This window comes from Macaca nemestrina, chromosome 16 (assembly GCF_043159975.1).
Source record: "Macaca nemestrina isolate mMacNem1 chromosome 16, mMacNem.hap1, whole genome shotgun sequence".
In the NCBI taxonomy this organism is placed as follows: Eukaryota; Metazoa; Chordata; class Mammalia; order Primates; family Cercopithecidae; genus Macaca; species Macaca nemestrina.
In genome coordinates this window covers 74,005,468-74,076,887 of record NC_092140.1, presented here as the reverse complement: position 1 = coordinate 74,076,887, position 71,420 = coordinate 74,005,468, and the positions used below count along the sequence as shown (strand labels likewise).

The window sequence follows — 71,420 nt, the reverse complement described above, 5'->3', positions numbered from 1 at the left end:
AACCCGTGGCAGGTTCTTTCCAGCCTTCCCAGGGCAGACTGCTCTGGCTGCCCTCTCCTCCACACCCGCAGGGGCTGTTCAGTGCATCCCCTCTGCCAGTCCTGGGCCTCCCCTTCAATAGCAGCAGTGTCTTCCCTGGCTCTGATGGGGTTTGAATCAATGTAAACAAACATAGGCAGAATAGTGGATTGATGGAATGGAAAGGTTGGACTGGGAACCCATGCCCACACTGCATAATTTGTAGCCACTTTGGTTGTAGGAGTTCAAGCCCAGGCCCTATTTCCCTGAGTCAGTTTGCTGCTTGTGTCCCTGGAAAGGATGCAAATTGTGGTTTGTTGGCCAGTTATGACTATATCATAAATACATACTTACAAATGTAAGCCACAGTATTAAAATTTACACATTCACAGCATTATACAGCACACAAAGATGTCTGAGTTTGCAGATGGGGTCACTGAGGCTCAGAGAGATGAAGCAAGGTAACTGTCCAAAATCATAGGCGGTGAGAGACAGAGCTGGGGTTCCCAATCAAAGCTCCCATGACCCCACAGCCCATTCTTTCCTCATTGCATTACCTGTCAAAGTCCTGTCAATATCTCTATATGAGGCATATTCCATATAAATCTCTGCTCCCAAGTCAATCACCAGGCTTGGCCTCTGCCCCTGGGGCATGAGTTACTAGCTTAGCCCTCCCTCGTTGCTCCTCATGGTCTACAGAGGTTCCCTATATCAGATCTATTTACCCTTTTGTGAAGCTCTGATTGAGCACTGTGGGACATCCATCTCTGGCTCAGAGATCATTTGATTCGTGACATAGTCTTCTGATGCTCCTTTGTTTCTGGTTCTGTCCTTTTGCAGAACATGACAGTTGGCATAAGGGTAGAAGTGAGGGACTAGGAATCAAGCAGCTGGTGTGAGTCCTGGCTGTGCATGGTCGGGTATGACCTTGGGACATTCCTGTGCTTGGGTGCAATTTTCTAATCTATAGAACAGGGAGATTGGGAATAATCTATCTGGACTCTCCCAATTCTAAAATTCTGTGCTTCTCTTTAAAAAGGTAAGCAAGCAGACTAGACCCTAAAGCTAACAATACCTTCCTGAAAAAAAAAAATCCTCAAATCCATATCCAGTAGGGATGGCATTTGTGATCTGGGCGCTGGCATTCGTGAATGTGATTATAAGATTCTAATATAGTTGCTGCTAAAATTTCATCAGAAAATTTGAAGGAATGCATGCTGATAGACTCTAATCCCTAAAAGTCCTCTACGCAATATTTTGAATGTATATTTTGTCAAAGATTTGATGCTCTCTGCTTAGGTATTTCTAACAAGCGCTCTCTCCAAACAAATCTCTTTGAAAATGCATTAGATAACATGGTTCCTTCAATTCCATATCTTCCTTTCTGTCTAAACTGAAAAAGCCAGTTCACGTTATTAATGACCAGTCATTTTGCAGAGTGCCCGGGTTAATAGAAGAGATAACTGGCAAAATAAAAATGTGTAATACTAACATGCTGAAGATAAAACAGAGGTCTGATGTGAATGCATAATGTGGAGAATGGGAGGAAAAGTCACTGACTGGTGAGGAATTCGAGCAGAATGAACAGGACAGCTGTGGCCACCAGCCGGTCCGCTGGTTTCCCAACTTGCTACCTTTCTGCCCTGCTTTTCTCCCAACTAACCTTGTTGAACCCAAATCCTAGAAGTTTAGAGTTAAAAAAAAGGCCCTTAGGGAAATTTGAGGGTGAGGAAACTGAAGCCCAGGCATGGGGGGAACTCACCTAAAGAAACACAACCAGTTAGAGGCAAAGGTGGCTCGGGAACCCGTGTTTACTATCATTTCAGTGCTTTGCCCACGATTCTACGATTCCAGGTGCCTGCTCCTGTCTTCCCTACATCAACCTAGGCCAGGGAGAAGGAACAGGGATTTAGCAAATCAAATTCAGGGGCCAGTTGATTCTAATTCCACCTGTACCCTTGCCTAGTTGTATGGCTTTGGGAAAGTCACTTCTCCTCTCTGTGCCTCAAACTCCCCCACTGTACAATGAGCTGATGCAGGCAGAACCCTTTGCACTCTCGTGAATGTCCAAAAAAGTTAGTGATGGTTGTTCATATTTGGTGATTTTTTATTTGTTTTTTGTTATACAGTTCCTGTCTGGAAGCAGAAGACAGGATTGGAGGACCTCTTGAAGTCATATCTTGCTTAAGAATTGTGTGTTTTCAGCCGGGCGTGGTGGCTTATGCCTGTAATCCCAGCACTTTGGGAGGCTGAGGCGGGTGGATCACCTGGGGTCAGGAGTTTGAGAGCAGCCTGACCAATATGGTGAAACCCCGTCTCTACTAAAAATACAAAAATTAGCCCGGTGTGGTGGCGGGCGCCTGTAATCCCACCTACTCGGGATGCTGAGGCAGGAGAATCGCTTGAATCCGGGAGGTGGAAGTTGCAGTGAGCCGAGACTGGACCATTGCACTCCAGCCCGGGCAACAGAGCAAGACTCCGTCTCAAAAAAAAAAAAAAAAAAAAATTCATCCTCGAGGATTATGAAGAGATGCAAAACAGAATTGGGGCTGGATAAACTTCCTTCAAGAGCTGGGTCCTTTGTGGCCGGGCGTGGTGGCTCATGCCTGTAATCCCAGCACTTTGGGAGGCCAAGACGGATCACAAGGTCAGGAGATCGAGACCATCCTGGCTACACGGTGAAACCCTGTCTCTACAAAAAAAAAAAAAGAAATTAGCTGGGCGTGGTGGTGGGGCACCTGTAGTCCCAGCTACTCAGGAGGCTGAGGCAGGAGAATGGCGTGAACCCAGGAGGCGGAGCTTACAGTGAGCCAAGATTGTGCCACCGCACTCCAGCGTGGGTGATAGAGCGAGACTTCATCCCCCCCCCCCCCAAAAAAAAAAAAAAGAGCTGGGACTTTGCAATCAGGCATGCATACCTAGTTTTCAGCCGTGTGACCCTGGGTAGGTGACCTCATGTCCTGAAACCTCACTTTCTGCATCTATAAAATGGGGGAAGTATCAGTTCCTTCTTTATAGGGTTGGAATAAGAATTGATGAGGGAATACATATAATGTGCTTAGCACACTGTCTGGCACATACCATTTAATTAATGCTAATTATGATTAACTTTTAAAAAGTGGTTTAGAAAAGCTAATTAATGCCTCACTTACTTACAACTCTTCGACATTAAAAACATTTTAAAATGCCTCAGCATAGATGTTCAGTGGGAAGACTTTTGTCTGTTCTCAGTTAACCCTCCTGGTATTTACATAGTGAGCATGTGTTGAGAGGCAGGCATCCATTCTCATTTAGCAAAGCCCTTTTGAATGGGTAGTTCCTTGAGCTGGCTCTAGGTGAAAGCCCTATCGTGTGTCTAAATGACCTACATTATTTGGAAAAGCAAACAAAGCTGGATTGATCTGAGTTGATTGCTTGCAGAAACAATAAATTGGCTGGATTCAACGATTTCCTCCTTTCCTCCACCAGCCAATTTTTGGGTAGATACAGCTTCATTCTAAAATCTGACTGAGCTTGACTCTATATAATTCAATCTCAAAGTATAAACAATCTGGAATGTTTTGTGGAAGATCTTGAATGATTTCTGAGCAGGAGATGGAAGCCTGAAGAACCAGAGAGTGAATGCATTCAGGTTTCAGTGGCAGGTGACCTTGATTAGCACACAGCAACAAACCAATTGCTGTCTCCTGAAACTGACCCCTCTCTCCCTTGGTCGATGAGTTTGATCCATGCTACTGTCTCTGGAAGGATACTGGAAGAAACCTCAGGGATGAGAGGAGCCTAACCTTTCATTCCGTAGATGAGGAAGCTGAGATCTAATGAGTTTGCATGACCAGCATCTATTACTCTACAATATTTTCCTCTTGGTTCTAATGCCATGCTCCATTTTCTTCAAGCAAGAACTATTGGGGGAAATTTTCAATCATTTTCCAGTTTCCATGTTATTCACAATAAAACACAGTTATCTTTATTAAAAATGTAAAAATGTCAGTTTTTTAGATCTGGGTTTATCCATTTGTTTCCCTGGGAGACAGTGGGGAAGAGGCGCAGGGTCTGGGGGTCCAGGGCCTGGGAGGGTGGTGCCAATGGGGAGGGTGAAGAAGACCTTTACTGCCACCTTGTGGTCACCTGGGGCCAAACAGGGTCACTCCTCTGGAACCTCCCCCTCTGTCTAGCTTCTTCGGCTACTTGCCTGAGCTCTTTATCAATGCAGTCAGCATTGCTTCAATGAAACTTCTAAAATAATTTTTCTTCCAGTGCATTTCCACTTTCTTTAGCCCAGGGAAGGGGAAGTTGTTGAAAGCTAGCAAAATTCTATATGCTGAAAAAACATCTACAGGAAGGAAGAGGTCAGAATCCAGGAAAGGCTCTTAAGAAGAAATATTTAAGAGCCTTGCAAGATCCTTGTCTCATCTTGCAGCATCTCTCCACAAGAGAGAGATTATGGGGCAAAAGTCAGGCCTGAGTTGGTTTTATTATTATCACTTGGTCAACTGAGGAAGTTAGGACAGATGAGGATTCATTTATTATCTCATTTATTGGCCTTGTTTGCAGTCCAATTTAGTTCTCACATCACATTCTGATAGTCTCAGATTCAACAGCATCAGTTGAAATACTAACAATATTTTTCAGTGCAAAAGAATGACTTTCAAGGTATGTATTATAGAAAGGATTATAATAAATTAAATGCCTAAACTGGCAGAGTGCAAACAATTTTGACTCAGATCTAAATGTTTGCACTGGCTGTTTAAACATTTAATTTGTTAGAATGGAAGTAGCGGCACAGAATAAGCATGTTAATTAAAATTGGGCTTTAGCAATGTGAGTCATCCCACGGACACAGAGCGTGACAAACCCGGATGGCAAAAGTCAATGTGCGTTGATTTCTCATTCTCCAAATGAACATTTTACATCTTTAAACCCTGCAGACATTAGTGGTTTTTAATGAATTGTTCTGTCTTTTTGAGGTGACTTTTAGATGATGCCGTAGTACTGTTAGTCTGGGAAACAACTTTGCCAATTAAGTTACAGGGAAGTTATCACCGCAGGTAATTGATTAAAGTGATTATACGGCAAATCCGTTCCATGCTTTTACATTAAGAAATAGAAAAATGTAAAGAAGAGGTATAAAAACAAAACCTTGAAATACCAGTTTATCAAAAACCAAAAATCTCTATCATCACCATCATGTTACCATCACCACTGCCACCACCGCCACCATCATCACATCTTTCGGGGCTATGGAATATCTAGGCCCAGATTTCCTGTCTGGCCCTGGTTCTACATGGTAGAGTTACGGTAATATGATGCTAGTTAAGTCACTTGTCTCTTCTAAGCTTCAGGTTCCTCATTTGTAAAATGAGGGCCTTTTTATTGGTTAGGGTAAGGCTAAGCTGATGTAGCAAAGAGGCCCCCAAATAGGGTGATTTACATAAGATAATAGTTCATTGCTTCTTAGAAGTAACCCAGTTGTTTCAGGCTGTCAGGGGAGCACTTGGATCCCTTACTCAAACATCTTTGGTGACTCCTTACTGCCTGCAGAACTCAATTCAAGATCTTTCACAACCTGACCTCAACCCACACTTCCAACTTAGTCACTCATAGCCTTTCTACTTCATTCTGTGTCTTTTCTGTCCTGTTCCCTCTGTCTAGAATTCTCTCTTTTCTCCTTCCTCTATTGACATTGTATGCATTTTACATGGCCTACCTTAGAGGCCGTCTCCTTTTTGAAGCCTTGTAATTCCTTGCCTCTTGCCCCTTTCGATTACCTTTTATAACACTCATTATTTCTTCCTATGCCTTCCCATATCTTTGCCTCCTTTATAGTATCACATTCCATTTGCCTTATAATTAAATCAGTTATTTATGCAAATAGGCTTTATGTTTCCGGAGGCAACAGACTGCATATTATTTATCTTTGTTCCCCAACTTCTCTCTCCTTCCTTGCCTTGCCCAATATCCAGCATTGTTGCTTGCCCAATAAATGTATGTTGAACTAAACGGAGTAAAAAAGTTGTTACAGATAGAAAAAACCCAGTCATCAAAATAGCAACCGTTTGTTAACTCAAGGGGCCAATTAGTCAATGAGCTATTCTTTGGAAAATTCCAGATGTGAATTAAAACAGTTCCAATTAAACTCATATCCTGTGCTAGACCCAAAATAGCATACAGAAATACTCCTTGGGCCTACATCCACATAGAATAATGTACCACTCATGTTTGTTAGGAAGAACATGATTCCTGAGACTGCTATTATTTTTCTTAAAGTTTTTGTCCATGAGCCATGTGAAAAAAAATTGTATATTTGCCTTGGATATAAGTCCATGGATGTTGTATATCATATGCTTTAAGTCTATCTCCATTTGTGGAATTTCTCTCTTCATTCTACCCCATTTTAGCCACATCAGAATCTGAGAATTCATTGTCTGAAGGAGTCTCATTTCAGATAGTAACCGAGCTCATGGGATCAAGTGCAGGGAGCTCAGAGCTTCGGGCCCTATATGGGCTTACTGCACAGTTGGGAAAACTTGTCTATTTTCCTCAAACCTCACTCTTCTCATTTGTAAATGGAACAGCTACAACCTCCTCCTTCTCACAAGGCTGTTTGCACAAATGATGGCAGCTCATTAGTGAAGTGCTTTGAAAAGATGGTGTGGAATCCTGCAGGGTGCTGTTGAGAGGCTAACCTCCAGGCTTTTATGAGAATGGATATGAAAACCATGCATCTGCTTGTTCCAGTCACTGGGTGCACATGAACAGTCCCTTAGTTGTATTTATCAGGCTCGTTTTTTCCTGAAGAAAGAAATTAAATTTGTTTTTTCAAATTTACAAATATAACCACGAGTTAGTCTGCTTGAATGAATTTCAAATCATAATTTAGACAATGTCAAGATGGCAATAAAACTTATGAAATAGAGCAAGGGCGGTGAAGAGAGCAAGCAGGAGGGAGACATTGAGATGACTCCGCCTTTCTGCCTGGCAATTTTCTTTTTCTTTTCTTCCCCCTCTATGCCTTTCCATTCCCTTGTGCACATAAACCTTTCTGCTCCTCTTCATTTAAATGAATCTGGCCAGGTGGCATTAATGCTTGTAAAAGTAAATGGAAACTGCAAAGACAGATGTAGAGTCTGTCACCCAGTTCAGGAATTTTCAATTCTTTGTAACTATCATCTTACAGCTCACCTAGGATTGAAACTAATCGAGCCCAAAATGGTGAAGTTGAGGACGTCTGAGTGTGGTGCCCACACCTTCCCCTCCTCACCATATCTTCCCATTTGATTCATTTATTGCAGCTGGAGTCCCTGCCAGGTTCCACTCTTATACCAGTCTCTCTGCAGTGAGAACTCAAATATGAACAGGGCCAGTCTCTGCTTATAAGGAACCTTACCTTATAAGGTAACAGTGTTTCAGGAAGACAAGATGTAAGCCCAAGTATTAAATGGAAATGGTACAGTTTTAAGAGTAGGAGGAGTTTAGAAAACGCAAAGGGCTTTTGGGGTGTCTCAGAAATGATACCCCATGGCTTATGATGCTGGTGTGTAAGACAGGACCTACTTGTAAGAAAGAATTTATCATCTCCATATACAAAGGGGAAGGCCTATGGAATAAGGTTAAATAAATAGCCCCTCCCTCAGTGCACACACACATAACACACACACACACACATAGGTGAGAAATAACAATTGACACTTGCCTTCATCAGGGGCCGTTTGGCCACAATTTGCTCAAGTTGGTTTAGGCAAAAAGGAAAATTTGTCTCACAGAGTCCAGGAGCAGAGATAACTGTGGGGCTCCCATGGGGCTGAACAGGGCTCAGTTCCTGAACCGAAGGCCACCAAGAGGCCTCGGGGCTCTGCTTCTCTCTGTCAGCTTGATTTTTCTCTTCTCGACTGAGTGATTTTCTTAAGTCACACATACACCAAGCATTTCTGCCTCTTCCCTGATCTTCAGAGAATCCCAGAGTCCCCAAGCCAAATTCCCCAGTAAGCAGTTCTGATTGACCAATAGGATTATTCTAAAGATAGTTATTTGACCAAATTGGTCCAACCAAGTGGCCTCTTTTAGATCGATTATCTTTGGCTAGGGGTTTCAGCAGAAGGCTGGGAAAGCCGTTTCTTGAGAAGAGAATGTGTAGAGAACAGAGAAGTGAGATCTCTGGTTCAACATTTAAGTTTTGATTGTTTATGAAATGATATCCAGTGTGAGGATTTTCCAGGTTGTTTGATTTTACATCTCCCTTCTTTTCCTAACCTTGAACATTTCACTGTTGGCTTGGGGGAAATTACTTTACTTTTTTAATTTTCATTTTTGAGACAGAGTCTTGCTTTGTCACCCAGGCTGGAATGCAGTGGTGCAATCTTGGCTCACTGCAACCTCTGCCTCTTGGGCTCAAGAGATCCTCCCATCTCAGCCTCCTGAGTAGCTGGGACTCCAAGTGCCCAGGCGTGTGGGACCATGCCCAGGTAATTTTTTTGTATTTTTTGTAGAGGTGAGGCTTTGCCATGTTGCCCAGGCTGTTCTCGAACTCCTGGACTCAAGTGATCCACCTGCCTCAGCCTCCCAAAGTCCTGGAATTATAGGCATGAGCCACCATGGTGGCCAGTCTACTTTACTTCTTAATAACACTGTGGTTTAAGTAATAGTTTAACAAACAGAGGCTGATGTAAGAAATGTATGTTTCTCTCCTGGAGCCCACAATTTAGTGGGGAAGACAGATAGAAAATGAAAACAGAAACAAAAATACCCAACAGTAAACAAAATAATTACAAGTTGTATTAAGCGAGGAAAGAGAATATTGAATTAGAAAATATGGGTGGGAGAGGAGGGGACCTATGGACCTATTTGAGGTACAGTTACAGGAGGGCTGTTCCAGGGAGTTGACTTCTTGGTAGACTATGAAAGGACCCATTATGAAAAAGGTAGTAGGGAGGATGCACTTGAAAAAAGAAAAGTATCTCGGCCGGGCGCAGTGACTCACGCCTGTAGTCCCAACACTTTGGGAGGCCTAGGCGGGTGGATCACGAGGTCAGGAGATCCAGACCATCCTGGCTAACCTGGTGAAACCCCGTCTCTACTAAAAAATACAAAAAAACAAAAACAAAAACAAAAACTAGCCGCGCAAGGTGGCGGGCGCCTGTAGTCCCAGCTATTGGGAAGGCTGAGGCAGGAGAATGGCGTAAACCCGGGAGGCGGAGCTTGCAGTGAGCTGAGATCCGGCCACTGCACTCCAGCCTGGGCGACAGAGCGAGACTCCGCCTCAAAAAAAAAAAATCAGAAATTGAGAAAAATTCCTCAAATGAATGAGATTGGAAAGAGCTAAGAAAACCTTCGTACAAAACCCACCTAGAGGAAGACTACTGTGAAGTCAGAGTAGAAGGAGAGAAACTCTGAACTCAGCTTCAGCATATGCAGTAAACAGGCAGAGTCCTGGGGCAGCTGTTAGGAAATTAACGAGAGCTGCATTCAGACCAGAAAGGGAAGTTGCAACTCTTACTAAACCTTGGACGGAACAGAACAGCGAGGCTGGTAAAATACACAGGAGGGGAAAGTGTCCTGCAGGGGACAGCTTCTGAAGTGACTGGAGGGCTTGGGAGGCAAATAACCAAGGTGCCCTTGAGGAAATTTCAGAATTCATGAAAGATAGAAAGAGGAGAGAAATAGGCCAGGTGTGGTGGCTCACGCCTGAAATCCTAGCACTCTGGGAGGAGTTATTCACTAGGAAACCAGTTGTAGTTCTTTCTAATCCTCTTTCCCTCCAAACCTGCTTTGCTGAAAGTTGCAGAAAAGAAAGTGTGTGACAAAAAATGGAAAACTTCAGTGTGGATCAGATGATGTCAATCCGTAGTCGATTCGTGTTAGTTTGTCATGTGGAAGCAGTGATTTTAAGACCCACTGATCAAAAACAAACAATTCCTAAGTGTATCTGGGAGATGCAGTTTATTTGTTAATTAAAAAGCTTTTTTCTCAGTCTCTTAAATTATGGCTTTCATGTAATAAGGATATTTTTAGTGAAAAGTTGTTTTCCTTTCAAATCACAGACCTTTTAAAAAGACTTAATTTGAACAAGTACCTTTTCATTTGACACTTTTCCTGTTTCTAAACTTAGGAAATTCAGAATAGCATTTGACAGAAACTATGTTTTCAATTTATCTTTGACATCTGTCCCATTCCATTTTGCTTTGTGACTTTATTCAATAATAAATTATCTTAGAAAAAAAAAAAGAATGTAGAGCAAAACTACAAGGAGATGAAAAGTATAGGGAAAAGCTAATACAAAAAGTATCAGTCCAGGAAGGCCCAAAACACCAACTGAACAGGAATTCCACAGTCAGAGAACAGAGTCAGAGGCAGGAAGGAGATAATGGAGGAAATATTTCTTCAAGCTACAGAGAGACAAGAATCATTTATTTAAAAGGAGCCATTGAAAGCTAGTGGAACATATAAAAAGATCCACACCAGAAAATACTGGTGAAAAGAAAATTTGAAATGTTTCCAGAGAGCAAAAGAAATTCCATTTACTATAGTGGATAATAGTAGTTACAGTTTTAGCTTTCTTGTTTGCTTTTTTCTCTCCTTTTTTCCAGTAAAAATGTCTGTCCTCCCTCCCTCCCTCCCTCCCTCCCTCCCTCCCTCCCTTCCTTCCTTCCTTCCTTCCTTCCTTCCTTCCTTCCTTCCTTCCTTCCTTCCTTCCTTCCTTCTCTTTCTTTTCTTTATTTTCTCTCTATATATCATTCAGATGGGACTATGAATTTCAGGACCACCCCAACCCAGGCCACAGGGAGAAGCCCAGGACCCACACATGACTAATCAGAGAATCCCACTTTCTGGCTAGAGTGATGAGCTCAGAATGGGCATGGCACCAAAAAGGGCTCACTCCAAGTCCTCCCCAGGATTTTTATGTGTTAATGGGGAAGTTGGTCTCTTTCCTTTGGGGTTATGTGGCTACAGGGATGTTGGCTACAGCTGCATGTAGTTGTCTTTCTTGCAGAGGAAGCTTGTTGCAGTAGTACAGAATGAGCCAAACATACAGAAAGAAATACAGACACAGTCACAAGACATGGAAGAGAACCCCAGTGGCACCATTTGAACTACTCAGCCATACTTGAGGCCAGCTCCACCTCTGGACTTCCCAGGGATGAGTCACCAAATTCTGTACTTTGCTGAAGGCAGTTGAGTTGTTTCTCTAATATGCACCTGCAAAGAAATGAAAATCAATTTGGCATCAAGACTTCTCATCAGCCACACGGAACACAAGAAGATAACACAGAGAATTCTTCAAAGTTCTGTGTGAACTTTGAACCTAGAATATAATTTTGAACCTAGAATTCCATATCCATTCAAACTATTATTCTAGTGCGAGGGCAAAATAAAGACATATTTAGAATGTGTAATGACTCAGAAAGTGTTCCATTCACAGAAGTTTTCTGAAAATTTCTTGGGAATGAATTGTAGCAACAAGAAAAAATGGATTCAAGATGTAAGACTATGGAATATGCAAAATAATGTTAAGCAAAGTCATCAGTGAAAGTTGTGATTAATCTAAATAAACATGATGCATAGTAGAAATTTAGTTCCACAGTACTCTGGAACTGTTAGTGTCTAAGAGTTTCATATCATTAGGGAGAAGCTACAGATAGTAAATCTAGGCATGAATAGCAAATTTAAATTTTATTCATTTGTCAAAATGTATGACAACTACTAAAAAAATAGAAATAGGATGTGTAATTTCCAAACCAATAAAGGGAGAAAAATCCCAATCCAATAAAAAAGGCAAATGAGGGGAAAAAATAAATAACAACACATGGAAAGAGAAAGCATAAAACAAGCTGACAGGAATAAATCCAGACACAACAGGGATCACAGTAAGTGTGTGAGTATGTCAAATGCTGGAGTGTGAACATTATGAAGGCAGGTATTGTAATTGGTTTTGTTCACTGCTGAGTCCTTCAGTTAATATTTGTTGAATGAATGAGTAGATAGATGTTCTAAGATTTGATTTTCAACAATCCTGTTTAATAAACAGATCTTGGCTTTGCAGATGCCGCCAAGAGCCCCATACTACCAGCCATGGTCAACCCCACCATGTTCTTCGACATGGCTGTCAATGGTGAGCCCTTGTGCCACGTCTCCTTTGAGCTGTTTGCAGACAAGTTTCCAAAGACAGCAGAAAACTTTCGTGCTCTGAGCACTGGAGAGAAAGAATTTGGTTACAAGGGTTTCTGCGTTTACAGAATTATTCCAAAGTTTATGTGGTTTGTGTTTCAGGGCAGTGACTTCACACACCATAATGGCACTGGTGGCAAGTCCATCTATGGGGAGAAATTTGATGACGAGAACTTCATCCTGAAGCACATAGGTCCTGAACCCTCACGTCCCCAAACCAATTACTTGTCCGTGGCAAATGCTGGACCCAACACAAATGGTTCCTAGTTTTTTATCTGCACTGCCAACCAAGACTGAGTGATTGGATGGCACACATTTGGTCTTTGGCAAGGTGAAAGAAGGCATGAATATTGTGGAGGCCATGGAGCGCTTTGGGTCTAGGAATGGCAAGCCCAACAAGAAGATTACCATTGTTTACTGCGGACAACTCTAATGAGTTTGACTTGTGTTTTTTCTTTTTTCTTTTTTTTTTAGATGGAGTTTCACTCGTTTCCCAGGCTGGCATACAATGGTGTCATCTCAGCTCACTGCCAGCTCCACCTCCGGGTTCAGGTGATTCCCCTGCCTCAGCCTCCCAAGTAGCAGGGATTATAGGCACGTGCCACCACACCTGGCTAATTTTGTAATTTTAGTAGAGATGGGATTTCACCATGTTGGCCAGGTTGGTCTCAAACTCCTAACCTCAGGTGATCCACCCGCCTCAGCCTCCCAAAGTGCTGGGATTACAGGAATGAGCCACCATGTCTGGCCAACTTGTGTTTTTTCTTAACCACCACACCATTCCTTCTGTAGCTCAGGAGAGCACCCCTCCACCCCATTTGCTTGCAGTATCTTGGAATCTTTGTGCTCTCGCTGCAGTTCCCTTTGGGTTCCATGTTTTTCTTATTCCTTTCAACGCCTAGCTGGATTGCAGAGTTAAGTTTATGGTTATGAAATAAAAAGTAAATAACAACAACCACAAAAACAGATTTTTATTTTATTTTGTTTTATTTTATTTTTGAGACAGAGTCTTACTCTGCCCAGGCTGGAGTGCAGTGGCACAATCTTGGATCACTGCAACCTCTGCCCCTCTGCCTCCTGGGTTCAAGTGATTCTCCTGCTTCAGACTCCCGAGTAGCTGGGACTACAGGCATATGCCACCATGCCTGGTTAATTTCTGTATTTTTAGTAGAGATAGGGTTTAGCCATGTTGGCCAGGCTGGTCTCAAACTCCTGTTCTCAGGTGATTCACCCACCTTGGCCTCCCAAAGTGCTGGGATTACAGGTGTAAGCCACCATGCCTGGCCTAAAAAACAGATCTAAATCAAATAAACAACCCACATATACCATATACACACACATTAAGGTTGGAAATAAAGAGATAGGGAAATATTTCCCAGGGAAAGATTGACAAAAAGAGCAAGTATCGTCATTTTGGTATCAGATAAAACAATGTAAAGGTCAAACACATTAAACCAAATCAAGAACAGTATTTCTATAACCTAGCTAGGAAATGCAAGCGAATCAACTGACAAAGAGTTGGATCCTATAAGATAAGTCAGTAAGATGGCTAGGCACAAAATTAACGTCCACAAATTAATAGCTTCTCTATATACTAAAAAAAAACTAATTAGAAAACAAGAGGGATAAAAGATTCAAATCATATTCACAACAATAAAATGCACAAAACACTAATATGATAACCTTAACAAGAAATGGGCAAGAGCAATAATGAAAAAAAACTATAAAATGATGATGACAAAATTATTATAAAAGCCGAGAGTCGAACCCTGAAAACAGAGAGACACACCTAAAATGGAATTACTCAACATTGTAAAGATGACAGTACTCCCCAAGGCAGTCTTTGGAGTCACTGCAATCCAAGTAAAATCCCCAGAATTTGGTAAACATATACTAAAATTAATCTGGGTGAGAAAAAGCATAAGAATAACTGGGAAACATTTTGATAAGCAGTGGAGGAGAGACTTGCCCTACCAGATATCAAAATATGGTCCTCAAGTTTAAGAATTAAACTTGTGCAAAAAGTGACAGATTGGTAATACAGAATAGAGGATCCAGAAACACAAATCAATTTATGGCACTTTAGTTTTTGATGAAAATGGCATTTCAGGTAGTGGGAGGTGATGTTCAGAACGATGTTGGGAAAAGTACCTACTCATTTTGAAAAGTAAAGTTGGAATTTAACCTTGTGCCAACACAAAAAATAAGTAGGTGAGGTATTAAAAAGCTAATCATAAACCTAAACTTTTAAATATTGGAAAAAATAGGAGATTTAAGAAAAATTATGCTGAAATGGAGAAGGCCTTCTTATGTAAGACACAGATTAAAAAAATAGAAAACAAAAAATGGATAGATTTGACTACACAAAACAAAACAAAACAAAATCCAAGACACAAAAATTCTCTGTGGGAGGAAGTATTTGCAGGATATAAAATACACAAAAGCATTAATGTATATTATACTTAAAGAACTCTCATAAATCAACACACAATCCAAAAAAATGAACAAGGGACATGAATAAGCAATTCACAGCAGAAGAAATACAAAAGTCAATATATATGTGAAAAGCACTCAACATTATTAATAAAAGGGAAATGCAAATTAAATAAGAATGTGATGTCAATTTTTATCCACACTAAGATTGAACACAAATTTTAAATGATAGAAACCATTCAATAATATCACATATCTATCAGTAAGCTTTTTGGTTGTAGGTAGCATAAACGCATGATTTAAACTGCCTTGAAGAGTTAGTGAATTTGTTATTTGACATAATGTCAGAGATATGGCCAGTTCCTGGTGCGGTACCTTCAGTGACTTATAATGACCTTTCTTTATTGCTCTGCCAAACTTCATCCTAAGGCTGTAACTCTTAGAGTGGCAAAAGGGTTAAGGCAGTTCCAGATACCACATCCAGTCCTGAAAAGTTTCACAAGAAGAGGGTATCTTTTCTCTTGTGACCCTTTTAGGAATAAGGAAACCTTTCTAGAAGTTTCCCCAGGCACATTTCCCTTCATGGTTCATTAGCCCAGAATTGGGTCACATTTCCCTCCCTAAACCCATCTCTGGAAAAGGAAATGGGCTTATCCTTATCACCTGAATAAGGAACCATCCACCATGACTGCTTTAACAAGGGCATGGGGAAATTGGTACTCTCACTTGCTACTGAATTGGTTCAGCCTATTGGTATCTTCCAAAATTCAAAATTTGTACATTATTTGAATTATCACTCCAAGGCATCTCTATAGCTGCAGAAATACTGGCATGCTGCATCAGAAACATTTGCAAGGATATTCACTACAATGATGCTTATCTTAAAAATTGGGTATCCTCTGAATATGCATCTGTAATGGAATGGTACATTCACACTGTGCGATATAAGCAGCAGTTTCAAAAACTCTTTAAAGCAGAAATGAAAAAATCAAGTTATAAAACTGTTACATTTATGTTATAAACGCACTTAGAGATGATAACTATTTTCATACAAATGTATAGAGAAGGCACTCAAAGGATACATGCCTTACTTTCAAGGAGGAAAGTCAGGATGTGGAGTATGTATGTGATTCTTCTTATTTATTTGTTTGACTTTTTAGTATTACTATAGTGGCTTAGTCCATAAAGACACTTATTGTATTGACATTTATGTATCTCACATAAAAGTCTGGAGGTAGATGTTTCATTGTATGCATGTGTGGTAAGGCAGTCATATTACTAAAGACCCTAGCTCTTTTTATCTGTTCAGTCATTCTTAGCATATTGGCTTAAACAAATATTTTTATTGATACACATATTTATACATATTTATGGGGTATATGTGGTATTTTGTCACATGCATAGACTGTGTAATGATTAGGTTGGGTATTTGGGGTGTCTATCACCTCCACTATTTATCATTTCTATATGTTGGGAACATTTCAAGTCCTCTCTTCTAGCTATTTTTAAATAGAATACATTGTAGTTAACTATAGTCGCCCACTCTGCTCTCAAAGATTATAACTTACTTTTTGTGTCTAACTGTATATTTATACTCATTAAGCATGTTGGCTTTTTGCTCTTAGGTTTATTACAGAGGTTCCCAAACTTTCTGGTTTGTGGTACCATTAGTGTCTCAGTGATTTCTTTTAGTGGTGCCACTAGGCCAAAATACCTAAAATTTATGTTTATTGGGTAATTATTAATTGGTCCAAACAATTTAGTAAATATTCATGACCTAATAATTTAGTAGCTATTTGAAAAAAATAATACACATAAATTGAAAGACAAAGTATTTTCATTTCATTGGTAAATAACTGTGATTACTTACTAATGGGATCCATAATTCCGACGGGCACTATACAACTTCTCGAACTTTACTGCTATCCTCAACTCCCATTGCATTTTCATTTTTGCACAGTACTTTAAAAAAACCACAACTGCTGACAACCCCATTTCACAAAGATATGATATCAATAGGAATCTAGTGCAATCTAATGTTGAAAGTATGAACTGTCTGAATCTAGCGTTTTCATGATGCTTGATATATTGATTATCACTGTTTTTAAAATTTTCCTGTGCAAATTTACATTGTGATGCCTCTGGAGTTCACTGTAGCATTCCAGGGTGCCTTGGTGCATGGTTTGGGAACTGCAGGTTTATCATCTTGTAGCTGCAAGATGGTTGTCTCAGCTCCAAGCATGCATCTCTGTACAACAATGTTCATGAAGGAAGAAGGCACAAACTTTCTTGTTACTTCTTTCATTCCATTTCAAGTTTATTGCAATAGAATTTCATAAAACAAAGTGCACCTATTTTGAGTATATGGCCAGATAAGTTTTGACAAATGTATATATCTGTCTAATCTTCACTACAATCAAGATACAGAAGACTTTCATCACCCCAAGAAGTTCTTTTGAACCCTTTTCCAGTCAATCTCCCCACCATCCCCCAGCGACTAGTGATCTGCTTTCTATTACTATAGATTAAATTGATCTTTTCTAAGTCTTCATAGAAATGGGACACAAAGTATGGACTCGGTTGCTGCATACTAATTCTGAGACTCATCTATGTGGTTGCATGGGTCAGTAGTTCACTCCTTTTCTTGCTGAGTAGTAGTCTGTTGTTTGACTATACCACCATTTGTTCATCCATTCACCTGCAGGCAGATATTTGAGTTGTTTCCAGCTTAGGGCTGTGATATGGTTTAGCTGTGACCCCACACAAATCTCATCTTGAATTGTAGCTCCCATAAACCCCACGTGTCATGGGAGGGACCCGGTGGGAGGTAACTGAATCATGAGGGCAGGTTTTCCCATGTTTTTCTCATGACACTAAATAAATCTCATGAGATCGAATGGTTTTCTAAAGGGCAGCTCCCCTCCACACACTCACTTGCCTGCCATCATGTAAGATGTGCCTTTGCTCCTCCTTTGCCTTCCATCATGATTGTGAGGCCTCCCCAGCCATGTGGAACTGTGAGTCCATTAAACCTCTTTTTCTTTACAAATTACCCAGTCTCAGGTATTTCTTCATAGCAGTATGAAAATGGAATAATATAGGCTGATATGAGTAAGGCTGCTCTGAACACTCAGGGACAAGTCTTTGTGTGCATGTATGTTTTTATTTGTTTTGGATGATCTCTCTCTCTCTTTTTGTAGAGGGCAAAATTATTTCAGGAGTCCCCATAGCAGACTTTCACTTATGTATCATTGGTCAGTCCTGGTCACCCTCACATCCCCAAACCAATTACTAGAGAGGGAAATGGAGTCACGTTGGAGCAATCCCTTGACATCCTTTGGAGTTGGGGGATTGAGGTCCTCCCGGGAGTGAGTTGCCTCCCTGAATAGTGAGCCTTACAAACACAGGAAAAAGGAAGGAATAATTCTTGAGTATGCAGCCATCCGTGTCTGTCACATTACTTTACCCGTGAGTATTTTTACTACAGAATATGGTAGTAGCATTATTTACATTTCACAGTGAGTCTTTTCTCTGACATAAAGGTGCTTAAGCAGATCCATTGCCAACAGATACTCAACAATAGTCGCAGGAATAAGCAGAGAAGAGAAAAACATAAAAAAAGGTTGACAGAAAGAGAATTGCTCTGGGGAATATGATATGAGGGCACAAGCGTCATATGGAGAGAATTTTACCAACTGGCTGCCAGATGTGGGCCTGCCCTGGGCTGAGGCACAGCTGGTCTGCCCTACAGTAAATCAGATGTGGGAGGCAAGTGCCATCTGGCACATAAACTTGGCAGAGCCTGGAAAGACAAGTGAACTCACGTGTAAAGCGCTTATTATTATGGATGAACATGAGTGGAGCCCTGGCACTAGCAGCAGGGCGAGCTGTCTCCTTCTCCTTGGGTCTTAGGTCTCATCTTCTGCTGCTGCCACAGCATGGCCAGCCGAGGGACTCCCTGGCCCTCAGCACCTCTCCTCTGGTTGAGGCTGAACTGTGCTTTAGTTATGAGGAGCTAAGGAGTTTGGCCTTTTAATCTCAGCCCTCATTTAGCATTTCTTCCCTTTCTCACCCGTCTTTCCCTTGTACACTCTTCCTAAGAGTTTGTTTCTCTTCCTTGCTAAGCTTCTCAAGTGCAGGGACCAGATCTTGCATATTGTATTCGCCGTTTCTGCTCCTGGCATTCTGTCTTGCACAAAGTAGGTGCTCAATAAGGCATTGCAAAAATGTCTTTGCCACAGATAAAGACCAGAGGGAATTATTGTGAAAGCAGTGTTTCCACCCGCCATTCTTTGCATCATTTCCAATTATCTGTTGATTGGTAACATCTAAGAAGGATCACAGCAAATATTATACATGTTTAGTGCACATTTCAGTTTGTTAACCTTGCCCTAAAGGATTCTGTTAACCATAATTCTGATATATCCACTACTGAGAATCATAAAATGTTCGAGCTGAAAGACACTCTAGAGGTGAGCATTTAAGAGGCCCAGAGATTTGAAGGACTTGCACAAGGCCATATTGGAAACAGAACAGAACAGTTATCTATAACCCACCTTATTCCTGCAAGAATTTAAGCTGTTTTTTTTTCTTTTTTCTTTTTTTTTTGAGACAGAGTCTCACTCTGTTGCCAGGCTGGAGTGCAGTGGCACGATCTCAGCTCACTGCAAGCACTGCCTTCCGGGTTCATGCCATTCTCCTGCCTCAGCCTCCCAAGTCGCTGGGACTACAGGTGCCTGCCACTGTAAGCTGGGTTTTAAGGATAAGTAAAATATAAGCTAGCAAAATTACAATTAGGAACAAAAGAAGAAAGAGCATAACTTAAAAATGAGCTGAGAGTAAGATCAAAATAGAAATATATACCAAAAAGGGCACCTGCAACAGGTTAGCCCCAAACTTGGCTCTAAACATGTAAATACCAAACCAGGAAAAGAAACCTCATTACATACAACATTCATGATGTGTGTGAAAGTAAAACAGACCAGTAACTCCTAGAAGTTGAATCACTGTCGGTACCAGTACTTGACAGGCATCACCCATAAAAAGAGCTCTGTGGGTTATAACAAAGGTCCTCCACGATATCCCAGTGATGCATAGAAAGAGCATCCCTTAGTGCAGGGCTGGTAGCTGATGACAACTCAGCAAAGCTCATTCTGAAAAAAGCACTCTATGTGGGTGTAGGGGAGAACTAAGAACCAAATCCAGGATTACCAGCGGAAGAAAAAAAGCTTGCCAAATTGAGATGTGAAAGAATTGAACTCAGAATTCTGTGACATCAGGAGTACAATAATAATTACTGTTCTTAATTATGACCCAGAGGCACTGTAGGCTCCAAAGTATTTTCTGAATCATCTAAGAGATTTTTTTTTAAGTTCAATCTGGTTTCATATTAATTTAGCACTTAATTAGCTACTGTCGTCTGTTCTAGCTGTTATTTCATATGTTTGTTTTATCCCCTTCAATTAGATTGTCATTTTCTTGAGGGCTGGGGTCTACATATAGAGAAAGTGCCAACTTACTTAACAAATGTAACATGAATTTCCTAAAGTTGACTATAGAGGTGAAATCTCTGCATGAGGAAGGACTGCTGGACTTTTTAGGCCTGATTCTTTTGCGCTCTTTGTGAATTTCTGTTTCTATCATGAAAATAGGAGGTGGTACTGCTTTCTCCATTAATACCATCCCTTATTCCAGTCCCTTAACATCCCATGGCAGATTTGAGACTAATTTTGAATATTAAATAACACCTTATAAAGAGGCCTAAAATAGTAAGAGGAAAATAAATATAGCATGTGAAACTATAGAATCTAGTTTACAACCATTACCAACCATGACTAACATCAACATCAACAGGAACTGGCAATGTAAGTACTGGGAACCCAGATCTGGAACCAAACTACTTGGGTTCAAATCCTAGCTCTACCGTTTACTAGCTATTTAACTTTGGACAGGTTACTTAACCTCTCTGTGCCTCATTTTTCTCATCTTTAAAAAGATAATTGTACTTACCTCACAGAGGTATTGTGAGGGTTAAATGAACACATATAATAGTGCTTGAACATAGTAAATATATATTGGCTATTAATATTATAACTAGGTACTTTTTATAAGCCACACACTTTATATATAATATTTGTTAATTTAATCTTCACATAATGCTCTACTTCAGTAGTTCTCAAATTGTTTGGTTTGTAACACTCTTGAAAATTATTGAGAACTCCAAAGGACTTTTGTTTATGAAGGTTTTATGTATATATATTTACTGTATTAAAATTAAAACTGAGATTCTTAAAAATATTAATAACTAATTTAAAATAATGATGAGCCCAATGCATATTAACAAAATAATATAATTACTATTTAAAAAGTATCTTTTGAAAACAATTTTATGAGAAAGGGGCATTGTTTTACATTTTTGCAAATTTCTTTAATGTCTGGCTGAATAGAAGATAATTGGATTCTCATAATTGCTCCTGTATTCAAGTTGTTGCAATATGTTGTTTTGGTTTAAGTATATGAGAAAATCCAGTATCATATAGACATGTAGTTGGAAAAGGGAAGAGTATTTTACTAGCCTTTCATTTAATTGTGGCTCTCTTTGTGATTCTCTGTACCAAAACTTTACATGTGGTAGTATTTTATAGGTTAGTGGCCCTGGAATCTGAAACCAGATCAATGAAATTTTCATCCCTTGTTACATTGGTCTGTCTTGCACTTTAAACAGATCATTTACCTACGCATGACTTTGTTACATCATCTACTGGCCACTGGGAAAATATTGATTCACTGAGTCATGTAGATCAACTAAATTTTGAAACATTCACATTTGTTAGTATCATCACCAGCAGAGAGCTCTGTCTTTTCTTTCTTTCCTTCTCTCTATCTCCCTGCTCCCCTTCTCTTTCTTTCTTTCTTTTTGAAATTGGGTTTCACCATGTTACCCAGGTGAAATCCTAGGCTCAAGTAATCCCTTTGCCTTGGCCTCCCAGAGTGTTAGGATTATAGATATGAGCCACTGCGCCGAGCTGGACTAGTGCTTTTCCTTGAGACAACCACAGTGCTTCTGAACACAGCAGAAATGTTCCCTGCATACTGTCCATTTTGTCACACAGAATGTTAAAAAGACATATACTCAATGGTTGCGATTTAATGAAAGTAATACTTATTACTGATCCATCAAGGTCATTCTTAAGGACGTTTTTTTCTGTAAGTGCAAGAAATCCAGTGATTAGTAGTGTGGCACTCTTATCTTGATTGGTACTAGGGCACCTGTAGTAGTTTCACCCACTATTTCTTTTGCATCATCAGAGCAAATGTCAACCCAGTGAAAAAGGCAAATAACATCTTAGTATTATTATGAAAATTGTTTTATCCTAGTGGACCTTCCAGAAGATTCTAAAGAATCTCCAGAAGTCTAATAATCATACTTTGAGAAACACTGCTTTAACCTTCTACCTCCTCAGGGTTACTGCAAGCTCATCCAGAATCTTTTACGTCCAGACCGAATAGACTGAGAACTAATCCCCTCTCGAATCTACCCAAAGGCCACTGTATTAATCCATTCTTACGTTGCTACAAAGATACTACCAGAGACTGGGTAATTCATAAAGAAAAGAGGTTTAACTGACTCACAGTTCTGCATGCCCAGGGAAGCCTCAGGAAACTTACTATCATGGCGGTAAGGGGAAGCAGGCATGGCTTACATGGCAGCAGGCGAGAGTGTGTAGGAAGTGAAGGGAGAAGATCTCCTTATAAAACCATCAGATCTCATGAGAACTCACTCACAATCATGAGAACAGCATGGGGGAAACCGCTCCCATGATCCAATCACCTCCCACTAGATCTCTCCCTCAACATCTAGGGATTACAATTCAAGATGAAATTTGGGTGGGGACACAAAGCCTAACCATATCAGCCATAATCTGAATTTTCCTTTTCTGTCTCTTCCTTAGATATTTGGTGCTTGAAAGGATAAGGCTCTTCAAAGTGAAAAGAGACCATGTTTACTCACAGAAGCATGGCCATATTAGACTGGGTGTGAACATCATATAGTCAACATCCATATAGAGGTGCTTACAGGCAGTGCCAGGGAGGATGCTCATTTATGTTGTCAGCGCCCTCTTAGAGACAGATCCTGGCCTAGTGCCAAGCCCGTTGTAGCATAAACACTGCCTTGTAAGGGTTGTTCTTGTAGTCTCCACATCAGCAAAATGGGAATGGTGGCGCCAACACTGACATTGTCTCTGGAGAAGAGATGGGCTTTCAGAGGCGTCATCTATCATCCCAGACCTTCATATGCTTCTCTCTGACAAGGATACCCATGTGCTCATATCTTCAGTCTGTGATCATGGTCACCATTCATATGCTGATCTTTATCCTATTCAGAGCAGTGCTCAGTTGGGGATAGGAAGGTGGGGGAGAGAATGGGGGCAGTGTTATATTACAAAATAAAGACCTATGGAAGCCCTGGGCAAGATAATAAATGGAGTGATCTTTCAAAGCAGGACTATTTTGTTGCAGTTGAAAATAAAAACAAATATATAACAAACACTTGTGTGCCGCACTAACCAGAATTGACAAATGCGAATGTTTTGTCATATTTATTGTAGATCTATTTAAATAAAAGAACTAAAATATTACAAGTAAGATTTTAGTCCCCTAAGCCTATATTATTTAAATATTCATTTCACATTTATTTTGAAGAATGGCAGAGAGCTGTGTGAGGAAAGTGCAGAGGAAGATAATCACCCTCTCCTCCTAGCAGTTCAGCTTTCCCAAAACTTGCCTGCCCACTCAGCAAACAAAAGCAACACAATTTATGATAGTTGCCCCTTGGAAGGCAGTTTAGCAGCCAACCTCCCTTCCAACCCAATGTGCCCGAGCCCCCCTTTCCAAAATGCCAGCCACACAGGACTCTTTCTGAGAGGAGTTCTGGAAATTATAATTTTCTGGATCTCATTACATTTCATGGGGGTTTGGAAGCTCATTATAAATTGGTTTCCCATGCACCGTCTGGGCCTGCACATTCCTTTTGTCTGGTTGGAACTACTTAAGCCTAGCAATCCCCACACGGATGACTTGGTCAAGCAAATGGCAATTGTCTGTGTCTACAGCTTCAGGAGTAAGAGAGAGCACAAACAACCTAGTTTTGCTTTTTTTTTTCCTCCCCATATCTCCACAGCTAACAGTAAATCAGATCGCCTGACATTTCTTTTTAGCTGCATCTGAATCTAATGCCCTCAGCCTAGAAATTTCCGTTATATCACCCAGTGCATGGCAAGAGCAATGGGCTTTTCTGATTAGTGAAGCTGAAGAGTAGAAATGAATCACAGCGCCTTTGTATTCTAGAACATGAGTCTGGGATGAATGAATGCGGGAGGTTGGCCAAAACACAACCCCGGCGACTCAATTCTTAAATGATTTACAATGAACATAAGTCTGGGGACTTATAATGAATAAATGTCTCCATTTAATAAGCATTAAAGAAAGAGGTAAGGTGGAAGGCCTACTAAGGGACTGGGAAGCCACCTGCTTCTGATAATTTCAAAATCTCAGTTTCCCTCTCTGTATGATGGACCGCTTATCCTCATTGGCTCTTCTAGGGCTATTGTGAGCAGTATATTTTAGAAGTGACTGAAGGTGGTTTGAAAAATACCTTACAACATATCAAAGGCAATTTCACTGGGTCAAGACTTGGGCTTTATACCATAAAAGGAGAAAATAACAGCCTTAGTCTCCCAGATCAGCTAAGCATCCAACAAGGGAAGCAGGAATTATTCTGGCTCTTTCAGAAAGTTGGAAGGAATTGAGGGGCTCTTACAAGCCAAATGGGATAAGAGGTAGAGCACTAAACTTTCTGTCATTTGAGAATCAGGTAAAGCAGGACAGGATCCTAAGAACATCTAGAGAGAGGAAGAAAAAATGCACCAATAATTTGCGTAAAGTCATTGTACTGGTCATAGTTCTCCAGAGAAATAGAACCAATAGGATACATATAGGTACATAAGGGGAGATTTATTATGGGAATCGGCTCATGTGATTATGGAGATTGAGAAACTCTACACTATGCTGTTCCCAAGTTAAGAACTAGGAAAACTGGTCGCGTAATTCAGTCCTTGGCCAAAGGCCTGAGAACGACGTGGGAGTAGGGGGTGGGGGAGGTGTCTACTGATGTCCCAGGGCCAGATAGTATGCATGTCCCAGCTCAGTAATTGAAAACTTGCCTTTCCTCCACACTCTTGTTCTATTCAGTTCCACAGTGGATTGGACAATGTCCACCCACATTGTTAAGGGCAAATCTTTACTCAGTGTATTGATTCAAATACTAATCTCTTCCAGAAACACCCTCACAGACCTACCCAGAAATAATGTTTTTCTATCTGGGCATCCCTTAGCCCATCCAAGCTGACACCTAAAATTACCATTAAAATCATCAACTAATAGGCTTGGGAAAAAACTTAGGAACGGCCTGATTCAACCTCCAATCCAGATGCCTTCCACTCCCACCTCATTCCATCAGCTGATTGTCTAGCCTTTGCTTGAAAGTTTCCAGTAACAAGGATTTACCACCTCTAGAGACAGCCCATCCCAGTTGTGGGTATCTTGCATCATTATGGATTGTTTATCAAGTCTCCCTCACAAAGCATTATTGCATTGAGTCCCCTCATCTCTGAATCCTTCCTCTCTGAACATGCCACAGTTGCTCTGTGTCCCCAACAAGGTGTATCACTCAGAGCTGTGCTTGGCACTCCAGAAGGGGCCTGGCCATCTGTGTGCAGCAGGGACTGCTTCTCAGCAGACTTCTCTATGCTCTCTTTGCCTCCTTCTATACCTCCTATCTGAGTGCTGTGATGGGGAGGGGGAGGGCTGAAAAAGGGAGGAGGCAGGAAGCAGTGTTGATGATACCTTGGTAGATGAGACAAGGGCCCTGCCTTTTTCCTTTCCTGTTTCCCTTCCCTTCCCTTCCCTTCCCTTCCCTTCCCTTCCCTTCCCTTCCCTTCCCTTCCCTTCCCTGCCCTGCCCTGCCCTGCCCTGCCCTGCCCTGCCCTCCCCCTTCCCTGCCCTCCCCTCCCCCTCCCCTCCCCCTCCCCTCCCCCTCCCCTCCCCCTCCCCTTCCCTTCCCTTCCTTTCTTTTTTGAGACAGAGTCTATTTCTGTCGCCCAGGCTGGAGTGCAGTGGCACGATCTCGGCTCACTGCAAGCTGCCTGCTGGGTTCACGCCATTCTCCTGCCTTAGCCTCCCAAGTAGCTGGGACTACAGGCGCCCACCACCATGCCTGGCTAATTTTTTTTGTTTGTTTTTAGTAGAGACGGGGTTTCACCATGTTAGCCAGGATGGTCTCCATCTCCTGACCTCGTGATCCACCCGCCTCGGCCTCCCAAAGTGCTGGGATTACAGGCGTGAGCCACCACTCCAGTCCGGGCCCTGCCTGTTTAACTGTAACCTCCACACTCACCATTTTACCCCTTCTCTACTCAGGGGATTTGTGCCTGCTCTTTGTGTTTGTGACAAGCATTGAATTGTCAGAGAAGTTTGAACCAGAGTGATTCCATCTTGAATAGGGGCTGGATAAAATAAGGCTGAGACCTACTGGGCTGCATTCCCAGGAGGTTAGGCATTCTAAGTTACAGGATGAGATAAGAATTCAGCACAAGATACAGGTCACAAAAACCTTGTTGATAAAACAGGTTACAGTAAAAAAGCTAGCCAAAACCCACCAAAACCAACCTGGCAATGAAAGCGACTTCTGGTCATCCTCACTGCTCAGTAGACACTAATTGTAATGCATTAGCATGCTAACAGACACTCCCACCAGTGCCATGCACCATGGCAGTTTACAAATACCATAACAATGTCAGGAAATTACCCTATATGGTCTGAAAAGGGGAGAAGAGGAACTCTCAGTTGCAGGAATTGCTCACCCCTTTCCTGGAAAACTCATGAATAATCCACCCCTTGTTTAGCATATTAACAAGAAATAACCATAAAAATAGCCAACCAGTATCCCCTGGGGTTGCTCTACCTATGGAGCAACAATTCTTTGTTTCTTTACTTTCTTTCTTTTTTTAGACTGAGTTTCACTCTTGTGCCCCAGGCTGGAGTGCAATGGTGTGATCTCGGCTCACTACAACCTCCGCCTCCGAGGTTCAAGTGATTTTCCTGCCTCAACCTCCCAAGTAGCTGGGATTACAGGTGCCTGCCACCATACCCAGCTAATTTTTGCATTTTTAGTAGAGACAGGGTTTCACCATGTTGGCCAGGCTGGTTTCGAACTCCTGACCCCAGGTGATCCACCTGCCTCAATCTCCCAAAGTCCTGGAATTACAAGCGGGAGCCACCACGCCTAGACTGTTCCTTTACTTTCTTAATTAAACTCGCTTTCACTTTACTCTATGGACTTGGCTGAATTCTTTCTTGCATGAGATCCAAGATCCCTCTCTTGGGGTCTGGATCTGGACCCCTTTCCGGCAACAGAATCAAACATTCTGAAGATAGTGATTGAAGATTATATTCTATAGCTGGGTAAAACCTGACCAAATCATAGCAGATCAGAAGGTATCTTGGTCCAACACTGCACAATCTCTATAGTGCAGTGGTCCTCAAAGGGTGGGCATTGGACTAACTATATTGGCATCACCTGTGAACTTGTTAGAAATGTCAAAGGATCCTGTCCTCAAACTATCATATATAGCAATGTGTGTCTGTGTGTGTGTGTGTGTGTTTAGAGATGGGGTCTCACTCTGTTGCCTAGGCTGGTCTCAAACTCCTGGGCTAAAGTGATCCTCCTGCCTCAGCCTCCTGAGCGTCTGGGATTGCAGTTGTGAGTCACTGTGCCCAGTGCAATCTGTGTTTTAACAGCCCCTCCAGGTGATAGTGATTTGAAAACCACTAATAGACTAGATGCTGTGGTGGCCCTCCCGACAGGCATGTGCTTAAAGAACCTGTGTACTCCTTCCTAGCTGTTATGGCTGCAAAAGGCTCAAGGTAGCTCTTTTCCTTTTTTTTCTTTTCTTTTCTTTTCTTTTTCTTTTTTTTTTTTTTTGAGACGGAGTCTCACTCTGTCACCCAGGCTGGAGTGCAGTGGCACGATCTTGGCTCACTGCAAACTCCGCCCCCCAGGTTCACGCCATTCTCCTGCCTCAGCCTCCCAAGTAGCTGGGACTACAGAAGGTCGCCACCACGCCTGGCTAACTTTTTGTATGTTTAGTAGAGACAGGTTTCACGATGTTAGCCAGGATGGTCTCAATCTCCTGACCTTGTGATCTGCCTGCCTCGGCCTCCCAAAGTGCTGGGATTACAAGTGTAAGCCACCACACCTGGCCCATGGTAGCTCTTTTCTTGACAGAACTGCCATTAACCAAATATGGAGCCTGCTTGCTATGGGAGTAATATAATGCACCCCTGCTCCCCCATCCAGAGGCCAGTGACTGACATGGGGTATAAAAAGGCTGGCCTCTTGCCTCAAGGGCAAGCTCTAGAGCACAACAATTTGTGCTCTAGAGCTCTGGCTGAGGCCAGGCTGATATAAAGATCACCACTTGTTGAGCTTCTCTCCTATCCTATCCTGCTTGCTTCTCTCTCTCTGTCTCTTTTAAGAGACAGGGGTCTTGCTATGTTGCCCAGACTAATCTTGAACTCCTGACCTGAAACAATCCTCCTGCTTCAGCCTCCCAAAGTGCTGGGATTACAGGCATAAGCCACAGAGGCTGGCTGCTTCTCTTTATTTCTGTGAGCACTTCCTCAATAAATGATTTTTATAAGAATCCCTCTCACAGACAATGTTGTTGCAGGAATTTGACTGAAAACAATAATACAAAATTGAGGAATTGAAGGATTTTTTATAAAGATGCTTAAAAGTTCCATGTGAGTACTTGAAAAATATCTAGATAATTATGTAGAGTGTGATTTTTACTAGCTCTTGTTTGTAGACATAGTTTGGGAAATGCACCACCACAGACACAGAGAGGAATACCGGGGACAGAATGGTGACATTTAATTTCTTTACCTGACTGAGTCCTTAGCATTCCAGGAAGCACTTAAGCATCTTCATTAGTTCATTCTCCAACCTTCAGTGAGGGTGGTGATTAAGGACTTTGGGCTGATAAGTAGAATGAATCACAACGAGGTAAAATGGCAGCTGAAAGTCAGTTGCTGAATACAAATGAGATTCTACCCCCACCTTCATAACCCAGCACTTTCTCTGATGATCTAGAGACGTTCATTAGAAGCAAATCCTCACCCCTCTACTGCTATTTTCCTAGAATTGATAGGAAGAAAATTTGGCCAAATAAAATAAGAAACTAATAACACTTAATGAAAACAATCTGATGTTTTCATCAACTTTAAGGTTTGCTGTGGTTGCATAGAACAAAGTAGAGATTTGACAATTATCTGGATTATTTGGGCTGCATGGTTGTAGGTACACAAATGGACTAGACTATATCAATCTCTAGATACATGAGACCCCGCGGAAACTTCTGGGCCTGTTTTAAGTTGGGTCTAAAAAGATGCTGCTGCACTAAGGCAGAAAGAGGGGAAAGGCTTGACCTTCAGTGGGTAAGGTGACTTGGACTTGGCCAGGGCTGGTGTTGCTCCTGCATCCCCCAAACACTCCCGTCACTAGACTAGCTGGGGTGGATGAGATGCTGAATCGATTGGTTGTGTCTGATTTGGAGGCTTATTTAGCTCTGATCCCTTGTGGGAAGATAAGGTGACTGGTGGATGTAGTCTCTTGGCTATGGTGTATAACTATGACCTTTTGTGCTTAGCTTGGGGAATCATTCCATTCAGCAAGCGCTTTTTAAGAATTGAATCCTGATGATGTACCAGCCAGTGTACCTAGTGCTGGGGATACCCAGTTGAATGACACAGACAGTCCTTGACTTCATGAGTCAGTAGTGAAGCAACAGTTGTCCTCAGTTGTCCCCATGCTGAGGCTGCACAGAGGGGCAGGCCGCGCCTGGCTGTTGGCTGGGAGAGAGGGTTGGGGAAGGCATGGCATAGAAGTCTTTTCTAGTAAAGTGATTCTTAAACAGTCTTGAAGGATAAGAGGAATGGGTCAGAGAAGAAAAAGTGTGTGTGGGGAGAGTGGGAGAGGAAGTAGAATGCCATTCCAGGAGGAAGGTGAAACAAAGTAATTCTTCTTGTAGAGGACTAGGCAAACTAGGCGTTCCTGATAAGTCCTGCTCTTGCAAACGAAGCAGGGCGTTCCCGATAAGTCTTGCTCTTGCAAACGAAGCAGGGTGTTGGGGGCTTGTTTATGTGTAAACATCTTGAAAATCCAGAAAGTCAGGGAAAGGTCAGAAAAACAACAATGTGTCTCGTGACTTGGCAACATTCCACAAACGACTGTATAAAATAAAGCTGAGCACACCATTCCAGGCGGCCGCCATGTTTGTCTTGTCTTGTGTTGTCTTGTGTGTTCATTCCTTTGTTTAGGAAACACGCGGACCCCAACATCTGGCGCAGCGAGCAGGGTCCCTGGCTCCATGAGAGCAAGGAACCGGAGGGGGAACACCCCGGGCAGGTAAATAAAGAAAGGGGGACCCACGGGAAAATTATGGGGAATTCCACCTCTCTGGCCTCTGAATATTTGCGGTTACTCCAGGGACTGTTGATGTCTATAGGAGTAGAAGTTAGTTAAGGAACATAAGACTTTGAAGCGATTGTTTGCCCATGTTGAACAACATTGTTATTGGTTTCAATAACAAACCAAAGTGAGTTAAATCGAAAGGAATGGTTACAAGTGGTTAAAGCCCTGCTTCGAGCTCATCAGCGGGGCAAACGATGCCTCTGACTTTGTGGACTTTGTGTAGTTCCATTACTCAGGCATTAGAGTTACTTGAAACTGACTCAGAGCATGGCGATACTGCCACAGGAGGTGAGGCATCTGAAGCTTTAGAGAGGAATGATCCTAGAGAGGAACATATTTACGTCCCGGTTGTTGAGGACAAGGAATTGGAAAAAGAGCTAATGCCTCCTTCATGTGAAGGAAATTCTGATTTGCAGCACATTTTAGAGATGTTACAACAGTTGTTAAAATTGCAAGGTACCGCTGCTCCTGTTTCCCCTATTTCTCCGCCATGAGCCTTCCCTGTTACCTTCCCTTCTGCTCCTTTGGAAAAGGATTTCCCTTTGCCTCTACCTCCAACCTCTTTGCCTATGTCAGGTCAGGTTTTCTCTGTGTCTCTTCCTCCTGTAGGAGAAAATAAGGAATCGAAGGAAAAGGATGATTTCGAGGAATTAGATTTATTCCCAATAACACGGGCTGCTTTCGGCCCCAAAGCTCAGTTCCCAAACGGTGGCCAGAATGTGACTTTTATAGCCCTACAATTTAAATTTTTGAAGGAAATGAAAGCTGCAGTTTCTAATTATGGACCCCAGTCACCGTTTGTTCTTGGCCTTCTCGATTCCTTCTCTTTAGAACATGTGATGATTCCTATTGACTGGGAAACGTTGGGACAGGCTGTCCTTGATCGTTCGCAATGGCTTCAATTAAAAAGTTGGTGGTGGGAGGAAGCAAGAGTACAAGCTAGAAAAAATGCTACCCGAAATCCCCCAGGACCTACTGAAGAGCAGGACTTATCGGGAACGCCCTGCTTCGTTTGCAAGAGCAGGACTTATCGGGAATGCCTCGTTTGCGAGCACATAGTCCTCTACACTTCTGACTGAAGCATCAGGTGTGTGAGGGGCACGGGAGGGAAGACAGCAGCGGGATTGAGTCTGAGGAGGGAGGCAGGGCACGAAGAGTCTGAGATGCCATGGACAGCACTTTGGACTTTAATGTAAAGGTGATGTGAAATCATGAGAGTTACAAGATCAGGTGTTTAGAAAAAGATCTTTATGGCAGCAGTGTGGAAGATGGAGTGGAGGGGGACAGGCAGTGGACGCAGAGACAGCAGATAGAAGATTTGTGCTAGAACCCAGAAAAGAAGCAATGAAACTTGAATACAGTAGTATGATTTAGTCTGTTTCAGATCTTGATTTTAATTCCAGCTCCATCTAATATTAGCTGTGTGGCCTGTGGCAATTTACCTTACCTCTCTAAGCCTTGTTTTTTCCTTACATAAGATGGCTTAATGTATAGTTGGGGGTATTAGATAATACCCATAAAGTGCTTGGTGAAGTGCCTGGAACACAGTATTCTCTGTTTTTTTGTTTTGTTTTTGTTTTTTGTTTTTTTAAGATGGAGTTTCACTCTTGTCACCCAGGCTAAAGTGCAATGGCACAATCTCAGCTCACAGCAACCTCTGCCTCCCGGGTTCAAGTAATTCTCCTGCCTCAGCCTCCCAAGTAGCTGGGACTACAGGCGCATGCCACCACGCCTGGCTAATGTTTGTATTTTTAGTAGAGACGGGGTTTCACCATCTTGGCCAGGCTGGTCTTGAACTCCTGACTTGGTGATCCACCTGCCTTGGCCTCCCAAAGTGCTGGGATTACAGGCGTGAGCCACTGCATCCGGCGGAACACAGTATTCTCTTAAAAAAAGCAAACCGTTATTCCTATTATTATGCAGCCGTCCTAACTTGGACCATCCTCCTATACCCAGACAGTGAAACAAGGACTGGGGTGCAAGTAGTTTATTTGGAAAGTGATCCCAGGAAGCACAAGCGAGGCAGTGAGGAAAGTGAGCAGGGAAAGGCAGGAAAGCCAATAAAGGAGGTGTTACTGGGTGGACTGCTGCTGTGGGCGACTGGGGCTTATGTTTCCTGGGGACGCTCATGAGAACTGTGCAAATCACAGCTCAAAGTGATTCCTTTGAGAGATGGGAGAGCTGGGATATTTAACCACCAACTCCTATCCCTCATTGGTTGAGGGTTGCTTCTGCAGATCTTAGTACTTCCAGGCTGCTCTGTGCAGAGGCTGAACAACTTTCAGGTGGGACCACAAGTGCTCAGCAAGTCTGCAGCAGCAGAGATGGGTGCTTGAGATGGAAACTGCCATAGTGCAACTGGAACTATCCACTGCAGCTGAGGTAGACTCAGAGGTCAGCAGTGGGGACATGGACAGAGCATCATACCTGCTACAATGAAGTGAAGGGACAATTAAACAATATTTGGAATGTAGAATTAATAGATCTTGATGAGTGATTGGATCATTGAGGGGTAAGAAATAGGGTAGAGTCTTAAAATGACTTTTGCATTTCTAGTTTGGTTTAAAATTTGCAGTCCCATTTGTTGAGTTTAAAACAATTGCCAGAGGGGTGGTTTTGGCCATAGTGATGGCAGAGAAGAGGAGTTGCTTTTTCATTTGGGCATCCTGAGTTGGAGGTGTCTGTGATACAGCAAAGTGTCACACTGGGTTGGCAAATGGAATTTTCCTAATTCCATATTAAACTATGCAGGCTTCAGTTTGGCATGTTTGAAATTCTTTAAACAGATTTTGTGGGAACAAATCCTGACTCTGATAATGAATGATTTCCCCCCTGCACATTTAATCTGGTGGTTTAAGTGATGGCTTTTAAAAATAGCCTGGTGTCTCTTTCTACCTGCTGTTCACTTATTAGTTGACTTTGAACCTGTTGGTGAATTCTATTGCAGATCGTCTCTCCTTGAAGAAAGGGAATAATAAACACCCTTTTGAGTTATTGCATAGCTGTTGAAAACCAAGACAGCATTTCAAAGCTCTTCTGAGTTGTTGCAGAGCACAGTGCCCCATCAAGTATTGTATTTCTTTGCTTCAGTTTGCTTGCAGAGCTTACAGCATTCCAATTATCCTATTATTGGATATTCAGTAGTAAAGTGAATATGCTTGTCTTCTAAAATGGAATTTTTAGATGTTAAAAGTTTATATTTGCCAAGTGAAATAAGCCAGATATTTAGCTAATTATGGCATGGAACTTATCCTGATTATAAATATATATTTTTCCCTCTGTATGTGTGTGTGTATATATATATATTTTTTATATTTGTATTTAGAGACATGCATCCTGTTTTTGTTCTATTTCAGAATGCATTTTTCAATAGATGTTGAAACCACTAACAGTTTAACTTTCTAAAGTGGTTTCCGTATAGACATTTTATTATAGGAAGACGTGTAGAACACCCAAGTCAATGGGGCCAGAGACAGAAATGTGAAACAGGTAAAGCCTGGCTTTAGCTTTCTCTCTTGAGGTGACCTGTCTTCCCCAAGGGCTTTCTCATGTCCCAGTATTCACTGCTAACGTGCCCAAGGGTTGTTGGCCTCTACTTCCAGAGAGCTATCTGTGTTATAATCACAGACCTCTAAGGCTTGTGATTTTACCAATGACATTCACCTTAGCCGTGCTTGTTTGTAAAGTGTTGGCTACACATGAGGCTCTGGACTAGTTGGTGAAAGTGGAGGGAGTGAAGACAGCAAAGTGGAGGGATGAAAGTGGAGGGAGTGAAGACAGCAAAACAGGCTGGGCCTCCTGGGTCTACTGTGTCTGCCTCAGTGAGTGGGGCAGTGCTGATAGTACTGTGGAGACTGGCTCCAGAAGAAGGCAAGGAAAGAGGAAGTAGGATAGACTGTAGTGGGAACTTGGCCAAGAATTGTGCCAAGCATTCTGCATATATATTATCTCATTTAATTTAATAAAGCAATATATTTTCTTAAAAATGTGCTTGAGAGTAAACATTTCTGGAGACAAGTGAAAAGCCTCCCACACACAGCTCCTATTTCTTGGAGAGTTCCTGCTGCTGGCCCAGAGAGGAACCCCTCCAACCTTTTTTGTTTTTGCAAACAATGTTAAGGACTGAAATGAAAGGACTGTTTGATTTTTTTAAAGTTTCAAATCAAAACAAGGTCTGATAGTGGTTATTTTGCTAAGGAAAGAAATGATAGTGAAGTCAGAGGTTTTGAAACCCAAATTTTTGGAGTAATGAAATAATTTGCACAGTACAAAATAAAATAGTGACAATAACATTATTTTACTTTTGAAGGACAAAAGCAGCAAACGCATTCAGAGACTGGATGCTTTTAGACTGCAGTGGAATCATTCACTCTTCTGTTTTGCATTTGATGAGACTAGCTCCAGAAGAAAGTTTTAGATGTTATAATGGTAGGTCTACCTGGGAGTCTGTTCCCTGAGGCCTGGCCATCGTGGCTCTGGAGCTGTAGTGTTTTCTTTCGGAATCCACGGTCTGGGCGGTCTGAGCTTGTCAGGCGCATGTGCGACTCCGTTGCCTGCAGAAACCGCTGAACTTTGCACAGGCCGTGGGTGGTGAAGCACTTGTGTGTACCCACCCTGCTGTTCAGCCTGGAGCCACCACTGGTTTCAATTATGACTTCAACAGGCAGCTTTGAGGGCTTCTCTATTCATTACAGTGCCACACACTCTATAATTAGTAATAAAGGAACAAAGGCACTTCACAAATATAAAGGGCTAAACAGTAATCATGCAGTAAAGGCAATGCATTGGGACTTTTCTACCTAACTCCTTGTTTCTTGCGGGTTAAAAAAAAAAAAAAAGCAAACAAAAAACAACTTGTTTCATTACTTTGTTTTTTTTTTTTTGCACTGAATAACCTAGGTTTGAATCTCACCCTGGATACTTATTAACTGTGTGATTTTTGGCATTTTATCTCACCTTTTTGTGCCTCGGTTTCTTTATTTGCAAAATGGAGTTAATGATACTTCCTCTATCCTGGGGGTAGTTTGCTGATTAAATGAGATAATTCATGCAGAATGCTTGGTAAGGAGCTCTGCTCACACAAAGACTTTCTCAGTAAATGTTAGGTCTCATTATGATTATCATCATTTTAATTTCAAATGAAATGCATAGAGTATGAGACACAGGCATAGTACTTGAGTGTCCTTTTTTTAGACTTTCCATTATGTACATTTTCAAACACAAACAAGTAGAGATACTGGTGAAATTTCCCTACCTCACATGCACCTATACTAGCATTGACAATTATTAGTATCTTATCAAATCAAATCAATCTTGTTTCACATAGCTCCCTGGTTTTTTTCTAGAACATTTTAAAGCGAATCCCATCATGTCATTTTGCCCATAAATTTGAGTGGGATAGTGCTGATAGTTACTTTGGAGACTGGCTCCAGAGAAAGGCAAGGAAGGAGGAAGTAGGACAGAATTTAGTGGGAACCTATTACATTCCAAACGACTAAGATGTTAGTCTTTTTGTTACTAACACCCCGAATAAGCTGAGGACTCTTTGGGACTATGTCTTCTTCACCTCAAACTCCAGCTTGAGGAGGAGTACCAGCAGCTAGTAAAAGTTCCACAGATGCTTGTTTAATTAGTGAATGAACAACCCAGACTTAGCTTTCTTCACTTTTTGGTGTCTGCTCAATAAATATTTACCCAGAGAATAAATGAGAGCAGGAATTTTATAGACCAATGCATATGGAGATGCTTATAATTTATGAAATCAACACACATTTTTTAATACTTGGGTGACATTTTGCAACACTTGAAATCCCACAGGTTTAATATTGTCATGAACATTAATAATGCCCAGATAGTGAGCACTTGAAAGGTTTCATTCTGATACTCATATTATTTGTGGATGTCTGACTATAGGCAACTTCATGAAAAGCAATTAGCAGATTCTTCAAACACATGACAAATCTTTTATTACTGTGCTTATAAGTGACACGGTTTACAGAAAACCAAATGTAATTAAATAACATTGAACTTGAAATCTACCACAGAGTCAAGATATACAAGTTATACTTGGCAAGGCAAAATTTCTCAAACACTAGGTTGTTTCAGGTGAAAGATAAATTTCAATTAAGTAATTCCAACATGTTTTGTTTTTTGTCTTACAGACAGTTCCTTTGGCAATAACTTCCACTTTAACTTTTATTATATAAAAATATAACAAAATTTCATTATATACAAACATTACATTACACAATGTACAAGTTAAAAACACTAAGAAAATGGCAAGCCGCAAGTGAAATTAAAGTCAATAGCATGATAAAAAAATTAAACACTGCACACATTTCATAAAAATTACATTAACTACATTTTTGTTTGCAAATACCAAACAGTACCAATGTGATTGGAAATAGCTTCCAACGACTTCATTTTAAGGCACATCTTGCATATTTATATATACAACACTGAAACCGGTCAATAACTTAGGGGCTTCTCGGAGTGACCTGTATAGGTGTGAAGACATGCAGCATGGGATTACACATTTTCATTGGCTCCCTTCTTCGGGGACAGGTACCTGCCAGGAGGGGACTGGTAGAGGGGTACCCCAATCTCCTGCAGGTCTGGGAGCCTCCCTGGACGGGGAGGGGAGAGCAGAGTGACTGTCCTGTCATAGTCTCTGTGCAGTACTTTCTCATAGACGCTCTGCAGCCCCACTGTCTTGGGCAGCTGGGCCTGGTAGTAATTGTCCCTGCGCAGAGGATCCCGAGGCAGGGACGTGCTCTTACAGAAGGTTGACATCTGGGCTGGTGGGTGAGGCGAGGGATGTGTGTTGGGCCCGCTGCAGGATGGGCTCCAGCAGCGGTCAGAGTGGCCCAGGATCTTACACTCAGCGGTGCACGCCCACAGTCCTAACACAAAAGGGAAAAGGAAACAGCACGATGATTATTCCTGAGATGATACATACCCAGGCTTCCGTCTTCAGAATGTCAGCCTGGGTTAGGGCAGCTGAAAGGAAAGGCTGTGCACATGAAGATATACACTGTGTCTCAAGAATCGAAGGCACATTGCTGCTTCCTGTAAAGCCATCTTAATGCAAAGCTGGTCCAGCTTCTTCAGCTGGAAGTGAAAAAAAAATTGATAAGCAGAACCCCCTTTTTAATGGCTAGCATCATCCACGCTGCTGCCTAACAGGATGAGGGTGTGCTTTATTCAAGAGCTGGAGTTGCCTCTACTTGGCATTTTGAAATTCACTGTGTGAAGCAGGCCAGGATCCGCAACTGGAGGAGTGAGAAAAAGTGGGGAAGAGGGAAGGGGGCTGGGAACCGAGATTGACAGGAGGCAAGCAGTAGTGAAGGGGAGGGAAGGGAGGAATGTCGAACTTGGCGGGAAATAAGAGTCCTCACCACTCTGCATGTGGTTGATGAGATCCTTTTTCAGAGCGTCCCCGCTGATGTCGGAATCGCTGTCGTTGAAATCACTGTCCCCTTTACCGCTGTCTTTGCCGCTGAACTTCTCTGCTTCTCTGCCGGAGATGGTGTTGAATGAGTGTCCTTTCCACACCGCCACAGGGGGCGCCGGCTCCTTTCCAAAACCCGGGGAGGCACTGTAGGGCTGCAGCAGGGAATAGGGGAATGGGGGTGGGGGGAGGGTTGGACAAGAAACAAACAAACAAAAAACAGGTGCGACAGGTTAAAGTGTCTACCTGCATGCGCCCACCCTACCCCTCCAGTCTCCCTTCCCCCAGCCTGTCCGCGGAGCACGGACGGGGGCGCCCAGCCGAAGGAAGGCCTCACCTCGGCGTGCGCGCCGCGGAGCCGCTGCTGCCCCTCGAAGTGACAGGCGCTTTCCCCAGTGGCGCTGCCGCCCTCTGAGCCCGGCACTTCGGCCGCGGCGACCGCAGGCGGAGGCGCGTCCGCCGCGGGGCTGCCAAAGGGCGCTTTGCCGGTGCCAGGGAAGGTGAGCACGTCGAACATGTTGGGCCTGGGCCCGGCTCCCCGGGCGGCCTCCTCCGGGGAGCCGGGAGCCGAGGCTCCGCCGCCCGCCGCCCCGGGCCGCTCTTCCCGGAGGGCCCCCCCTTTGCGCACCTCCTTCTTGCGGCGGTTGCAAGTGGTGGCGATGGCGATGATGGCGGCCAGCAGCAGCGTGCAGCTCCCGGCCAGCACGATGATGACGATCAGCGGCGTGTCCCATTGCAGCGCTGACCCGGACGCCCCGAGCCGAGAGCCAGGCGGGCGGGAACGCTCCGGGCTTCCTGCGCTGGCAGGTGCAGCCAGCCCACGCCCGCCCCCTGCTGTTACCACGAAGCTGACAGTTGCGGTGGTGGTGAGAGGGGGACGGCCGCCGTCGGATATGACCAGTAGCGCCCTGAACACGCGGCCGGGTGGCTCCTGCGAGAGGTTGCTTGTGAGCACTATCTCCCCCGTGCGGCGGCCGATGGCGAAGGCTTCGCGCGGCTCCTGCTGCTGCAGCTCGAACGTCAGCTCCCCGTTGGCCCCTTCGTCTGCATCCCGGGCCTGCACACGGGCCACGGCAGTGTCCTTTGCGGTGCGCCCAGGCACCGCCACTTCTAGGGAGCCATTGGCTGGCGCCGGGTGCACCAGGACCGGCGCATGGTCGTTCTGGTCCAGCACGCGCACTTGCACTAGGGCGCTGCTGGAAAGCTGAGGGGAGCCGCCGTCGCTAGCTTGGATGCGAACGTCGAGTTGGCGCAGCGTCTCATAGTCGAAGCTGCGCAGCGCGTAGATGGCTCCGGTAGCTGGGTCCACCGAGACATAAGTGGACACGGCACCCCCGGCGCGGCCCACCTCGGCCTCCAGCAGCCGGTAGGTGACCTGGCCGTTGCGGCCCAGGTCCCGGTCCCGGGCGGCCACTGTGGCCAGGTAGGCGCCGGGCGGGTTGTTCTCGCGCACTGACACTTCATAGACCGGCCGCGTGAAGAGCGGCGCGTTGTCGTTCTCGTCGCCCACGCGCACCGTGTAGGGCCGCACGGTGCGCAGAGGGGGCGCGCCGCGATCCTCGGCCACCAGCGTCAAGTTGTACTCGGCGATGCGCTCGCGGTCCAGCGACGCCGCGGTCACCACCAGGTAGCTGCCCGCGTAGGCCGGCTGAAGCCGGAAGTGCTCGTGCCCGTAGAGGGCGCAGCGCACCTGCCCGTTGGCGCCCGAGTCCCTGTCCGAGGTGCTGACCAGGGCCACCAGGCTCTCGCGCGCCGCCCCCTCCGGCACCAGCGAAGTGGCGCCAGCCTCGGGCGTCCCGGCTCCCGCAGGCGAGCTAGCGTCCGCTCCCCCGAGCGCAGCGGCGGCGGCAGCAGCGGCGAAGGGCGAGGCGGCCGGCGCGCCTGGGGCGGCCAGCGGGGTGATGGCGATGTCGGGTGCGTTGTCATTGACGTCGCGGATGCGCACGATGACCTTGCAGGTGGCAGCGCGGGGCCCTGGTCCGCGGTCCTGAGCCCGCACGTCCAGCTCGTAGGTGTCCTGACGCTCGTAGTCCACGGGCCCGGCCAGGGTGAGACGGCCCGTTCGCGGGTCAAGCCGAAAGAGGCGGCGCGCCTCCGGCGGGGTGCGAGCGCCAAAAGCGAACACCACGTCGCCGTTAGGGCCCTCGTCCGGGTCGGCCGCGTCTAGATCGAGAAGCAGGGAGCCCACGGGCGCGTCTTCCGCCAGTTCCACTTCGGCCACGGCGCCTTGCGGGAAGGCCGGGCTGTGGTCATTGGCATCCAGGACGCGTACGCTGAGGGCAGCCGTGGCGGAGCGCGGCGGGCGGCCGCCGTCCTGGGCTACCAGCTCCAGGCTGTAGGCGGCCTGGCTCTCGCGGTCCAGCTCCTGCAGCAGCACCAGGTCCGCGCACTGAGCGCCGTCTGCTCGCGTCTGCAGCTCCACCCGAAAGGGGCTGTGCGGCTCGGCCAGGCGCACGCTCTGCAGCCCGTTGGCGCCCACGTCTTCGTCCACCGGCACCTCCAAGGGGATGCGCGTGCCCACGGCCGCACCCTCGGACACCTCCACCGGGATCTGGGCCCGGGGGAAGCGCGGTGCGTGGTCGTTGACGTCCCTCACCTCCACCTCCACGTGCACCAGCCGGAACTGCTCCTGCGAGAAGCTGACCACATCGAAGGCCAGCACGCACTGCGGGGCCTGGCCACACAGCCGCTCGCGGTCCAGGCCGGCGTCCCCGACGGTCAGCTGCCCGTCGCCTTCGCGCACCCGGAGCAGAGAGCTGTTGAATTGCTTCATCAGGCGGAAGCTTGTGTCACCCGATACTTTCATATGCAGGTCCTCTGCCAGGGTCCCGATGACCGTGCCGGGGGCATCCTCCTCGAAGGTGCTGTATCTGACTGTTTTGCTCTGGGCCACTGAGAGCACCCAGCAGAGGCTGAAGAGCTGCAAGGGGAAAAGGCAGGGGCTGCCCCAGCGCCTCACAAGACTCATGCCTCCAGCCTTAATTGCGATCCGAAAGGCTAAGGAAGAGAGTCTTCTCTGGTTTCCAGGTCGGGCGTGAGTCTCAGGCTCTCGGAATCACGCTCTTTGAGAGCCCTGTGCGGGAGAAGTCTGCGGGTAGCAGCTCCGCGCCTCCAGCCGGCTCTGAGGACGCGCAGACCCGCCCTCACCCTGCGCCTTTCCCTCCCTTACAGAAGCTGCGCCGCCTCGCGACGCCTTTGCCTTTATAGCCGCCGGTATGCTAATCACCCGAGCCGGGCCGCCAATGGCCGCCTCCCCCTCGCGTCGCTCCTCCGCCTGCCTCTGACAATCCCTTTAATGTGGAAAGGCTTAGAGGGGAAAACAAGAAAGGAAAATTAGGGAATCTTTCTTTTGTTTAACTCCTTTTGCTTTCTCTCCCTTTTCTTGTCAGCACCCTGCATGTAGAGGAGTTGGCACAGAGCTCCAGGAGTAAAAGGAGCGGATGATTTTGTTAATTGTCGCCTGTATCCCTCCGTGCCGGCGGCTAGAACTAAGTGCGAACACGCTGGGATTTCACCCCAGCGACTCCAGAATCCCCCTTCCCCCAGCCCCTGCCAACACACACACTCTGCATTTTGCACCTCTGAGGCTTCCAAACCCTTGCAGCCCCCTACCCACAGACTTGCTCTGCTGAGTGAGACTCTGCTTTCCTTCTCTCCTAGCTTCCTACAGTGCCTGGAATAGCCTCTCGATTAAGAAGCCTGAAGGATAAGGGAAAATTGATTTTATTCAAATTTGTGTACGCAATTGTGTTTTGCTCGTGTGAGCCCCGGTGATCAGAGCTGCCACTTCCCTTTCAGAAAAGAGCCCCGCGATATGTTAGTATGCATGTCACTGTCCAAATGGCTTTCTTAAGCCTTGGGCGCTAGCAGGCAAGGAAAAAAAGTTCCAAATAGGATTTAGCATAAGCTTGAGGAGATTTGGAAAGGTTTCAAAGATCAGACTGTATCAAAGGCTTATGAAGCCCTCGTTAGCTGTGGAAATAGAATGGTGTGGCAGGCGATCCCATTGGAGGCCCCAATGTCTGTATTATTTCACTGTGACAAGCTAAGGGGAGACAAAGTTGAACAGTTTCCACAACGGAGTTGGGCTAACTTGAATATAATGAGCAAACGCCACATGTATCCATTATGTTCCTCTATTCATCCCCAATCACTGCCATAACTCTCCGGCTAAACGGTGATGGGCGCTGAATTCCACACAATACCCGGCTCGTATTAAAGAGCATTTAGAGAAGTTTTTCCTCCTGATGTCTTGTTCCGCCTATTTAGAGGATTTTCTTTCTGTTCTAATAGGGCCACTCTGGGAAGCAACACTCGTCCGGTTCCAGAAGAACAAAATCACAGCGTGACATTGAATCCTGGCAGGAACGTGGGGGGAACTTAACCATCTGCCTAGGAAAGTGTGGAGCTTCGGCACTGCCAAAATCTGGGCTGGGCGAATCCTGAGGCTGGCCAGGCGCTGCGCTGCCCCACAGATAGCCCCTTCCCATCCCTGAAGGCCAGGGAGATGGAGCTCGGATCTGGAATAAGATGGATTCTTAATGATGCTTACTGAAGGGCTTTATTGAGCAGGCTATGCAAATACACACGAAGGAGGAAAGGTAAAAAACAGAAGCCACACACTGGAAGAAATTTTGCTTTTTAGGCGATAGGTTTGGTAAGCAGATTGCATTGAGTAAACATTCTTCAGAATCCCGAATTTTGGTCCTGCTGTCAGCGTCCTATCCATATTTTCTTTTCTCTCAAAGTCGAGGGAGTGTGTTTTGGGGGTCTTTTCAGAAGAGGGTCAGGAGTTTTCCCTGGAGTAGGGAGACCAAGTCGGGAGCTGGGTGGTGGGGATGAGAGAGGTGCTTGGAACTGTCAGCAGAACATGCAGCCCCAGCCATCCATAAATAAAAGCTGTTATGAGACTGGGGAAGGGGATGGTGACTGGAGGCTTCCTCAGAGCGGTGTGTCTCTGGGTTCCCTTCTCCACCTCTTCCACCTTGTAGCCTTGGGAACGCTAAAAGCAATAAGGCCAGGCATCTGCAGCCGCGCGGGGACGTGCAAGGAGGAGCGCCCCCTACAGGAACCCAAACCGCAGCCCTTTCTTCCGCTTTCTTCCACCTCCCAAGTGCGATTTAGTGTCTTGCCCTCCCCCTGTCCCCTCCAAGAGATATTCCTTGGGGAACACACGCAGCCGAAGGAACTTTCTATTTCCTTCCGAGCCCCGCAACACTCCCACCGCAGCCTGGGGCTGGCTGGTGACCTTTAGCGCCCCTAGGCTAACGTCATCTTTCCTCACCCCTCTTCCCCCGGAGACCCAGACGGGAACAGGTTCAGAACTTGGCTGGTGGACAGCGGCCTCGGCGCTTCCGCTGGCGTAACTAGGGAAGGTCAGGCCAGGGTGGCGCGGCTGCTGCTGGGCGGAGGACTCGGAAGGTGGGGAAAGTGGTAGGCAATGGGGTTGGAGTCCCAGAGGAAGGGATTTCAGCGATTCCCGCGAGCACAGCCCGGCCGCGAGTGGCTGGGACCCGGACCTCACGCCAGCGCCCCCTGCGCCCCCGCACCCGGCAGTTCTGGGCTGGACTCGGGATCCCCGCCACGCGCTAAGTTTGGGTTTTTTGCTTGGCCACAGATTCGGAACTACTTGCAATTTCTACTCAAAGCGCTTCCGCGTCAGCATGCTCATTGTCAAGGCTGAAATAAACCAAGGAGTGCTTGAAAGTGGGAAAAGGAAAGGGGAGCAGAGGCAGGCGAAAGCCAGGAGGCGAGAGGAGGGGTGTAGGGTGGCTGGTAGCAGGTCCAAAGCATTTTTTCCGCGGCCAGGTCCTCGTCGCTCGGAAGTAGCCACGACGGCGGCGGCGCCCGGAGGCTGAGAGCCGGGAGCCGGAGAGCCGGGAAGCCGGGAAGGGAGCCGCGAGTCTCCAACCGCCACTGGTGTGCACAGGTCTTTCCGTGCCGGCGGTGGAGGTGTGAAGGCACGCAAGCACCGTGAGCTCCGGGCCGGCCGCGGCAGCCGCTCGATTATGGAAATACGATTTAAAATAGCGCATCAACGTCCGCAGCAACTCCCCGGGAAGGAAAATATGTCCAGGGAGGTGGCCGGGGAGAGAAGTAGGGGAAAGGGAGGGGAGTTCGCCTGCCCCGGCGCTGATCAGGCCTCACAAAAGCCGCCCGAATCGCCTTGTTATCATACCAAAAGGTCTGGGCAGGCTCAAAGGAGCCCCTTTCTCTGGGTTTTAGCAACTTCACCGGCAACTGTCTCGCAATCTTGAGAACAAACACAGCTCCACAATGGCCGGCGTTTTCTCGGAATGCAAATGTTGCAGGCTTCGCAAAGCTGGGTTTCTGCTACCGAGCCTAATGCCGGCATTGTGAAACTCGCGTGCAAACACCGAGATTGACACGGGCGTCACGTGACGGATTAGGGCTCTAGGAAAGTTTTCAAAGAGACGACAATGGGGGCTAATCTGATATCTCCCACAGTTTAGAGGGAAAGAAAATCAGGATATATTCTCATATGTAATAGGATTATCTTGTCCATTTCAAGTTCTATACAGCATGTAATTTATTTTTAATTAGGATTATATCTACCAGGAAAGGGAACTAGACTTCACTGGAAAGTGTAATTCTAAGGATGGATGAAGAGAGGGGTTATTTTTCAACCTTTTACTTTTTTTTTTTCCTTTAAAAATAAGCCCAGGGCCCTGGTTTTTCCTCCTACAGACTCAACATTGGGTAAACCCCTCAGGGAAGCTTGCAGCAAGTGTTCTGCCAAGCAAAGAACAGAGGAAGCTCTTCGGGGCATCTAATTCATTTTTGTAGTGAAAACACATTTTGCAAAAATCTCATCGAATTCTGAAGCCTCTGGGTTTTCTGGGGTTGATGCTCTAGAAATGCAACCAAGCGGTTTTCTACACTCCAAATTCTTACTCTTTAAGTTCTCTCTCTCTCTGTGTGGTTTTTGGGCCGTCAGTACTGGCATGGTGACTTTTAAACTGTATAGTAAACCACAAAGCAGCATTCTCCATAGCCCTGATTCAAATTCAGCAGTCAGACAATGAGACAATTTGGGGGTGAAGGTAACTGTTATTTAAACATTGATTTTGGATCGATTCCAGTGCCAGATGCTCACAAACCCTGGATCATTTCCAGATCTTGGGCCACTCTTCATTTTGTGTGTTCCGTGTGTCAGGACACTCTGAGAGACCTACTTTACCTGATAAGAAGCAGAACACACCTGTTGACTGCAGGATCTGGAGTCATCCTGCTTGGATTCAAATCTGATCATTACACTGATTGGCTGTGTGACCCATGCAAATTATTTTCTCTCTGTGTGTTTTTTTGTTTGTTTGTTTTTTTGTTTGGTTTTTGAGACGGAGTCTTGCTCTGTCGCCCAGGCTGGAGTGCCCTGGCGTGATCTCCGCTCACAGCAATCTCCGCCTTCTGGGCTCAAGCGATTCTCATGCCTCAGCCCCCTGAGTAACTGAAATTACAGGCGTGCACCACCACACACACCCGGCTAATTTTTGTGTTTTTTGGTAGAGACAGGGTTTCACCATGTTGGCTAGGCTGGTCTCGAACTCGTGACCTCAAGTGATCATCGTGCCTCAGCCTCCCAAAGTGCTGGGATTACAGGCGTGAGCCACCACCCCTGGCCTCTCTCTATATCTTACTTAGTTCCCTGATCAGCAAAATGGGTATTTGCAAGGTTGTTTTGAAGACTGTGTAAGATGATATAATATCAGGTGCTTAGGAACACATGTTAGTTTTTATTTCCCTTTAAAGCACAGGGAAGAAACATCAAAGACTATGTAATCTAAACCTCTTATTTTATAGGCAAGGGATTTGTTCGGAAAGAAAAATAACTCTCCCATTTCCTGTCTGCTTCTTTGCTTTAGTGACAACTGTCTCCCCAATTCCCTGATTCCTCTCTGGAAATAATAGGTATTGTTGTAGGTATATAGATCCCAGAGGAAAGAGATAATGGTCACCTGAGGGTTCCAGGAATTTTCATGCCCTCATGTCATTTCAAAAGGTACCTTTTGGTACCTTACTCGCTAGTTGAGATCAGATGTTGACAAAAAGGAGTTCTCAGTAGAGTTTTTTTTTTTCTAGTCATTTCTATAAAAGCCATGTATTCTGACTGAAGCCACCTACAGATACAGATATTTAATGGACAGGAGCCCATAATTCTGAAGGAGCAGAATATTTCAAGGGACTTTCCCTCCTGGAATGCCTAGAAGCAGCAGGTGACCTCCTGCTGACTTATACTGAGCCAAGGTACAAAAAGTGTTTGACCCCTCTATTACTCTGCTAGAGCTGCCGTAACCAAATGCCATATACTGGGTGATTTAAACAACAACAATTTATTTTCTCACAGTTCTGGAGACACGAAGTCCAAGATCGAGGTGCCATAGGGTTGATTTCTCCTGAGACCTCTCTTCTTGGCTTGCAGATGGCCGCCTTCTCTCTGTGTCCTCATATGGGCTTTTCCCTGTGTCTGAGCCCCCTGGTATCTCTTCCTTTTCTTAAAGGGACACCAGTCGTACTGGATTAGAGTCCACCCTTATGATCTCATTTAATCTTAATTATCTGTTTAAAGGCTCTGTTTCTAAATACAGTCAGTCTGTTGTCCCAGGAGTTAGACCTTTAACTTACGGATTTTCGGAGGTCAGTCCGTAATACCTTCATTCTCTCAACCAACATTATTGAGAACTTACTAAGTTCCAGACTTTGTGATAAATGCTGTGGAAACAGAGATTAAAAAATAAAGTATCCATACTGATACAAATAAATGATCAAATAAATAAATGGGAAAGGAGACAATTCTACCACAGGGAAGACCATTGAAGAACTTACGTAGTAGATTCTGTGCCCACATAAAAGTGGATCATAATTTCCCACTCTCTAAGTATGGACTATGTGGATTGTGACTTTCTTCCAAAGAATACGTTATGGAGTGGAGAGAAAAAGACTAACTTTACATGGAGAAAGCTGTCAAACACTCCCTTGGTCAGGTGCTCAAGGTCAATATCAACAGTGATAGGTCATGTTGATAGTATGCACCCTAGGTATGATGTGATGAAAATGGCACTTTATCTCTGTGATCTTCCTCAAGACCGCAGCACTTCAGTCTCATAATGAGAAAAACATCAGATAAAACCAAACTGAAAGATGACATTTTGCATAAACTGACCGGTATGCCTCAAAACTATCAAAATAATCAAAAACAAGGAAAATCTGAGAAACTGCCACAGCAAGAGCTTAAAGAGACATGACTAAATGTAATGCGGTATTGTGGCACAGAAAAAGGACTTCAGAGAATAACAAAGGAAATCTGAATAAAATGTGGGCTTTAGATAATAACAATATTAGCTATTAATTGTAACAAAAGTGCCAGAGTAAGATGTTAATGACAGGGGACATGGGGTTATGGGAACTCTCTGGACCAGCACTACAATTTTTCTATAAATGTAAGACTGTTCTGAAATAGAAAGCTAGATCCTGCCAGCCCTGAGGATGGGGAGATAGAAGAGTAATCAGACAGCGAATGCATGTGAGAAGTGCTGTAAGGAAGGCCCACACCGCTGCTGATCACAGGTGGCTTCTTGAGGAAGAGGAATACCTGGACATGTGGCGCAGGGCCTAAGAACAGGGGTACAGGTATGTTCTGCCTGACTGTGGCCCAGAGGAGGGAGGCCCAGTTGTGCTGGGAAATGGGAGTACTCAGGGAAAGCTTTTGGGTGACATCTGAGTTGAGTTTTGAAGGATGAAGAGAAATTAACTAGGGGTAGAAAGGGAGAAGGTAGGGGTGGAGATGAAAAAAGCATTCCTTGCAGGAGGAACAGCAAGTGACACAAAGGTCTCAGAGCTGGGGTGTAAGGCTCTATGAAAGGACCTAGGGAGTACAGACAGGTGATGAAAGCCGGGGTGAACAGGTGGGTGCTTTGTGTATCTTGTTAAGGCATTTGGGTTTTACCCTTAAGGCAATGGAGAGTGTTGAAGGATGTCACCCCAACATAAATAGGCTCACCAGAGTAAAGTGAAAGAAAATCAGGTGCAGGAAAAGGGAAGTGGAGAAAGAAGCCTGCGCTGGTGGAACTTTGACCTGGAAGGAAGGCCAAGGATAATTCTCTCAAGTAACTGTTTAGGGAAGAGTGAATAGTCAGTGACCGGTAAGGCCAAATTCCAAGAGACTAAGGGGAGAGAAGAGTGCACTCTGATGACACTTGTTCATCTATGGGCTGAGCCCGAGGACTGTGTTTCCTACTGTGAGTCCCATCTCCCTCCAACCAGAAGCTGAAGCAAGCGGTGTAGGAGTTGCTGGTTGGTGTTCTCCAGCCATCACCAGTCCTCTGGAGAATGCAGTTCCTCCTGGGAGCCTTCTTTTGAGTTTAGTTTCAAGAAGAATGCAGGTGGACAGTGGTAGGAGAGAGGATTTACTTTTTCTCGCAAGTTGAGGCTTCTCTGGGTTCAACCACGAGCAAATCCAGTGGCACCTCGGTGTATCTTCTGTTGGACATCTGTCCTTGACAAATGATGGTGGGGTGGAAGTGGGATGTTCTACAGCTGTCCATGGCCCAGGGGTGTTTCCCTTATCACCCCAAGGATTCACTGTGTTCGAGGGAGAAATTAAAAATTTCCCTGGAGCCTTTTGGCTGGAGGGGTGTGGGATATGGGATGTGGCCTGGGTTCCTACGACCTTATTTATGGTGCTTGGGCACTTTGAGGCAGAATTAGAAGAGATTACAGAGTTCCCGGGGGAAAAAGAGGTTGGGGGTAATGAAGCAAACCTGCAGTTAAGACCACAACTCTGTGCCTAAACTACATGCGGGAGTTCCATAGTTACATAAACTGGATGGATTAACTGGTCTCAGAGCCTAAAACATGTTGCTACAAATTTAGGGTTATTAATAAATCCCACATGACTTAAAAGAAATTAAGGCAGGTCGCTAGAGCCTTTTCTAGGCAGAGAGAATTTTAATCATTGGCTAGTCTTTTTCTTCCCCCTCAAAGTCATTGTTCTGTAAGTGCAGAAGACTTCTGACTTGGGTCTTCCTTTGCATCTGACAGCTTGAACTCACTTGCTTTAAGTGGGTCACAATCCACTTTTGAAATGGAAATGAAGTCTGCATGGCAGCCTCTGCCTCAGAACCCTGGGACCCAGGCCCAGCCAGGACACGGTGGAGCCTGGTGTTATAAATTTCTCTATAGATCTGAGAGCAGTTTTACACCATTGATCTCACGTCACTCAGAATCGAGATGGAGTGACAGCTGATAAACTGCATGGTGACAGGCTATGGCCTTGGAAAAAAAAAAATCCAGATGTGGGATTAAAAAAAAAAAAAAAAGAGCTGATGGATTAGTTATTGGCCCTCGAATTCCCCTTACCCTGGATTTCGTCCAACCATTTTAGAAGCATTTATTTTCGGGTAATTTTACAGTTGTCTCTTTGTCCTTCAGAGGTGCTTTGGTCTATGAAACCTCTCAGGGAATTTAGATGAAATCATTTTTATATGTATTGCCTGACAGCCCCTGGAAGTCCCAGAGCCCTGCTCTTAGGTCTGAGCCTTTAGGAAGCTTTTACCTGCACATTCAGGGGACTGGGGATGCAAGTAAACCATTGATATTCATGCTCATTGATGATTCTGTAGCAGAATTACCCAGCCTATAGCCCTCAAACACCACTTGCTTTAATGGGGCAAGTGGGGAGGAAGGTGCATTGGTCGGTGTGGGAATGGGAGATGGGTTTCTCCTTGGCCAATATTTAAATGAGTGGGTTTTTTTTTTTTTCATGCTACAATTAAACTTTTTGAATCACCTTTTGATTCCAGCTCCTCTGTCCAAAGGGCCTGGGACACCTTCAGAAAGATTTTGAGTAGGTGAGGTGCGAGGGCCTGTGTTGGAGAGATTGGGGAATGTGGTGGATCATTTGTGTTTGGAGGATGAACAAAGGTTGAATTCTTGCTGCCCTGGCTCTGAGCTCCTGCTTTGGTGTCCAGTGTGGGAACCTGAAATGGGGAAGAATGGGCTGCTCTATGCATTGAACCGCGAGCCCTCCCGGGCATGGCCATTCGTAGGGCATCAATCTTGCTTTGCTTTGCCTCGGAGGCCTTGTATAGAGGCCTCTGGTCTCAGGGTACAGAGAAGAAGGTTAGATGGAGGGAGCAGAGCCCCCACAGGGAAAAATAATGTGACAAGCTGTCAGAACATCGCGACTGGGTGACTCCTGTTCCCTCAGTGGCCAGGGGGCCCCGCCGGGCCCTGCATCCTTCAGGGCTGGGAGCTGGAAAAAGGGAACAATATAGGATGTGTGATAGATTACACACCTTTCCATCAAACTCCAGTGGGGACTTTTGCTGGACTTTTGGAAAAGGAGAAATGGAGTGGCTTTCCCCAGGAGTGGAATGTTGTGAGTAGATTATTTTGGAGACGGAATTCTAGGAATAAGGTGCCATGAAATCTTTAAGGACCGGAAAGGCTGCCCATTGAGGTCAACTGTGCAGGTAGGCTTCTAGGAGAAAATACAGGGGGCAATGGCAAAATATAACTTGTTTAAGTCTGGGATAGGGTTTCCATAATGTAGGATGATTATATCCATCAGGGTGGGCCAAGTTATGCTTCAGTAACAACCCCCAAGTCTTAGTGTCTTCAAACAGCAAAGTTTCTTTCTTTCTTACTCTCTAAGTCCATCATGAATTGGTTGGGGGATGTGCTACATGCTGTTCTCACTTGGGTACCCAGGCTTATTGACCAGCCACCATCTGGAACTTTCTCCTTGCTGTGGCAGAAGGGAGAGGGTATGGAACAAGCTGTGGATTAACTTTTAAAGTTTCCACCCAGGTATGACAGACATCACTTCTGCTTACATTTCTTTGTTCATTTCAAAGTCCTGAAAATGTAGAAGAAAGCTCATTGGTTGTTAAAGGGATGGCTTGAGAAACCAGAGTAGGACAGTTGGACAAAACCTTTAGACAAGAGAAGTGCTAGGACATGTATTCTGAGCTTGCCTTCCCTTCTCAAGTCTTAGACAAATCCTTACCTTTTTTTCTTTTCTTCTTCTTCTTTTTTTTTTTTTTGGTGGCAGGAAAATAGCAATTGGGAGGAATGCTGGTCAATGGCATATGTGCCTGTAAATTCAAAGAACGTCAGAAATAAATTAGAAGTGTTCTCATGTGACACATTTCTTCAAGTATAGGGTAAATTATAGTTTCAGACTAATTAGTGGGGAAATCTCCCGAGAGTGAAAGATCAAGTATTGGTAATGGGATTACATGTCCTCTCACTTGCACTTGGGGAAAACTTGCATAAAGCATCTTCATTAATTACAGTCCTAATGGCTTTTACTTTTACTACCATCAACCGACCACCAAGATCAAAAACATTTTACTAAGCAGTTTTCAGAATGTGGAACTAGGCATGCTGAGTGCTTTACAGTTTGGTTAAATCACCTGTTTAACCAAAAGTACTCAAGACAGAACTACTTAGGACAACTAAACAAATACTGAGAGCAACGTGAATATGAATATTAACACTTTGGGAGGGCTGAAGAACAAATATTTTTTGCAGGGTAATCTTTGCAGAAGGGATCATGAATGGTATTTAGGAAGAATTGAACGAGAAGAATTTAATTCATTATTGTGTATGTCATTCACAGTACGAGGCAGTGGGGTATAAACTCTTGCCCTCTAAGGTGTGGTGGTCAGTGGGGAAGACGGTCACACTGTCTTCATAATGTCAGTCATGCTGCCCAACTTTAGTGTAAGGTGGTTAGTTATAGATAGAGATTTGCCCAGGAAAGGAGATCAGATTCTAGGAACTTATTTGAGGAGAGAAGATAGTGCAGTGAACTCCTTGTGAGAAGGAAGGAACTGTTTCAGGCCAAGTATTGGACTTGGGAGTATGCATAGGGTAAGGATAATTGCTGCTGTGTACTCTCAAAGCTCAATTATAACCACCAGTATCCAAAAGAACTGGGGACTAAAGTATCCCATTAGAGATGAATATAGTATTCGTTTGTCTTTGGAAGTAGGCAGGTATAAGCAATACATAAAACAATATTTTAATACAGAGTCTAGAGAATTGGAGGGGGCACAGGTTACCATCTGGGTCTCCTCATCTAAACACTCTAAGGTGGTTCAATGAAGTGGATAATTCTTACCCTACATATCTCAGAGTAGAGGTGAGGGTTCTGTGATATAAAGAATGCAGGTCTTTTATGAACTGTAAGGCATCATATATATTAGGCCATAGTGCTGATGGATATGCTTAAACTAAAGAGACATTAAGCTAGTTGTGCAGAGACAAGTGTGGGTGAGAGATGACACAAGAAAGGAAGTGGCTTGGGGTAGCTGCTGATAGGCAAGTCGGGAGCTAGGGCTGAAGTCCATCGGAAAGTTTTGATGCCCTTGAACCGTGGGCTGCGGAACAGTGCTAAAGGGAAGAAAGGTAGCACTCTGTTTAGCTGGGGATAGGAGAGGCTAGAGGCTGGATATTGGTTAGACAGGAGGTTGTTCACTGCTTCGTGCTCAGTGCGTGGCATTAAGAAGTCACCAATAAATATGTGTTGAATATACTGAATGAATGGAGAAGTGAAAAGACCCAACTGTCTTGGCCTTAGAGCTCTTCTGAAGTAACATCTCCCTCAGTTGTATCAGGGGCACAGATATTGACTCCCTGCCCTGCACACGTGCTGAAGACTCCTTTTGGTTAATTTTAGCAAATGTGAGCCAGGAGATGGGAGCAGGGCAGTATCAAAGATTCAACTCAACATGGGCATCTTAAGGCTGGTCAGGTCTTGGACAGCACTACTAGGAAGTCCTGGTGCCACAGATGCAGATGCAGAAGTTTGGCCTTCTCCTGGTTCCATAACTAGAAACACTTGACCCCTCTTTCCTGAGAGCCTCCAGACTGACTTTGGGTCCCTAAGACAGGGCTGGCTTCCTCCCAGCCACCCCTGCTTGACTCCAGCTGGCCAGGGCAGCTTAAGCCTTCAGGCGTTTGCTGAATCTTTCTTCTTCATCAAGGGCCTTTATGGTTATGGCATCGCTGCTTCCCAGCCTTCATCTCTCCTGTTGCCAAACCCAGCTTGAAGGTGGATCTAGTTCATTTACAGTTAAGCTCATATTACATGTCATTTATCAAAATTACATTCATATATTAAATTCTGTCTCTAGGAGAAAGGGGCATAATCCTAGGACAGATCTTGGGAAGTTTGCCACTGATACATCCCTTTAATCTGTCCTGGCTGGATCTGCAGGCACTCCTATCCTACTCTGTAGGTGCTCACCAAGGCTTTTTAAGATGCAGCCCTCTGCTGATAATAGTAGCAATAATACTTCTAATGATGGTAATGGGTGTCGAGTACTTGCTTTTAGGCAGTTCACATACTTAATTTAATTCTCTTAGCAGCTCTGTAAAGTTGGTCTTATCATGGCAAGTTTCAAAGAAACCAAGGCTCAGAGAAGTTAATATCTTCAAGGGCTCTCAGCTGGTTAGTAGAAGGAAAGACTTAAATCCAATTCTAATGGTGCAAAAACCCAAGTGCTTTCCATTATATGAAGCTGCACCCCTATTTCACCACCTTCTTACTCTCAAGGGCTCTTTGGGTCCTCAGTCTCCTCTCAGAGGCCCCTCAAGGTTTGCAATGTGCAGAACTCCAGCTTCTCCATCTGGAGCCCTGATCCCTTGCCTGCACTCCCACTCTGTTTTACTTGGGCATCTTGTTTGTATACTTGGCTATAATTTCCCACCCAGTAGGCAGCAAACAAAATTCATCATATCATTTCTCCAACTGATAATTTTTTTCTGATCTCTCTTTCTGTCACCATCACAGAATCTTTCAATGCTTCAGATAGGAAGTAGGTTTACATTTTCACTCCCCCTCATCTCCTCTAACCATCAGTTTTGTTTTGTTTTTGTTTTTGTTTGAGATGGAGTCTCACTCTTACCCAGGCTGGAGTCCAGTGATCTCAGCTCACTGCAACCTCCACCTCCCAGGTTCAAGCTATTCTCCTGCCTCAGCCTCCTGAGTAGCTGGGACTATGGGTGTGCGCCACCACGCCCAGCTAATTTTTGTATTTTTAGTAGATATGGGACTTCACCATGTTGATCTTGAACTTCTGACCTCAAGTGATCCGCCCCCCTCGGTCTCCCAAAGTGCTGGGATTGCAGGCGTGAGCCGCTGCATCTGAATCTATCAGTTCTTTTTTAGGGTTGTATGATGCTTCCAAATGTTTCTTGCAGTTATTTCTGATTTCCCAGCCTATGGCCCCCATCTTAGGTCAGGCCCTCTCCACTCAGGCCTGAAAGCTTGAAAGAGCTTCTGAAGTGAGCCAGCTGCTACAACACATGGCACCGCTACACACATCAGAGAAAGTCTTTTTTCCTCTGGGTAGATGCAGTCCCACACCAGGGCACGAGGCTTGGCAAACAGAGCACAGGCTGGAATTGCCACTGACTCCCCCGTCAGGGGAACTTGTGCAGTGAACAGCCTGCACATCAGTGCATGGTGACCCCTGAAGTGAAGACTCACCTTACCTTATATTCTTTACAATTTAAAACATCTCATCTGGAGTGATTTCAAGATATTCAACAACTGGTATGTCATGGACATTGACCAATTAGAATGGACACTGATCTTAGCCTGGGGGCAGGTCTGCAGGCTTCCCACTGAGCCAAGCATTAACCCTTTAACTTCTGGATTGTGGGAGGCTGAGGAGATAACTAGGGGAGAGGCTAGGGCAGTACTAGTGATTTATACCACGCCGTGTAGCTGTACTTGAGTATTTTAACAATAAGCACATTACTGGTGCATCGGTGCTTAGCCCACCCTGAGGAACCCTCTACAGGCCCCAGTCTAACTCCATTCATCAATGGCGCCTTATTATTTCCTACACTTGGCAAACACCAATTTCCACTGGCAACAAGGACCTCCACATACATGATTGTTTTAGGATAGGCTTAAATTTAGGTGTGATTATCAGAGCAGGTTCAGGCTATTTGGAGACATGCCTCCAGGGGGCGCTCAAGATGACCGCGTCTTGCCCAAACCTCCCAATCATTCCATTCACCAACAGCCCCTTTCAGGAGGATATCCAACCTGGGGTTAAGATTTACCGGGATCCATAGAGACATGCAAATGGGCTACAGGGTAGGGGAGATAGATAGATTTTAATTCTTTGTATCTAGATTTATAGATGGACATCTGTCTACTTGCCTATCTATAAAATATTAAGTTTTACCTTTTTTCATACTACCTTCCATTCCAACAGGTAGTCCTTAATTATAGGATTTTCACTGGACATAGAGTAGAAGCTGCTTGAAGAGCCAGAGGGGCAGGAGAGAAAGGGGTATGCTTCTGGGAGTGTGGATGAGGGTGTACTATGAGTTTTCCCTTTGTTGGGAGAGAAACAGGAGTGCCATGCCCTAGGGAGGGGCAAGGCCTGGGAAGGGGTGGTGCTTCTAGGGAGTCTTGCTTTCTGGGTCTCCCAGCCTTACCTGAAGAGACCGTATGTGTCCCGGTGTACCTGCTGTGACTCAGTGATGGGGGTGGGGGGTGTCACTGCAGAAGCCCCTGGGACTTTTGCTTGAATCTGGAGATGGAGCCCCAATACTAACTGCAATTAATTTCTGACTAGCTCAGCAGGATGGTGGCTTACAGTTGGACTTAGTAAAGAAAATAAAGTGATGAATTTTTTTTCACACCTGGATTTTTAAACAAAATTGTATAACTACCTTAAAGTTTTCTCCAGGTCTCTGTCTTACACCTCTGTCTCTGCCTCTTAAAACTTTTTTTTTTTTTTTTTTTTTTTTTTTTTTTTTTTTTTTTTGAGACGGAGTCTCGCTCTGTCGCACAGGCTGGAGTGCAGTGGCGCGATCTCGGCTCACTGCAAGCTCCGCCTCCTGGGTTTACGCCATTCTCCTGCCTCAGCCTCCTGAGTAGCTGGGACTACAGGCGCCCGCCACCGCGCCCGGCTAATTTTTTGTATTTTTAGTAGAGACGGGGTTTCACCGTGGTCTCGATCTCCTGACCTTGTGATCCGCCCACCTCGGCCTCCCAAAGTGCTGGGATTACAGGCGTGAGCCACCACGCCCGGCTTAAAACTTTTTTAAAAAATTAATTAATTACACTTGTACACATTTATGAGGTACATGTGAATTTTGTTACATGCATAGATTGTGTAGTGGTCAAGTCAGTGCTTTTAGGGTATCTATCACCTGAATAATGCACATTGTACCCACTGACTAATTTCTTTTTATTCACCTCCCCGCTCCCTCACCCTCCTGAGTCTCCACTATCATTCCACTCTCTAAGCCCATGTGATCACATATTTTAGCATCCACTTGTGCGTGAGAACACGCAATATTTGATTTTCTGTGCCTGGCTTGCTTCACTTAAGTCAATGACCTCTAGCTCCATCCATGTTACTGCAAAAGACATAGTTTCATTCTCTCCTGTGGCTAAACAGTATTTCATTGTGTATATATACCACATTTAAAAAATTAATTCTTTGGTTGATGGACACTTACTGCTTATGTCTCTTAACCCATCTCTGTTTGCATTGCTTTTTGTCCTTCCCACGTGGATCTCTTGCTTGGGCCAGCTCTACTGTAGTCATTAGGGGGAGGAACTCGACTTTGCTTGGTTCTGTTTCCATGAACCCTGACTGAGCGGTAGAACCCAGAGGGACAGCGGCAGTCTGTGGACCTAGGGAAGGGACAGAGTTAGCCATTAATGCTGTCTCTGTCCTGAGTCTAAGGCACCAAAAGGGTCCTTGGAGGACAACTTGACTCCTCAGATTCCTTTTCCTCTTCTTCCATAGAAAGATAACCCTGAATTTTATCTGGGCACATGGCCATCTAAAATAAAGACCACATTTCTCAGTCTTCCCTGTAGCTAGGTATGGTTATGAGAATAAATTCTGGCAATAAAATATAAGCAGAAATGTCATATGTGACTTTGGGGAAACGGCCTGGGGTACTGTGATCTTCTTTGTCTTTATTTTTGTCATCTAGAATAGGAGTTGGCAAACTTTTTCTGTAAAGGGCCAGATAGTAAATATTTTCAGCTTTGTGGGCCATATAGTCTTTGTTGCAACTAGTCAACTCTGTTATTAAACTGTGAAAGCAGCCATAGACTATATGTGAACAAATGGGTGTGGTTATATTCCAATAAAACCTTATTTATTAAAACAGGTGGAAGATGGGATTTGGCCTATGGGCTTTGATTTGTCAGCCACTGGTCTAGAATACATATGTGATAGCTGGAGTGGGAGCAGCCACCCTGGACCATGAGGTGAAAGTCATGTACTGAGGATGGCAGAGAAACAAACTAGAAGGAGCCTGAGTCCCTGTTATCACAGAGCCGCCCTGTGAGCTCTTTGGCTTGGATTTATGTGAGAGAAATAAGCTTCTATGTTGGTTATGCTAAAGCATAAGCAAATGAACCTAATCCTGATAAACAGATCGTTCATGTGTGCTTAAGCCCAGCTGACCAGACTAGGAGACTATTTAAGAATATGGGATTAAAGCTCCAGCTAGGAATAAAGTGTGCATTTTTTTCAGGGGTATATTCTGTACTCTGAATACTTCCAGAATTTTCCACCCATCTTGATTAATCAAGGACACAATCAAAACGTTGGGATTGGTCTTCCTGTGACCCACAAGGTGGTGAACAGCACACAGCGAAAGTTGTTGCAACTGACTTGTGGTCCATGTGACAGGTGCTGGGGTTGGCAGCATGTAACATTCCCCAGCAGCAGGGCCTTGCCAGCTCTCCACACTGGAACCCAGCACGCTGACACATCTCTAATGAGATTTACAATGTGTAAATGCAAATACACTGAGTTTTAGCACCTTTTAAAAATTTTGGCTGTCAGTCAGAACCTGTCCCTGAAGTCAGTAATGTTGGAAGAAGCTCTGGAGTCCTTTAGCAATCCTCCTGATGATTTAGTTTCATGTGTTCCAGTGACTGACTCTGCTGCATTCCTGGGGAGATCCAGAAGCTCGGTTCTTAGGATTTGGGAGTCTTATGCAAATAAAAAAGAATGATGGAGTAACTGAAAATTTAAAAGTTGTAGAAAAACACTGGAACTCGGCTCCAACTTCAAAAATATTTTCTTCTATTTCCTCCAAAAATATTCTTTTTTCTTTTTTTGAGATGGAGTTTCACTCCTGTTGCCTAGGCTGGAGTGCAATGGCACGATCTTGGCTAACTGCAACCTCTGCCTCCCGGGTTCAAGTGATTCTCCTGCCTCAGCCTCCTGGTAGCTGGGACTACGGGCACACACCACCATGCCTGGCTAATTTTTAAATAATCTTTCGTAGAGACGGGGCTTTACCATGTTGTCTAGGCTGGTCTTGAACTCCTGACCTCAGGTGATGCACCCACCTTGGCCAATCAACGTGCTGGGATTACAGGTTAAGTAATCAGGCTGGGATTGAGCCACCGTGCCTGGCCTGAAAAATATTCTTTTTACAGCTGCTGCAATGTTGTAGTTGACCCCACTAGGAGCCTTGTTCATTTTTCTTTTGCTCCAAGAAATCCTGCTCTTGCTTCTGGGTCCAGACATCCATTTTACAGAGGACATGGGTTTGTTATTCCTGGAGAAGAGAAAGCTGAGTGGTGCCCACATTCTGTCTTCAAGCATTTAAAGCTGTGTGTGTACATGGAATACTGTGCAGACATAAAAAATGAAATCATGTCCTTTGTAGCAACACGGATGCAGCTGGAGGTATTATGCTAAGCGAACTAACCTAGGAACAGAAGACTGAATACTGCATGTTCTCACTTATAAGTGGGAGCTAAACATTGAGTACCCATGGACATAAAGACAGGAACAATAGACACCAGTGCCTACCTGAAGGAGGAGGGTGAGGATCAAAAAACTACCTACTGGATATATACTTATTAACTGGGTGAATAAATCATTCATACGCCAAACCCCAGTGGCATACTATTTACCTGTTTAACAAACCTGCACATATACCGCCTGAACCTAAATACATTTTGAAAAAAAAATTTGTGTGTGTGTATGTGTGTGTGTGGTGCTTAATGAAGAAATTGTGGGCAAATTGTTGCTTATATTTCATGAAAGAGGGGAGGAAGGTGCTACTTTCAAAGTACTTTTTTTCAGAGTAATTACTTTCAGAGTAATTTTGATGAGACCTAAAGAAGAAACATCTCAGCCTTCAGAAGGATGGATTGCTCCCCTGGGAAGCTGAAATAAAATCTCTAATCTGAGATGGCAAAGGGTGGGGTGAGGAGTACAGAGTTCAGAACCACAGGTGATCCACCTGCCTTGGTCTCCAAAAGTGCTGGGATTGCAGGTGTGAGCCACTGCACCCGGTCTCAAAAATATTATTTTTACAGCTGCTGGACCTGGCTTCACATCCTAGCACAGCCTCTCACTTACTGATTGGCTTTGGGCATGTTGCTCAACCCCTCTGCACCTTAGTTTTTTTTTAATGGAATGGTGATAGTGATACTGCTGATTCGCCAGTGATGCTGTTAGGAATGGATGTGATAATGTGCACAAAGGGCCAACGCAGCATCTGACCAAGAATACATTCTCAGAACATATGAAATGACAGAAGAGACCTCATTGCTCCTGTGCAGGTCAGACATTTGGCTTAAGTGAGGCAGCTTGCTGGACACTGGGCACTCTGTGTCTATCCAGGTTGGATTAAACTGTAGGACCAGAACAACTTCCACTGTGAAGGCTTTCCTGGTTTCCTTCCTTCATGTCTTCACCTTCTGGAACTCAGGTCAAATGATGCCTCCTCTGAAATCTTCCAGTCTTCCCTGGCTCCCATGGCTATGTCAGAGCCCTCACCACATACTCTCAGGACCTTGTAGACCTTGCTTTGTTACTCTGGCCTCAGCAGCTGGTGTCTGTGATTATGGGATTATTTGATTAATGCCTGTCTCCCTGACCAGGCTGTACATCCTGAGAAGGTAATGTTTGTTTTTCTTACCATTGTGTCCTTAGCAGCCAGCAGAATACCTGGCACATAATAGGTGCTCAATAAATATTTGTTGAATCAATGAGTAAATGAAGTCAGTGTCCCTCTGGTTGCATTTATATTGGTGCTGTCTGCTCTGCTCTCTCAGATCAATTTATGTAACTATTTTCCTAACATGACCAGTTCTGCCCTTTGCCTCCAGCTTCATGAGTCTCTGTGGGGTAAGGGTGGAGGGTCTTTACCTTGGTGAGCTCAAAAACATCTGATTGTGGTGGCAGGAGGCTGACCAGAAGGTGTGGGGTCAAAAGGCTGGGAAACTGTGAGATAGCAAGAGAATTTTGCTTTATAGATGGGCTGCTGCCTAACTATCTGCTTTCAAAGGCTTCAGGCTAATCAGAATTTCAAAGGACACTTACAAATGTAATAGGATTCTACCTGCAAGAGTGATGAGTGAGGCACCGGAACTGTTTATTTCTCTAGTTTCTATTCTAGGCTTGTTTCGAAGATAGCTGGGCTCTTCTGATTTTATTTTCATTCATGCACAAAATGGAAAAATCAAATGCAATGGCAGGATGGCAGTGATGGCAAGGCCACAAAGAAATAGTGCAGCCAGCTTCTTGCCTCAGTTATTCTGGGAAACAGAGAATCACGGCAAGTGAGCAGCACTGTGTCATTCTTAGTCCATTGTCAAGATAATGGGATGTCGTCATTTACACAGGTCCTAGGAAATAAGGGACAAATTTCCTCTTTCCTTCTTCATAACAGCCTTAGCCATTCTTCCTGGGTTAGACAGATCCTCAAACAAACAGAATGTCATGTACAAAGTGTTAAGAATCCGCTTTGAAGTCAAAATGACTAGCATGAACACTTTACATTGTTTTTATAACTGTTGCTTTTGACCATAGTAGTCTTGGGGAAAATTGTGTAGAAGAAAAAAATAAAACGACCAAAACAATCCTTTCTCAAAATTGCGGTGGGGGAGGGAGGGGAGTATGCAAGTACAGGGAAAGCATGCAAGTACATATGGTATTTAAAAAGATCTGCACCTGCTTTTCTCAGACCAGCTGGCAGACTATTCACAGAAAAGTACTGTTCTTTCTGGAAATACTCAGGACTGAAAGCATCTGCAAAGGAGTTGACAGAAGCTTTCTCAGATTGATTGCATGAAGACAGTGCCAACCATCATTTTAGAAATTTGAACTGAATTAGAACAGGTACTGTGTTTTAAAGCTGTGGTTTTGAGGTTTTGACACCCTGTAAGTTTTACATATGCCCAAGAAATGGCAGAAGCAGCACACATCTGCTTTGCACATAAAATTGTCATTTCCATATCTAGTTGCTTTATAACCAGATTCTTGTGCTACTTTGCGATGCAGTGGAACAAGAGTTTTTATCAGCCTCACCTGAACAACAGAGACATCGGGCAACAGCTGGGAGGTGGCCTGTGCAGATCGTTAAGCTTGATCCCATCCTCTTGGGCCTCTGAGCCCAGCATTCAGAGAATTAATTCTTTGCACGGGGCCTCCGCATGACCTGCCCCTCACCCCTTGGTCAACCTGGAGCCTGCATCCTTGATTCTGGTTCTTGAAGTCTAACATCTTGGAGACAGTTACTGAAATTTAATGGAAATCCTGTGAAAAGAGTGATGTATTTGGACCAGATTGATAGCTATCTTAAAAAGCTGTGCCTGGGCATGATTCCTGAGAAACTGCATTTAGTCTGTCACAGAGCACATGAACCCAAAGGGTACAAATACCCAACTGCTATTTAAAACCACCCAGGGCTTTCACTGTGCCTTTTGTTGAGTGAAATTGCATTATCTAATGAACAGTCAATGTTCAGCTGACACCTGAGGGTTCAAATAGCTAATCCTGAACTAAATTTACTGATTTGTTCTCTGTTTCTAATTGTTAGCATTGTTGAGCTTGTTCTCCTAATGTTGAGCCCCTCTCGAGGCCCTGACTCTCAGCCCATGAGTTTCAGCCTGGAACACCTGTGGGCTCTGGAACCACAACTGTTATAGTTTAGAAGTAATGGAAGCTATGCTGACTATTGGACCCACTTGTGACTTTAATTCACCTACCTCCTTTATTTTTTCTCATTCATTCATTTTTTTCAGTCACTCAAAACAAATTTATTTGTGAGGGACTCTGCAGGTGCTGAGCCTAACGATTCTGTCCCGGCTCCGAGGAGTTTGTGGTCATTGTCAATCCCAGGATGCTGTGGTAACTCACTCAGGCTTTGGGCTTTCACTCTCTGGATCTCAGATATTGGAGTAGACCATGTCTCTGATTTCTCAGAGCCTGTAAATGCAGGGTCAAGGCCTGGCTTTCCTGGTATGAAAGTTTCCCCACGTATTTAGTGATGTAGCACTGCATGGCAGTGGCTAAGTCTAATGTGTTGATTCTGTATTACAGAAGAGAATGTCTTTCATCTTTTCACCACGTAGAAGTCCAGCATGGTATGTCAGAGCACCTGGAGGGAAAGGACCATATTTTATTCATTGCCTTCTCAGCTTCTGGCACAAAGCCTAGCATGTAGTAGGAGCTTTCAAAACGAATAGTGTGAACGGATATATCTGCTCAAAGTGCGTATCTTCCTCCAGGATCAGTGAGGTCATTTTTCCAGATAAAGAGAAACTTTATTCTTCCAGTGCATAGTTCAGCTTCTGAAATGGAGACAAGACAAAAGAGAATGACCCATCACCTCCCCATGAATGCAGCCAAACTGGATGTGACAAGATGTGGCACCAGCCAGCAGAGTTCATCTTCTCTGTCCTGCAGAATGTTGTTGATGAGGCATGGACCCTTACTGAAGGTGTGACTTGGCAGAAAGGGGCTGTGTCCAGAGACCAGAAGTTTAGGGACCAAAATAATGCAACCACTTCCCTTCTACACATCCCTTCCTGGAACTGGCATTTCAATTGTTCAACAAATTGCAGGTGAGCTTCTGTTCTGATTATTGGGGATGTAATAGTGAGCCAAGCAGACAGAGTCCCAGTCTTCCTGGAGCATTTCATAGAGCATTCATGTGCCGATGTGGGAGTGTGTGTATGATCTATAAATGCAATCAATGCTTACAGAGTATGTTAGAAAGTGACATGGTATGGAGAGATATGAAGCAGGGAAGGGGGTAGGGGATGCTGGGGTGGTGATGATTTTAAACAGGGTGGCAGGGAAGCCTAGTTGTAAAGGTGATATTGGAGAAAAAGATCTAAAGCTGGTAAGGGAGTGAGCCATGTGGATTTTGCTGGGAAGCGTATTACAGAGGGAGCAGGGTCTATAAAACCTCAGGCAGGTTGTGTCTGGTGTGGTCAAAGAACAGTAAGGAGACCAATGTGGCTGGAGGTGTGGGGGGCGTGTGTGAGGGACACAGATCGGGTGGTGCCTTTTAAGAAAGGGAGGAACTAAACGCCTGCCACGTGTTTCTCTTTCCTCCACACTTACCAAATTCCTTCACTTTCTTCAAGGGTCTACATAGGCCAGTCATTAGGGAATCTGAATCAAAATCTTCCAGAAACGTAAAACAAGTAGTCATTGGCCCAAGATTGAATTAGAATGCTGAGATTGCTCTGCTCTGAGTCTCATGCTATATCTGTTAGGGTATATAACCATGCTATATCTGTTGGGGAGGGAAGCTTGGCACTGTAAAATTAGGCACCTTGAGGAGTTTAATAAAGGTGTTATTTACAATGATGCAGGCAGAGTGTAGGGAGAGAAAGAGGGATGGTGTAGTGTCCAAGGGATTAGCAGCACCAGGAGCTGTTGCCACTCCCAGGCCTGAGGGAACAGAGAGAGGGAGGAGTACCTGGAGCCAGTGAGGCCAGCTGTCTGGAGAGGCTCATCTCGCAGGTGCAGTGACCTTTGACTGAGGGTCTCACCAGCCCATTGTGACCCCTAGGGAGAGAGCTGAAGTAATAAGCCCAAAACGCATTATCTTCTCTCCCTCTGTCCTCCTGCTAGTGCTGCCCATGAGCTGACTTCAACTAGAAACTGGAGGGCAGGGGAGCTCATTGATGTGGTGTGCATGGGCCAAACTTCCGGATTATGGAGCCTGCTGGAGAAGAATGGAGAGTGGATCTGAAGGAGTGACTGGAAGGCATCTGACATAGGCGTGCAGGCTAGAGTGAAGAGGGGAACATGGGACCAAGCAGAAAGTGAGACTGAGGAATGGCAGCCTCTTTGTGTAAGCAAGGTGGTTAGTCCCAGGTTGCTGCATAGAAGCTGAGTAGCCTGAGGACATCTTACTGCTACCGGGAGAGGACCACCCATTCTTAGTTGTCCAATGAGTGATCACGTTTGGAGCAATGGTCATCTCTGCAGTGAGACTCTGCCCAACACCCCATCTGCCCCAAATTTATGAAGAACACCAGCACATTTACAGGTGCCCACAGATGGGAGCGCAGGATACTTGGACTTCTTGAAGGTTATGATGGCATGAAGGCAGAGCCTCATGTCTGGCCAAGGTGGGACCACACTCAGCCCATTTAGCCAACACTGCAGCTGACTGTGCTGTTTCAGTTAACTTGATATAACCAGGAGCATTCCTGGGCAGGACAGCAGAGGCTCAGAGCTGCAGCTGCTGGAGGATTTAGATTTCTCTGCCTTCAATGGCATTAGAAATTGGACTATTTGTGGATTTGGGTTTTTGTTTTGTTTTGTTTTTTTGATTATAGAGCCGACTGCAATTGATGATATGGATGACTGGAATCTCTCAAATTTCAAATTTCATTATATTTCAGATTGTCCCCAAGTCCTTACTATGCCCTGCTGGGCCTTGTGGAAACCGGCTCCTGCTCACTGCACTGCCTTCATTTGGAGGCACTTTCTTCTGGCACCCTAGTCACCCTAGAGCTATCTTCCAGGGGCCCAAAGGGCCACATTTCTTTCCAACTTTTGGCCTGGCCCCTCCAATTTCCTCTGCCTCTCTTCCTTTAACCATTTTGCTCCTTAAGTTCTACTCAGCTCAAAATCATACCTCATAGAAGCCCTCCCTGACACTCCGGACTGGGCTGAGTCATCACTTGCATGCCTTCATAGCATCTTTCCCAATAACACTTCTCACATTTGTAATTAAATTGTTCATTGACTAACTAGTTGTTTCATGTCTGCTGTCCCTGCCCATATTTGAGTATAAGCTCTATATTTTGCTGCTGTCCAATGCTTGTGCATAGAAAGCACTCTATAAATATTTGAGGGAATTACTGACGAAAAGGAAAAAAATAAGTTAGGAGTGGGTGTACACACATTGCACAGAAAAGAAATACAAGGAATCATAATTGAAAAGGATGTACCTGTCCACCCTCTCCTCACCTCAGTCTTTCTGGGTGCTGGGAGAGAGGGCAAGTTAGAGGCAGCAGTCAGAAGCAGTGAAAGAAAAGGGAGCATGGAGATGGGAGAGTGACAAATTGACTACCCGGACACCTGGGGACGGTGAAGAAAAGCAGCTGTCAGATGTATCAGCACTGACCTAAAGCTCTGTAGCAAAAGAAAATCCACTCAGGCAATATAATCAGAAGAAAACTTTAAAAATGTGGGAACAGCAAACTGCCCACTCTGCTGGCTGATTTGCAAAGGTCCAGGCTTAAGGTTTGAAGTGATGACAGGTTCAGGCTATCAAAAATTATTTTAACTAGTGTCCTGACATGTGGAGAATTCAAAAGCCAGAAAATCAAGTGGGCTATTTGTAAGATGTTTATAGTTCTCTGGTCCATCATGTCCGGAGCTGCACGCCCCGGCCATAGCGAATAATAATTAACGATTAAAACGCCTGAGCTCTATTCATTTCCACCTTCTACCTCCTCCCTATCTTTGCCTTTTTTCCCCTGTACTAATACCTCATTAAAGATGGCGCTCTTCCTGCTTCTTCTTCACTCACTTTTCCCGCGCCAGGGAAAATTGTTACTTAATAGCGCAAGCGCAACATGACGTCCCACCGGAGAAACCAAAACCAACCTGGCCACGCCCTTGGCAATGAGATCATTTCCGCCTTAGCCCAACCCCTTCCCCTCCAAGTGTATATAAGGCAGTGCATTACCGCCATTAAACGAGACTTGATCAGAGCACTGTCTTGTCTCCATTTCTCCTGTCTCTTGTTCCCCAAATTCCCACCCCCTCCTCCAGGGCCTGCTCTGACGATCCCGCGGGCTGGGATACATCAGGGCAACAAACACATCAAGGCATCAATATACTGTTATTAGAATTCACCAGCCCCAAATTATAAAGTAGTCAGGGACAGAGAATAAAATGGCATGACTAAAGCCTAAATCTTTATTTCATGATGGCAGATTTATGTGTGTAGGATGAGATGGTCTCTGTGAAGGGGTTCACATTACAAACTTGGGCCTGACAGGGTCTAAGAAATAATGGTTGGCCCCAGAGGAGGATGGAGTTAAAGTTTATAGAGAGCTCAGAGAAATGATTTAGGGCACCCGTGAGAATGACAAGAAAGAGACTGGTGAAATAGGTGAGGAGCAGAGGGAGAAAGGGAGAGAGGTTGTCGGGGGAGGGAGGGAGGTAGACAAAAGAGGCAAATTTGACTGACAGGTACTGGCCATTGCAAGTTCTTCATTCTGGCTTCAAGTTTTGAATGAATACTGACTAATCACGATAACGTTATTCCTTTCTGGTGATGTTGATCAGCTAAAGGGCTTAGCTTCTAAGAATTGATGAAGATCTCCTCTATTCTTTTTCGCTGTGCTGGCTTTCTGTGATATGCCTGTTTTCCCCAAGCCTGTGACAGAAAATGCCATAATTTACAATAGCTGGTATGATAACATATAATAGATTAAAAGATAACATACCATGTAATATGCATCTTTTTTTTTTCTTTAATGGTATTTTTTGTTCCAGCATTAACACATTATAGTAAAACATAATTCAAGATATGACATGCAATAGAATACGTGATAATGTGCAGTAAAATATTAAAATTAAAGCATATTCTTATATTATATATATATATATATATATATATATATATATCTCAGATACTAGGGTGAAAGCAGGTTCTAGTAAGTTGAGGCTTGTAGAAAACTGAAAGTTAGAATCAGGCCTGGTCATATACATTAGCAAAATAGGCAGTCGTCTGTGCTGGATGACTTAAGGGGGTGGTAACAGAGATTCCTACTCCAAAATTCAAACACCATAGGTTACCATTTTATTATGAAGTAGTCATTTTTTTTTTTTGTGGGTCTCAAGTCTTTTTAGGAATCGTTAGTAAAATTCAAATACCCTGGAGAGGAGTCACACTCTGTTTTCGTTAGGTGATTTCATAGTTATCAGGGGTCAGTCAATATGGTACCCTTTCCACTTCTCACTTCCTACTTCAAACCTGAAAATTCAAACTCCCCACTTCTCGCTTCACAAATTAATAATCTTACAACAGTATAATTCCATTTTTCTCTCTCCCAGCCTTTGTTCTATTTGTCATGTCTTTAACTTCAACATAAATTGTAAATCCCATCTCACAGTATTACTACTTTTGCTTCGAGTAGTTTCCTTTAAGGAAATTATGAGATGAAACAAAGCTAGTGTTTTATGTTTGCCCACTTATTTACCAGTTTGGGTGCTCTTCCTTCCTTCTTGTTCCACCTGGTATCATTTTCAAGCCTGAGGAACAGTCTCTGTGTTTTTGTTTGTTTGTTTGTTTTTGGAGACAGGGTCTTGCTCCGTTGTCCAGGTGGGAGGTGCAATCTTGCCTCAGTACAACTTTCACCTGCAGGACTCAAGTAATCCTCCCACTTCAGCTGCCTGAGTAGCTGGAACCACAGCTGTGCACCACTAAGCCTGGCTAATTTCTTTGTATTTTTGGTAGATGTGGAGTTTTTCCACATTGTCCAACCTGGTCTCAAACTCCTAGACTCAAGCAATCTGCCCACCTCAGCTTCCCAAAGTGCTGGGATTACAGGCATCTGCCATCACACCCTGCATGGCATTTCTTTTAGTGCAAGACTGCTCGCCACAAATTCTCTCAGCCTTTTTTGTCTGAAAATGTCTTTTTTTAACTTTTGTTTTTAAAGGGTATTTTTGCTGGATATAAAATTCTGGGTTGACAGTTTTTTTTTTCTTTCCAATGTTTTAAAGATGTGATTACTTTGACTTCTGGCCTTCATTCTTTTTTATTTTATTTTTTTGCCCTCAGAGAACTTTGTTCTGAATTTTTTTTTTTTTTTTACTTTTTAAAATTAATTTTTATTCTTCTTTTTCCTTTCCTCGTCTTCCTCCTCCTTCTTTTTAAAGTTTCCCCTTTTCTGATAACTCAGCCATCGTTTGTATTATTGTTCCCCTGTGTGTGATGTCTGTTTTCCTCTGGTTATTTTCAAAATTTTCCCTTTACCATTGGCTTTCAAGTTTGACAAGGAAGCACTAGTATTCTTTGTATTTATTCTGCTTGAGATTCACTGAGATTCGTGAATCTATAAGCTAAAGGTTTTCACCAAATGTGAGATATTTTCAGCTATTCTTTCTGGTTAAACACGCTTGTGTGATTTTTTTTTTTTTTTTTGGCCTGACCAAATTCAAAAGGCTTTGCATAGTAGACCTCATGGAGAAAGCTGCCCTCTTCACAGATACTTGGCACACAGATAACGCATTGCAGTCTCTGAAAGGAGCTAAAGTCAAGGACTCGGGTCCCCCCGGCCAGTCAGGCTCATATTTCCTTCCTTCCTTCCTTCCTTCCTTCCTTCCTTCCTTCCTTCCTTCCTCCCTCCCTCCTTCCCTCCCTCCCTCCTTTTTCTTTCTTTCTTTCTTTCTTTCTTTCTTTCTTTCTTTCTTTCTTTCTTTCTTTCTTTCTTTCTTTCTTTCTTTCTTTCTTTCTTTCTTTCTTTCTCTCTCTCTCTCTCTGTCTCTCTCTCTCTCTCTCTCTCTCTCTCTCTCTCCTTCCTTCCTTCCTTCCTTCCTTCCTTCCTTCCTTCCTTCCTTCCTTCCTTCCTTCCTTCCTTCCTTCCTTTAGACAAGGTCTGGCTTTATTGCCCAGGCTACAGTACAGTGGTAAGTACTCTCAGCTCACTGCAACCTCCACCTCCTGGGCTCAAGCCATGCAACCACCCCAGCCTTCAAAGTAACTGGGACTACAGATGTGCATGCATCACTATGCCCAGCTAATTTTTGTACTTTTTGTAGAGAGGGGTTTTCGCCATGTTTCCCAGGCTGGTCTTGAACTCGTGAGCTCAAGCAACCCACCCACCTTGGCCTTCACAAAGTGCTGAGATTATAGGCATGAGCTGAGATTATAGGCATGAGCCACTGTACCTGGCCTGCATATTTGCATTGCTAGCATCTTCATTCCTAGGTCTATTTATTTAAGGCTTTGGGCAAAGTCTTCTTCAGACACCTCTACTGAGGCCACTTTATGGAGGGAAGAAGAAGAAAACTTGAAGACGCTCTTCCCCACTCTGACCCAACACCCAGCAATTGTCTACTCCAGCCCTTCCCCCTTCCCCTCCTCCTGATCCCCTGGTTCATAAAACTGCTGGGGGCTTTTATTTGAGGCTCTGTCTATAGTGAGACCATCTCTACATCTGCTCTGCCCCAACTGTATCTCAACAGATACACCATTCCAAGAGAAGAATGAAACAAAGGGGAGTCAGTGTTTTCCTGTTTCAGCTTCTTGCATATATCATCACAGTAAGTGATTAAAGACTACTCTTTCATTTTTGGCTTGTTGCTTTAATTGGCTCCAATGCCTAAGTACTCAGCTTTGTCTCACAGCTCATCTGTTTGCTCATATAATTTTCCTGGTCTATTATCACCTTCTTCTCCTTATGGGACTCCAGTTACATATATTTGACTGTTGGATATTGTCCTTAGGTCTTTGAGGCTTTATTCATTTTTATCCAATCTCTTTCTCTCTTCTTTAGATAGGATAATGTTTGTTGATTCATATTTAAATTCACTGAATTTTTCTTCTGCTACTTTTATTTTGCTGAAAGCCCATGTAGTGAATTTTTCATTTCAGTTACTGTACTTTTCATTCCAGTGTTTCTATTTTTTAGTGGTTTCCATTTTTTTTTGCTGAAAGCTTATATCTTTTCATTCATTCAGATCGTATTTTCAAAGCTGGGCATGTACCTGTAGTCCCAGCTACTAGGGAGCCAAGGTGGAAGAATTATTTGAGGCTAGGAGTTCAAGATCAGCCTGGGCAACATAGCAAAATCCTATCTCTAAAAAAAAATTTTTTTAAGTCTAGTTTTCACAGCTTGCCAGGAATAAAAAGAAAAATAAAATCTACCCCAACAAACCAAAAAACAGGAAACCCAAAAAGATTGAATTTTCCTTTAATAATTTGAACATATTTTAATTCTTTGAATATGTTTATAATAGCTTCTTTGCCTGATATATTACATATGTGGAACACTTCCAGTGAGTTTATACTATCTGCTTTTTCTCTTTATTATGCATTAGATTTCGTGTGCATGTGTGTGTGCATGTGCATGTCAATTTTGGTTGTATACTGCCTATTGTGATAAATCACTGTAGAGACTGAATTTTGTGATATTCCTCCATTTATTTTTGTTTTTGTAGGTAGTGGAATGACTAATAGATCACACTGAACTTGTATAAACTTGGTTGTATGCTTTCTTAGGAAGTGCCGTGGAAATCCCAAGGTGTTTTCAAAGCCCTTTAAACTCATGGAACTCAATCTCCAATCTGTTTTTTCTGGCATGTTGATCCTGTGAAAGCTTAGTTTTAAACTTTTGGTAGGATAGGTCTATTTTAAGCATTGCTCTGGGATGTGATTCTTACTCTCCAGTAGTGGCATTTCTGGTGTCTCAGATGGATGCTTGGGCTGTGAACAAGGTGTTGCTGAGGTCTTTCGCCTTTTGCAGAGCTGGAACTCCAACATCCCCCAACAAAGCTTATTTATCCTCTGGTATTTCTGTTCTACTCTCAGTCCCAGAGTAAGCCACATTCTGAGCAGCCTTATCTAAACTTTCCCTACATATATACCATTCAGTCCTTGGCTAAGCCCTTGTGGAGATCCCCACATGGACTTCGGAGGATCCCTCTGTGTAGCTCCCTCAGTTTTGTGCCCTGCTTCATCCACCCACTTCGACTGCTTCAAGCTATGATCTCTGCCTACTTAGCTCACCAGGGCTGCTATGCTCTGCTTGGACTCCAGCTTACTACCACACAGTTGAGAAATTGTCCCCTGGTGCAGAGATGATATCTCAGCTTGTCAATTTCCTCTCTCTCAAGAAATCAGTTTTGTGAGTTTGTATGTTATTTGTGAGAACAGTTACCTCATATGTTATGTCTAATTTCAGGTTTCTTTTAGTAGGAGTGTTAGTCTAATATCAGTAATGGGAAACAGAGGTCTCCACCATGGATTCTTGAACAAGGGATAGTAAGAGGGTATTGATGAACGGTAATAAAAACTGCTTAACACAAGATGGTTTGTAGCTTAGAGTCAGGACACCGAGTAGCAGGTATTTTCAGTTTTCTTTTTTTTCTTTTTTTTTGTTGAGATGGAGTCTCGTTCTGTCACCCAGGCTGGAGTGCAGTGGCGCAATCACGTCTCATTGCAAGCTCCGCCTCCCGGGTTCACGCCATTCTCCTGCCTCAGCCTCCTGAGTTGCTGGGACTACAGGCGTCCGCCACCACCCCCGGCTAATTTTGTTTTGTATTTTTAGTAGAGATGGGGTTTCACCATGTTAGCCAGGGTAGTCTTGATCTCCTGACCTCGTGATCCACCCGCCTCGGCCTCCCAAAGTGCTGGGATTACAGGCTGAGCCACTGTACCCGGCCGGTATTTTCAGTTTTCTAAGCTGAGAACTAAGATCAGGATGGGGTTTGCAGAAATACAAACAAACAA

The 71,420-nt window shown here is 44.2% G+C and overlaps 1 protein-coding gene and 2 long non-coding RNA genes across 4 annotated transcripts; 1 reads left to right on the top strand and 2 right to left on the bottom strand.

Annotated features, from left to right (window-relative positions):
- Nucleotides 1–36,145: 36,145 nt before the first annotated feature.
- On the bottom strand, nucleotides 36,146–40,847 carry LOC105485609 (protocadherin 8). Of its 2 annotated transcripts, none has more exons than XM_011747948.3 (3): nucleotides 37,993–40,847; nucleotides 37,603–37,810; nucleotides 36,146–37,107 (listed from the first exon to the last, which is right to left on the bottom strand). In XM_011747948.3, the coding sequence occupies exons 1-3, from the start codon at nucleotides 40,621–40,623 to the stop codon at nucleotides 36,734–36,736; spliced, it is 3,213 nt and encodes a 1,070-aa protein (XP_011746250.1). In that variant the 5' UTR covers nucleotides 40,624–40,847; the 3' UTR covers nucleotides 36,146–36,733. The 2 variants fall into 2 exon arrangements, with proteins under 2 accessions (XP_011746250.1, XP_011746251.1); XM_011747949.3 differs by having other exon boundaries at nucleotides 38,284–40,844.
- Nucleotides 39,381–42,573, top strand: LOC105485610 (uncharacterized). Its single transcript, XR_989722.2, has 2 exons — nucleotides 39,381–39,569; nucleotides 41,949–42,573. It is a non-coding gene; the product is annotated as an uncharacterized lncRNA (long non-coding RNA).
- A 3,691-nt stretch (nucleotides 42,574–46,264) lies between these two features.
- On the bottom strand, nucleotides 46,265–61,822 carry LOC139359101 (uncharacterized). Its single transcript, XR_011614767.1, has 5 exons — nucleotides 61,690–61,822; nucleotides 61,010–61,218; nucleotides 56,172–56,349; nucleotides 50,683–50,770; nucleotides 46,265–46,385 (listed from the first exon to the last, which is right to left on the bottom strand). It is a non-coding gene; the product is annotated as an uncharacterized lncRNA (long non-coding RNA).
- Nucleotides 61,823–71,420: the final 9,598 nt, after the last annotated feature.

Coding starts and splice junctions, on each gene's coding strand:
- LOC105485609 (XM_011747948.3), bottom strand. CDS start 40,623: ATGAGTCTTGTGAGGCGCTGGGGCAGCCCCTGCCTTTTCCCCTTGCAG. Junction 37,811..37,992: donor TCCGCGGCGCGCACGCCGAG/GTGAGGCCTTCC, acceptor TCCCTGCTGCAG/CCCTACAGTGCCTCCCCGGG. Junction 37,108..37,602: donor CATCAACCACATGCAGAGTG/GTGAGGACTCTT, acceptor CTTTTGTGTTAG/GACTGTGGGCGTGCACCGCT.